General features: G+C 49.1%; 1 protein-coding gene and 2 long non-coding RNA genes across 6 annotated transcripts; all 3 read left to right on the forward strand.

Annotated features, from left to right (window-relative positions):
- The first annotated feature begins 12,499 nt into the window (after positions 1–12,499).
- On the forward strand, positions 12,500–15,066 carry LOC135293123 (uncharacterized). The gene is made up of 3 exons (XR_010355255.1): positions 12,500–13,006; positions 13,571–13,608; positions 14,982–15,066. It is a non-coding gene; the product is annotated as an uncharacterized LOC135293123 (long non-coding RNA).
- Positions 15,067–17,285: 2,219 nt separating this feature from the next.
- Positions 17,286–36,109, forward strand: LOC135293143 (serine/threonine-protein kinase PAK 3-like). 4 transcript variants are annotated; one of them, XM_064407117.1, is made up of 18 exons: positions 17,286–17,968; positions 18,167–18,336; positions 19,152–19,223; positions 19,554–19,676; positions 19,955–20,080; positions 20,656–20,797; positions 22,962–23,025; positions 23,843–23,891; positions 25,123–25,232; positions 26,061–26,178; positions 27,013–27,112; positions 27,537–27,733; positions 28,064–28,198; positions 29,725–29,927; positions 30,108–30,247; positions 32,491–32,581; positions 32,962–33,282; positions 36,043–36,109. In XM_064407117.1, exons 1-14 carry the CDS (start codon positions 17,650–17,652, stop codon positions 29,767–29,769), a joined length of 1,770 nt encoding a protein of 589 aa, XP_064263187.1. In that variant the 5' UTR covers positions 17,286–17,649; the 3' UTR covers positions 29,770–29,927; positions 30,108–30,247; positions 32,491–32,581; positions 32,962–33,282; positions 36,043–36,109. The 4 variants fall into 4 exon arrangements, with proteins under 4 accessions (XP_064263187.1, XP_064263188.1, XP_064263189.1 ...); XM_064407118.1 differs by lacking the exon at positions 32,962–33,282; XM_064407119.1 differs by lacking the exon at positions 28,064–28,198.
- A 357-nt stretch (positions 36,110–36,466) lies between these two features.
- LOC135293144 (uncharacterized) lies at positions 36,467–38,752 on the forward strand. The gene is made up of 4 exons (XR_010355276.1): positions 36,467–36,872; positions 37,594–37,765; positions 38,220–38,264; positions 38,404–38,752. It is a non-coding gene; the product is annotated as an uncharacterized LOC135293144 (long non-coding RNA).
- Positions 38,753–69,993: the final 31,241 nt, after the last annotated feature.

Consider the following 69,993-nt stretch of genomic DNA (forward strand, 5'->3'; position numbering starts at 1 on the left):
TATGATTAGTTTCCACGGCAACCATCACCAGCCCCCTGTTGATAAGGTCCGTTTCCATGGCAACCATCAACACCCCCCAGTTGCTATGATCAATTTACATGGCAACTACCCCCAGCCCACTCTTGCTGTGGTCAGCTTCCACGGCAATTATTACCAGCCCCCTGTTGCTATGGTCAGTTTCCATGGCAACCATCCCCAGCACCCCATTGCTATTGTCAGTTTTCATGGCAGCCATCACCAGCCCCATGTTGCTATGGTCAGTTTCCATGGCAACCATCCCCAGCCCACTGTTGCTATCGTCACTTTCCATGGCAACCATCCCCCGCCCCTTGTTGCTATGATCTGTTTCCATGGCAGCCATCCCCAGCCCACTGTTGCTATGATCAGTTTCCATGGCAACCATCACCAGCCCCCTGTTTCTATGGTCGGTATCCATGGCAGCCATCCCCAGCCCCCTGTTGCTATGGTCAGTTTCCATGGCAACCATCCCCAGCCCCTCGTTCCTATGGTCGGTTTCCATGGCGACCATAATTTGCCCATCGTTGTTATGGTCCGTTTCCATACTAACCATCCCCAGCCCCTCGTTGCTATGGTCAGTTTCCATGATAACCATCCTCAGACCCCCTGTTGCTATGGTCAGTTTCCATGGCAACCATCAACACCCCGCAGTTGCTACGGCCTGTTTCCATGGACACCATCCCCAGCCCCCCCTTGCTATGGTCGGTTTCCCTGACAACCGCCCCCAGCCCCCCGTTGCAATAGTCAGTTTTCATGGCAGACATCACCAGCCCACTGTTGCTATGGTCGGTTTCCATGGCAACCATCCCCAGCCCCTTGTTGCTATGGTCAGTTCCTATGGCTACCATCACCAGCCCCCCGTTACTATGGTCGGTTTCCATGGCAGCCATCTCCAGCCCCCTCTTGCTACGGTCAGTTTCCAAGGAAAACATCACCACCCCCTGTTTCTATGTTCAGTTCTCATGGCAGCCATCCCCAGTCCCCTGTTGCTATGGTCGGTTTCCAAGGAAAACGTCACCAGACCCCTGTTGCTATGGTCAGTTTTCATTGCAACCATCACCAGCCTCTTGTTGCTCTGTCAGGTTCCATGGCAACCATCCCCAGCCCCCCACTACTATGGTAGTTTTCCATTACAGCCATCACCAGCCCCATGTTGCTATGGTCAGTTTCCATGGCAACCATCCCTAGCCCCGCGTTGGTATGGTCGGTTTCCATGGCAAGCATCCCTAGCGCCCCGTTGCTATCATCAGTTTCCATGGCAGCCATCCCCAGCCCCCTGTTGGCATGGTCAGTTTCCAGGCAAAACGTCACCAGACCCCTGTTGCTATGGTCAGTTTCCACGGCAGCCATCCCCAGCACCCTGTTGCAATGGTCGGTTTCCATGGCAACCATCACCAGACCCCCGTTGCTGTGGTCAGTATCCATGGCAGCGACCCCCAGACCCCTGTTGCTATGGTCAGTTTCCATAGCAACTATCACCAGCCCACTGTTGCTATGGTCAGTTTCCATGGACACTTTCCCCAGCCCCCTGTTGCTATGGTCACATTCCATGGCAAACATCACCAGCCCACTGGTGCTATGGTCGGTTTCCCTGGCAGCCATCCCCAGCCCCATGTTGCTATGGTCAGTTCCCACGGCAATCATCACCAGACACCTGTTGCTATGGTCCGTTTCCATAGCAACCATCCCCACCCCCCTGTTGCTATGGTCAGTTTCCATCGCAACTATCACGAGCCCGCCAGTTGCTATGGTCAGTTTCCATGGCAACCATCACCAGCTCCCTTTGCTATGGTCGGTTTCCATTGCAACCATCACCAGCCCCATGTTGCTACGGTCAGTTTCCATGGCAACCATCCCCAGCCTCTCGTTCCTATTGTTGGTTTCCATGGCGACCATTATTTGCCCATCGTTGCTATGGTCGGTTTCCATGATAACCATCCTCAGACCCCCTGTTGCTATGGTGAGTTTCCATGGCAACCATCAACACCCCGCACTTCCTACGGCCTGTTTCCATGGCAACCAACCCCAGCCCCCTCTTGCTATGGTCGTTTTCCATGACAACCGCCTCCAGCCCCCCGTTGCAATGGTCAGTTTTCATTGCAGACATCACCAGCCCACTGTTGCTATGGTCAGTTTCCATGGCAACCATCCCCAGCCCCATGTTGCTATGGTCAGTTTCTATGGCTACGATCACCAGCCACCCGTTACTATTGTCGGTTTCCATGGCAGCCATCTCCAGCCCCCTCTTGCTATGGTCAGTTTCCAAGGAAAACGTCACCAGACCCCTGTTGCAATGGTCAGTTTTCATGGCAACCAACCCCAGCCTCTTGTTGCTCTGTCAGGTTCCATGGCAACCATCGCCAGCCCCATGTTGCTATGGTCAGTTTCCACGGCAATCATCACTAGACACCTGTTGCTATGATCAGTTTCCATAGCAACCATCCCGACCTCCCTGTTGCTATGGTCAGTTTTCATGGGAACCATCCCCAGCCCCGCGTTGCTATGGTCGGTTTCCATGGCAGACATCACCAGCCAACTGTTGCTATGGTCTGTCTCCTTGGCTACCATCCCCAGCTCCCCGTTGCTATGGTCAGTTTCCATGGCAGCCATCCCCAGCCCCTTGTTTCTATGGTCGGTTTCCATGGCAACCATCCCCAGCCCCCTGTTCCTATGGTCAGTTTCCATGGCAACCACCACTAGGACCCCGTTGCTATGGTAAATCTCCATGGCAACCATCCCCAGCCCACTGTTGCTGTGGCCAGCTTCCATGGCAGCCATCACCAGCCCCCTGTTCCTATGGTCAGTTTCCATGGCTACCATCACCAGCCTCCTGTTGCTATGATCGGTTTCCATGGCAACCATCACCAGCCCCCTGTTGATATTGTCAGTTTCCATGGCAACCATCCGCAGCCCACTGTTGCTATGGTCAGTTTCCATAGCAACCATCCCCAGCCCCCGGTTGCCATGGTCACTTTCCATGGCAACCATCCCCCGCACCTTGTTGCTATGGTCAGTTTCCATAGAAGCCAACCCCAGCCCACTATTGCTATGGTCAGTTTCCATGGCAACCATCACCAGCCCCCTCTTGCTATTTTCAGTTTCTATTTCAACCATCCCGAGCTCCCGTTGCTATAGTTAGTTTCCATGGCAACCAGACCCAGCCCCTTGTTGCTGTGGTCAGTTTCCGTGGCAACCATCACCAGCCCCTTCTTCCTATGGTCAGTTTCCAAGGAAAACATCTCCAGCCCCCTGTTGCTATGATCAGTTTCCATAGCAGCCATCCCCAGCCCCCAGTTGCTATGGTCAGTTTCGAAGACAACCATCACCAACCCCCTGTTGCTATGGTCAGCTTCCATGGCAACCATCATTTGCCCCCGTTGCTATGGTCGGTTTCCATGGCAGCCATCACCAGCCCCATGTTGCTATGGTCGGTTTCCATGGCGACCACAATTTGCCCACCGTTGCTATGGTCCGTTTAGATAGCAACCATCCCCAGACCCCCGTCGGTATGGTCGGTTTCCATGATAATCATCCTCAGACCCCCTGTTGCTATGGTCAGTGTCCATGGCAACCATCAAAACCCCGCAGTTACTACGGCCTGTTTCCATGGCAACCATCCCTAGCTCTCTGCTGCTATGATCAGTTTCCAAGGAAAACATCACCAGCCCCCTGTTGCTATGGCCAGATTTCATAGCAGCCATCCCCAGTCCCCTGTTGCTATGATCGGTTTCCATGGCAACCATCCCCAGCCCCCTGTTGCTATGGTGTGTTTCCATGGCAGCCATCCCCAGCCCCTTGTTCCTATGGTCAGTTTCCATGGCAACCATCCCTAGCCCCGCATTGGTATGGTCGGTTTCCATGGCAAGCATCCCAAGCTCCCCGTTGCTATGGTCAGTTTTCATGGCAACCATCCCCAGCTCCCCATTGCCATGGTCGGTTTCCATGGCAACCATTCCCGGCCCCCTGTTTCTATGGTCAGTTTCCATGGCAACCATCAACACCCCCCAGTGGCTATGATCAATTTCCATAGCAACAACCCCCAGCCCCCTGTTGCGATGGTCGGTATCCATTGCAGCCATCCCCATCCCCTGTTGCTATGGTCAATTACTATGGCAACCATCACCAGCCCACTGTTGCTATGGTCAGTTTCCATAGCAACCATCCCCAGCCCCCGGTTGCCATGGTCGCTTTCCATGGCAACCATCCCCAGCACCTTGTTGCTATGGTCTGTTTCCATGGAAGCCGTCCCCAGACCATTATTGCTATGGTCAGCTTCCATGGCAACCATCACCAGCCCCCTCTTGCTATTGTCAGTTTCCATGGCAACCATCCCCAGCTCCCGTTGCTATGGTCAGTTTCCATGGCAACCATCACCAGCCCCTTGTTGCTGTGGTCAGTTTCCGTGGCAACCATCCCCAGCCCCCTGTTGCTATGGTGTGTTTCCGTGGCAACCATCCCCAGCCCCTTGTTGCTGTGGTCAGTTTCCATGGCAACCATCCCCAGCCTCCCGTTGCTATGTCAGGTTTCCATGGCAACCATCCCCAGCTCCCCGTTGCTATGATCAGTTTCCATGGCAACCATCACCAGCCCCCTGTTGCTATGGTCAGTTTCCAAGGAAAACATCTCCAGCCCCCTGTTGCTATTGTCAGTTTCCACGGCAGCCATCCCCAACCCCCTGTTGGCATGGTCAGTTTCCAAGGAAAACGTCTCCAGCCCCTTGTTGCTATGGTCAGTTTTCATGGCAACCATACCCAGCCTCTTGTTGCTATGGTCGGTTTCCATGACAACCATCCCCAGCCCCTCGTTGCTGTGGTCAGCTTTCATGGCAGACATCACCAGCATACTGTTGCTATGGTCAGTATCCATGGCAACCATCCCTAGCTCCCTGTTGCTATGGTCAGTTTCCAAGGAAAACATCACCGGCCCCCTGTTGCTATGTGTGAGAGTCTGTCCGAAACTTCCCTCATTTTTTGCCTCTCGATTGTCATGAAAGCCAAGACCACCGGAGAAAGGGAAAGATCCTGTTCTGAAAATCCAGGTCTGTCTGGTCCACCAAGCCAGATTATTGCCTACGGGTGTGTTTGCTCAACTCATGGAACACTGCACCCAAGAAGGGGCAGTGTGCTCTCCTTCGCCTGCATCACCTAGCAACGCTAGTGCTGGAATTTCTCCACCCTTCTGACTTGGCTGGACTTTCTCTCTGGAATGACCTTCCTGGAGGTCGCCACAAAAGGACCCTCCACTCACCGTACATCAACCACCATGACAGATGGACTGAGATGGGAGAAGGTTCTCCCCTCAAGGACTGAGACGTGCGACCCCTACATGGAAAAGCTCCCCTCTTTTGCCAAAAGGACTAAGACTGAAATCCCCACCGTAGGGTGAAGGAAGGCGTGTGTGGGGACCGGAGCAAGTTTTGCAAGCGACCACTGGACCGAGAAGACAATGGTTCCTGCCTACGACATCTGCTGCTGACAACGCCTGCTCCTGATGGACTACTGATGGACTCCTTGTACCCTTTATCAATAGACTATTTTGAAATGGGTCCCCTTCCCCCTTTTCAAAAGGACTATAAAAAAGGTTAGACCTGACTGATACCTTTGAGATCTCCCCTGACGTGAAGACGACAGGCCTCTTCGTCGACCGGACTTCGAGGGACTTTGTCATCCGCACGTCTGGTAGCTATATACCTCCTTGCCCTCTCTCTCTCTTCTTTTTCTTTTCCTTATTCTTTTCCCTTTCTTCTTTCCCCCTTTCTCTAACACATCTTTGCTATGGCTATTTAATAAAAGTACATGTATTTTGATTTTACTGCAAATCCCCTTGTCGTGTCAATTTTTGCACCCTGAGATCAGTGAAAAAAGAACCTCCACGAATCACGTCCTTAGGACGGATCGTGTCAGCAAGTCACGGGCTGTGCCAAGTTCTGCGTGGAGAACGATCACGTGTGACTCGTTTGCCTCTGGTACACTCTCCTTTTAGTGTTGTTATTACCGTTTGTGTTCTTTTTTCACTGCTCTTTCTAGTAAATTGTTCTTATCTCAACCCGTGATCTTTACCTATTTGTGCTCTTCTCTCCATCCTGCCACAGGGAAAGTGGTGGGGAAGTCAGTGAGGGGCACGTGCTCTGAGGGGTATCAGTGTGAGCACTCAACTAGGGAATACCATTCCTACACTGCAACAATGTGGAAAACTCAGTTTCCTAAGGTACTTTCCTTGGCTAGTCCTACAGGAAAATCAGCCTGCTGAAAAGCAACTGCTGTCATTGAACTGAAAGCCTGCTAGGTGACACCTGTTTTAAAGCACAGATTTAATAAAGTTACACAAGCAGCAAAAATTAAATATTGCCAAATCGTCTTTATAATAATATTTTAAAATATTTTAAAATCCAAGATGGGAGAAACTCCTGTGAATTTTTCCAATGCCACAGTGGCAAATAATACAAAGAATGTAAAGCAAATTACAACTGAATATTTTCAGCCCCTAAAAAAAAGTTAAGCAAAACAGCAGAAAGAGCTACATTTCAGCTGCATTTCCAAAGCAGATGGTTGATTTTAATGCTTAAGGCTACAGAAGGGGAAATGAGAGAATCTGTGTGTTGAAAAAAAAAAAAACAAACCATAATGGAACTGTGCACATGCATTCTGCTCCTCCTTGAAACGGGAATTGTCATATTCAAAATATCACTGAAAGTTGAGGCCAAAATTTCAAGCGACTTGATGTCAATCAGCTGTGTTGAATCTTTGAAGAGGGCATTGCTGGTCTGGCTTCACAGGCACCTGAATGAATTATGAACAGAAAATCTGTATGTTCCAAATTATACTTTCTTGGATAAGTCAGATTTTCCAAAGATTCAACAAACAGGTTTGGGTTTGGTTTATTTTCTCCCTCTAAAAAGAGCTAAAAGAGTTCATGCACTCGCTTAGTCAGGTCAAGGTCCTGAAGGGTCACTCAGCCAGTATTGAGGTCACAGACAGTGGATTCCAGAAAGATGTCCTTGATTTTCAGACTTTTCACAGACAAAATACCAAGAAAGAAAAAATTGAAATCAATTGAATTCAGACTGCTTTGCTCTCCATGAAACCACAAACCCACACTCTACCCTTCTCATCAATACAAACACAGAAACACTGGCAGCCTTGGTTGGCAGAAGATGGAAAACTGTCATTTCCAGACACTCACTGAGAGCAGGCAATGTGAAAGCCCCGCCCTGGGTTTCACAGCCACTCCCCTCCTGTGCCCATCCCTTCAGGGCAGGCCCAGCATCAGGACGAGCTGTGGGAAGAGCTGGTGACAGTGGCAGGTCCCTCTGCCCAGGGCAGAAGGCACAGCACCTCTGCTCCTGGCTGGAACAGGGGCTGTTTGCCCAGCTAGACCTGGTGTCCCAAAAAGAGGAGGGGCCCTGGCCCCAGGGCTCTCCCCAGCCCTGCAAGAGGCCAAGCCACCAGCAGCTCTAGCAGGGCTCTTGCAACTCTTTACTCAAGGAAAAGGAAATCAATTGGTATTTCCCTCACACACTCCCTAGACACTGGTTTCTCTCCCTCCTAATGCCCTTCCCCTTCCCCTTGTGCCCCCCGTGGGTGACACTCCTGTGCTGGGGGCACAGCCAAGGGCCCCTGCAGTCGAGGGCCATGGCAGCAGTGCTGCCTCTTCCACAGGAAATCCTGCTGCAGCTGCCACACCTGCAGCATATCAGATGCCAAAGGCAGAGCGGGCAGCAGGAGCAGCTGCTCTCTCACAGGACCATGCCCTCAATCTTCCTATCCAAACATCTGGATACACAGTGACTCCACAGCCCGAGGTAATCCAATCGGGGACACTCCCCTCTGATGTTCCAGCCCAGAAGGTAGAACTAATTTCAGTCACCCGAGCTTTGGAACTGAGTAGAGCAAAATGAGTTAACATTTGAACTGATTCATTATACACTTTTGGAGTGCTACGGGTACATGGGATTTCTGGAAAGAAAGGGACCTTTTGACCTCTCAAGGCACATCAATCAAAAATGGAAAAGAAATCTTGGACACACTTGAAAGTATCCAGAAACCAGAGGAAGTTGCCATCAGGCAGTGCAGAGCACACCAAGTGGATAGGACCAAATTTGAATTGGGGAAACATTTAGCCAACGAGGCTGCAGAAAAAGACATGTTAGAAAACAAAGCTTTATCTTTAATACCCTTGCCAGAGATACCTCTCCCAGTAGAAAAAACAGAGTATAATGCTAGGGACTGTCAATTAAGTGAAACTGTAGAAGCGTGATTTGATCCACAAGGCTAGGCACTTATCCCAGCTGGGCAAAGAGTAGTCCCAGAATCACTCCTCTGCGAAAAAATGGATTGCAAACACAAAGCTACTCATTGGAGTATTGAAAAACTCTTGAAACATTTGCAAAAATCTGTAATTGGGTCTGAAATGGCTCAGATTGTACAATCAAGACTCCAAAAGTGTATAGTTTGTAAAAGAGACAACTGTAGCACAGCTTGCAATGTAGTGCTAAGAGCCATAAAATCTGGAGATGTTCCAAGGGAATAATGCCTGATGGATTTCATTGAATTTCTCAGAAAATGGGGGTATCAATCCCTCCTACATCTGGTGGATACCTTTTCTGGGTGGCCAGAAGACTTCCCTTGTCATACCAACCAATCTAGGGAAGTGGCTAAAATACTGTTGAATCAAATAATACCTAGATTTGGGGTACCTTTGGGAATGTCATAGATAGAGGTTCCCACTTTCTTGCAGAAGGGGTACAAGAGGTTAGGAAAGCCTTGGGAATAGCTTGGGATCTTCATGCTCCTTACAGGCCCCAAGCTAGTGGCAAAGGAGAGAGAATGAATTACACAATCCAATTGAACTTGGGTAGAATACGTCAGGAAATCTCCTTGACATGGTTCCAAGCCTTACCCATGGCTCTGCTTTGAATCAGGATTCAGACATGGGGCACCAGCAAAATCTGGCCCTGTAAGCTGCTGTATGGTTGACCCTACCAAGTACCACACACTTCAGGAAACACACACATATAAGGAGAGGTTGATTTGAATAATTACCTCATTTCTCTCAGCAAAACTCTACAGGACTTACAGCGAGCAGTGGCGATCTCCAGACCAACAGGACTGGACATAGCAGTGAACAAGTTCCAACCAAGAGCTTGGGTGTACTTGAAAGGCTGGGGAAACTGCTCTGCTACAGCCAAAGCAGGACCTTCCCGAGTTCTGCAGACAATATTGCTGCATTGAAACAGACAGGGTAAAATTGGGGGTACACTGTGAGCAAGGGTGCTCACAGTGTACCGGAATCAAAAGAGCCAAAGCCTCTTAGCTCAAGAAAACATGTATTTGGGATTTGAAGAAATCCTTGTAAAAATCTTTGCACTTTGTAACATCAGCTGAGCCTGCCCCCAGCCTGGCTGATGGGACCCTGTCAGCAAAGGAAGTGCAGGAAGCCTGGAGAGGAGGCAGCGGTGCTTGCGGAGGCTCTCTGCCCTGCCAGCTCAGCACAGGACTGGGAATCCAACCACCTGACTCCTGCACTCCGTGGGAGCATTCCCTTCCTGGCCAGGCTGCGCTGAAGCTGTGCTGTGCCCGGCGCTGTCCCTGTCCCTGGCGCTGTGCGTGCCGCACGGACAGTCCCGTTTGTGGCTCCGCACTGCCCGAGGCTCTCCCCCCTCACACAGGGCCCCGCCCCGCCCCGGGCGCCCCCTGGCGGCTGCCCGGCCCCGCCCGCCCCGCGCAGGCGCGCTCCCTGCCCATGGCGCCGCCCAGCGGCAGCCGCCCCTCCCTGCAGGCCCGGGCCGGGGTCGGGCCCTGCTGCTCGTCCTGGCCCTCGGCTCCCTTCTTTCCAGAGAGAGGAAGGCTCCAAAGGAAGCGTTTCCAGCTGTGGCCCTCTGCTTTACTCTGTGGGGCCGAACGTCTCCCCTGAAGGTGGCCCTGGTGCGTCCATGAGTGCTGGTGCGGGAAAAGGCCCCTTCCTTCTGCCGCCAGCCGTCATCAGTGGCTCAAAAGCAGCACCCAGCTCTGGAAGGAGAAACAGCCCGTGGCACAGTGGTGCCATCCCTGCCCAGACGGGGCTTTCTGCCACAGCAGCAGCAGCAGCAGCAGGGCTTGCCTTGGCTTCACCTGGAAAGCCAGAAGCCTCTGTAAGTCAGCAGGTTGCCAGGCTGCATCAGCTCCTGGTGGGGGTGAATCCTGCTAGCTCTGACCATTTCCAAAAGGTTATAAAGGCAGCAGTACAGACATACATGCAGAGCAACCAGCATCCCATAAATGTGTAAAACTGTGTGGGTTTTGTGGCATTCTTAGGGCTGTCATGCTGACGGTGCCTCCTGCACAGCTTGTGTGCCATGCCATTGCTGGGCCAGCCTTGTCCCCAAGCTGTCACCCCCAGACTCGTTCTCTGGCTGCTGTTGCATCTCAAAGCACGATTGCCCAATTGCTGAGTTCCAGCTCTCAGGCTGGAGCACCAACCCGTGCTGTTGCATGTGAACGAATGGTCTGTGTCCACTTCATTGTGCTGGCAGAAGCCACTTTTGCTGAGACACAGGATAAAGAAAGTAGAGGAAAAAATCAGTTGGAAACTCTTGTATGGAAAATCAAGGTGACTGTGACATTGTGGAGAGGGAGAGAGAATGATGCATCTGACTCCACCTTATCAGAAGCCTAAATAATTACTTTCTTATACCATACTATATACATTGCATCTAAACTGAATCTGCCCCACACTCACCCTTGCTCACAGCTGCACAGAACTGCATCCGCTCTGATTCTCTCGTGTCTGTCTCGTGGCAGTCCCGACACACACATTCTCGTGGCCCTGATAGGCCAAGGGAACAAAACATCCTCACTTTGGGTAAACAATCTCCATACTGCACTCTCCTTTGGCACAACACAGTCATAAGAATTTTCTCCTTCTCTGATGTTCAGAAAATGTGAAACCCAGAAATATTCCTGGGAAGAATTGTGTCTTGCTTTTCTCTATGAAGAGAACGTGGCAACACTCTTGGGCTGGGGGCAGGCTGTTGGAGCTTTCTGTAGTTTTCCTTTGAGGAAACAGCAGTGTTTTGTGAATGGTGGGCAGAAAACGGTATGCCTGGCTCTGGGGACTGTTTTGCAAGCAGTGCATGTTTGAAACTATTCCCTGATCTCTAGCCTGGAGGAAATTAGGGTCACCCAGAAACATCTTAAAGCTTCAGGATTATGACACCAGTAAGGCACAAATGTGGGGTCTGTAGATCCACAGGCATTCCTCATCTAATCAGACATTTCTTGAAAATTGTCCTGACTTTCCGTGTGACACGCAGAGGGAATTTGCATCAGGACAATATGCAACCTCCCAGCTGTCACATGTGGTGTCTGACCAGCTGCTCTCTCCACTCCACTTGCTGGGCTCATGCCAGAGGTGGTCCTGGGGCTGGGAAACACCTCGACTTGTGTAGAGCCCTTCCAAAATGCTACCATGGCTGCAAGAGCAGGCAAACAGCAAAAGCCCAGATCTTTCTCCATTCTTTTTAGTTTTTAACTGGGACCTGGTGGTTTTTCCAGGCACTTTCTGTTCGTGCTCAAGAAGGTATTTTTAGGAGGGGGAAAAAAAATTGTTTTCAAGGGCAGAGGAGAGGAGGGGGAAGGAAGCTTCTGAACTTTGGAAAGCTTGTGGTTGCTCTGTTTTCCTGAGCCTGCCTTGCTAAGGTGTGCCCACCAGCTGAGCTATTTGGACTCTGCCTCATAATTCTCTTTTAGGTGGGACTTGCCCATTTTGGTGGTTTTCCTCCCCCCACCAGCTTCTACATTGTCCCACATTGGGATTTAAGGTTCTTTTCCTTCTTTCTGTGTGTCCATTGGAGTCAGATCCCCGTGACTGCCAGATGCATACTGCAGGGAAGCTGCCAGAAGTGAGGCACAGGCCCCAAAGGCTTCTTTGAGGTGCTGTAATTGTGCAGCAGCAGTGTGCTGTGTGTGCAGCAGGTTGGTTACTTGGCTTTTTCCCCCCACTTAGGTGTCATTCTTCCTTCAGCAAGCCCTACAGTTTGCTGGTTGATGTTAGCCATGCAGCAAATGAGTGGGAATGACAGGCATTCCAGCTGAGGGAACTCTCCAGGATATTAGCAAAGCACAATTTCATCCACAGCATTTAAACAAATGTTCTTGGTTTTAGTCAGAAGCACTGCTGGGCAAAAGGGCACATTGCCTTTGGCTTCCTCACATGCTGGCTCTTTCTGAGTGTTCAGCTTGGCATACAGGGTGAATGGGCTTGGTGCCTGTTGTGTGTTACTCTGGGATCCTTTGAGCTGTGGGTTATGGACTGCAAGGGGGTTTTGTGCTGCTTTGGGGCAGAGGAGAACTTTCTGGGCTTTTCTGTTGCATTAGCTGTAGAGGAGGTTTGGTTGCCATGCATGAACTCACAGAGCAAGCCAGAGCAGCTGCTATTGTGATGTCAGCAGAGGGCTGCCACGTCACAGCGTTGTCACCAGGAGGTTTTCCTGGTGCCTGCAAGGCCTCAGCGTGCAGAGCAGCTCTTGGCGTGCTCCTTGCAGGAGGATCACCTCGTCTGAGCTGTTCTCAGATTACGGCCAGTGTTCCTTTTTCTCTGTATTTTCTTGCACAGTCCTTGGACTTGTGCAAGTGTCCTGTTTTTCACCTTTTTACTTGCACAGTCTCAGGACTTGTGCAAGTGTCCTGTTTTTACCCTTTTTACTTGCACAGTCTCAGGACTTGTGCAAGTGTCCTGTTTTTCCCCTTTTTACTTGCACAGTCTCAGGACTTGTGTGTGTCCTTTTTTTCCCCTTTTCATTTGCACAGTCCCGGGACTTGTGCAAGTGTCCTGTTTTACCCCTTTTTTACTTGCACAGTCTCAGGACTTGTGCAAGTGGGGTTTTTTTCCATTTGTGTTTCCTGGCCTACGGACTCGAGCAGCCCTGCTCAAAGGATGGAGCGAGTCCGTAGAGCAGTCAGCAGCGCCTTTTCATTGGCGGCTTCTCGGAAAGCTTTTCTGCATTTGGCTGGTAAATAGAAGTTGTTTTTTCCTTTGGGGCTGCACGTTGGAGCTAAAATGGCATAAAGATGCCATGTGTTTGGTAAAGCTCCTGTCAAGAGCTTCAGCTGGAGAAGGGGGTGTCTCTTGCCTAGCAGAGTGTAGGAATCTCCAAAATGCAGACTGGGAGAGCCTTGTAGGCATCCTCCCAAAAACTGTGCAGGTCTCTCCAGAACTGAGGAAAAGCATCTTTTGCTTGCATTCCATCCTTAAAGGATGTGCCTGTCTAACTGGACCTCCTCTGTGTGCTCCAAGAGCCATTGGCTCTGCGCTGCAGGGCAAACTGCCGAGCACTTTGTGTGTGCTCCTGAAGCCTGGAGCTGGGCCTGTGCTGTGTCCCAACAGAACTGCAAGTGCTGGGAGGGGTTTGGTGGAAGGTTTTGTAGGGAATTGTTTACAGCAACCACATGGCACATGCTGCATGCAATTTACAAAAAGAAAAATGCTCTCTGCTTGGGTGGGCTTGTTCTGTGGGATTCCTCAGCACAAACAGTTTTCTAACAGCACCTGGTTCGTTTTCCCTTGCCCCTGGCAGCTCGCCTCAGAGGTGGAAGGAGTCCAGCGCGCGCTTCGGTGAGTGGGACGGGCACCCTTGACATTCCTGGTGTCTGAGGAGTGTGGAGAAAGCTGTGGGCTTGGCCTGTTGCAGTACAGTGCCAGCCTGGCAGGCTGAAAGAAAGTCCACATCAGCGTCTGCATGAACACTACCAGAAGGATTCCATCCCTTTCCTCCTTTTCAACTGAAGAGGTTTTAACTAATGGAAGTCAATCTTTGCAGGCAGGAGGCTGCATGCTGATTGTAGCCAGCCTGGAATATCTCCTGCAGAGGCATGCACAATCCTGTTTAAACATTAGACTTATCAGCCCTTTTTAATTGAGTTTTAATGCCTGAGCATCTCACTTTTATCCAAATTCATGACTTGTGCTTAGGAGAGCTGAGGATAGAGCTCAGGAGAAATCAGGCTCTAAATGACAGGTGACTCCCTGTCCCTCACACTGCTGCCTGTCTGCAGAGCACCACAGCAGCAGCAGAACCTCCTCTGGCTTGCTCTCTTCCTCCAGAGGCTAAAGGGGACACAAAGGACAACAAACCTCCAGGTGTTGTCAGTCCAGGGCCTGAGCATCCTACAGCAATCAGTGGCAGCTTTGGTTGGTTGAGTGCAAAGCTTTGGGGCAGTGCAGAGCTGCAAGTTTCTGAGCAGGCAGCCCTTGCCCTTTGAGGCTGAGGACGCTGTGGGCTGGAGTCCTGCCATGACCTCGCACTTCAGCCCAGCCACTGACCCATGAGAAATGGCATCTGAAAATTGACATGCAGGCATCATTTTCCTGGCATTCTCACAGGGACTGTGAACTTCCCTTGGTGTCAGAGAAGCGGTAGCATGATGTCCTTTAGTGCTACTGGTGTGGAAGTCAGCTCCTTTGTGCACAGAGTCTATGCAGGCTCCTTGCTGTCAGCAGAGAGAGGTCCCCAGGTGCAGTTCCCAGCCTTGTGGGGTGCCGAGGAGCCGCTGTTGCCTGCAGGGACCCACCCCTCTCCACGCCTATCTAGGTAGCTACAGGCACTGCTTCAACTGCCCCCTTAACTTTGACATGACCCAAGTGTGTTGAAAAGACTCCTGAGCAGCTCTGCATGGCAGAGACAAAATCTGTCTGTGAAGGGCTGGAATGCAGTTCCTCTTGGCTGCTCTTGAAGGTCTGAAATCCTGAGGGGAAGCCAGTTGAGCAGAGCTGAGCAGGGAAATGTTCCCTGCTTCTATTCAGACACTCCCAGAGCAACTCCAGGGTTAGTTGGGACATAAACACCACATCAACACCACATAAACAGCCCCACACAACAGCTTTTGTCTTCAGGAGGGCTGCTGCTTGCTGCTTCTAGCAGCTCTCAGGAGCCAACTTCCCTGCTCCTGATTGCTTGTTTGTGCTTTTTCCCTGCCTATTCCTTGCAGGTCCCGCTAGGAGAGGATCTTGCCAGTCAGGACTCCTGGGCCCAGGCAGGAAAGGCGGAGCGGCAGGAGAGCACGGATGGAGTGCACGGCGCCCAGGAGTTCAGGTGTGTGTTGAGCTTTCTCGCTTTCTCTGAGCAGGGGTGGGCATTGCTGGGCTTTAGGAAGCCCAGTGTCAAAGAACAAATTTGGCTTTCTCCTTGTTGGACTTGCTCAGCAAAGACGGGGGGAGGCAGCCCAGGGCACGTCTGGCTGCTGAGCAACCTAGAGCACAGCTGCCTCCTGGGACTCACTCCTTAAACCTTGACAAAAAGCATTCCTAACTAGACCAGAGTAAAAGCAAGGGAGGGTCAGGCTGGGCTTAAGGACAGCAGAGCATTGACCTGCAAAGGCAGTCATGCAGCAGAACAAGTGTCTCAGAGAGCTTGTGTAGATTGCACCCCTGGAAATTCAGAACCCCAGCTGGATGGGGCCTTGAGCAGCCTGTCCAGATGCTGACCCCAAGTGCTTGGAACTGAAGACTGGGCTAGAGGCTTCCTGGGATCTCTGCCAGCCTAACCATCCTTTGATAACTGGATTGGAAAATCGTCCCCACCTCCTCCCCAAGCTGTGGCTTGCAGGCTCTTTCCTTGTTTCACTAGTGAAAGCAAGAGTAATTGTGGCAGTACTCATCTCGACTTAGCAAGCATGTCTTAGCCATAGAAGAACTTTTGCAAGTCCAGTATCCACTGTAATCAGAAAGGAGTGTAAGAGCTAGCAGGCAGGAAGCTGTTACGCTGAGAGTACCTGAGCTTTCTGGAAGTGTTCTGTGGCTTCTGGAAGCTTGTTTGACTTCCTCAGTGGTGACTCTTTCACCTGCACAAAAGACAAAGAGAATGCTGGTCTAGGGAGGGAATTGCAGCATTCTCTTGAGGTGGAAGTAGAGGGCTGTTGGAAGCCCCTGAGACTGCCTTGTGTGGGACATGGTATGCAGTCCTGGTTTGCAAGGAGACTGTGTTGCAATTAAAGGCTTGTTTGTCTGTCTGCTTGCTGTAGGTGGAAGGAGTTGGCTGCATTTGAGAGAAGGCGCCACTCCTCACTGGAGAGGGCGTCTGAAGTGGCGGCAGCGACAGCGGAGGAATGGCAGCCTCAGAGGGATCTGCTGAAGGAAGCGGTTTCTCTGGCTGTGCCAAAGGTACGCTCACCTTGTTCCTAGGCAGCACTTGTGGGAGAGGGATTTGTCCTAGCAAGATCCCCCCAAATGCTGCTTCTGGCAGCAAGCTGAGACCGAGGCTGTGTTGTTGTTGTTGTTGTTCCTCTTGAAAAATGGTGCCCCCCCACTGCCAGGTTTTCCGCTGGCAGCGGCCAGCCCACAGGGGTCTGGAGAAGCTGCTGCAGGAGTTCTCCCGCCAAGGGCACACCCTGTCCCAGGTGTGCAGAGAGAAGGCGGTGCTGGCACAGGAGAACGCTGCCCTGGAAGCCCGACTGGCAGCCACGGAGCGGGACCTGCGAGGCCTTTCAGAGCAGCTGGCAGAGGCCAGGTAAAGGCAGGGAGGAGACCCTGGGTGGGACATTACTGAAGGTCTGTAGTTACAAAGGTGGTGAGCATTATGCCAGGATTTACTGCCTGCTGTGTGCTCTCCAGATGTTTCTTGGGCAGAGAAGCAAAGAGATACGAGCAAAAAGGGAAGGATACTGTGATGTGAATATTACTTTTCTGCCAGCTCAACTCTCAAAGCTTTTTTTGGGTGCCTGCTTGGGACCCCTTGCACATTCCTGTGACAAGTGCAAAGCAAGCCAACTTGGCACTCAGTTGAGGACCAGGAACACTGTGCAGATGTTTGCTGAATCCAGAAGTTTCCCTCTGGTTTTGCTTTCTCCTTCAGTGTATCTGACCATCAATCTTTGCTTGCCAAGTTGTTTGACATGGGGTTTTTGGAATTCAAGGCTCTTAGATGTGTTGTGAGTAGGGCGCTGACGCTTCAGGTGAAGCTGGAGGGTCATGCTGAAAATCTTGAGAGCCTGCAGAGCTGACTCTTGTGATGGATGGTGCAGAACCTAGAACTGCTTACAAACAGCAGCAGCAGCAGAAGGGAAAGGTCTTGTGACTTCTTGACAGTGTCTGGGGATTCTTGCTGCGCACTGATTCTTGCCCACTTGTCCAGTCACCTCTGTAACCTGTCAAGGATCTTTTTGGCTGATTGTTCTTCCTTTTTAAAGAGTGCCCAGATATTTGGGCACTGCTGGCTTAGTTAGCCAAAAATAAAGGTAGCAATTGGTCTTGTTCATCCAATTCCAGTAATTTAATTGGCCGGATATCTGTCCCTCCTCCTAGAGAGTTGTTGTGCAGATAGAAACCTACTTCTGGTTTCCTACTCATGCTGCTAGAAGCCAGAGGTTTTGCTATATGGTTTGGTGAATTCCTTAGTCCCTTTTACTTAGAGAGTGCCTGGCCAACAAAGTACCTATACGTCCACTATGAATGGCATGAGCATTGAGGAGTCAGCCAGGAGAGCCCTGTTCTGTCCTGCACCTGCAGAGTGACTTGGAAGTGCTGATGAGCTCAGGGCTGTGAGCAAAGGCTGGGCTTTTGTCCCTTTGCAGATACTTGGTGGGCACACCCGTGTGTGATAGGTCAGGCAACAGCAATTTCAGCTTTGGTTGCTGAGACCAAACTGAGCTGGGCTAGGTCATGAGGAAAGGCTGCCCAGTCACCTGGAGGGGCCTGATTTGCTATGTAAAGTGGCAAAATAGTCCTGCTGTATCTGAGTTTCCATGCAAGCCATTTTGCATACTAAGGTGTAGGGATCTTAAGGCACATCTTACTGGAGAAGCTGCCCCTGTGTGCCAGGAGCAATTGCTCTTCATCTTCACGCCTTGTAGGTCAGAGAAGGAGAGCCTGCAAAGCAGCCTGCTGGAGGCTGAGCAGCACATATGGGAGCTGGAGATGGCCAGGAGCCGTGTGGAAGCCCAAGTGTGCAGGGCCAGGCAGGCCAAGGAGGCGATACTGGGTGAGAGCCTGGTGCGCTTTGTTTCTGCTGGTGGCCCTGCCCAGTGCAGTGGCTGCGAAGGCAGCTCTGTGCCCAGGGCTTCTGAGCAGTGAAGCAGCTGAGGGCAGGTCCCTCCTTGCCTGAAACTGGAAGGGCTTAAGGCCAGCAGATTGCTCTGCTTGTGGAGTGTCTGACTGCTGCCGTGTGTCATGTTTGCAGAGGATGTGAGGGGCCTTCGTCGTGAGCTGCTGGCTGTAAGAGCTCTCAGCCAGCAGCAATGTGAAGACATGGCTGAACAGCTCCGCTGGGCACAAGAACAGTGCTGCAAGGCTCTGAGACTCTGGCAATCTGCCCAGGAAGAGGAAAAAAGGAATCTCATGAGAGAACTGGTAAGAAACAAGAGGCCCCTGAAGATTTCAGGCAGGTTTGGTGGGCTGGCTCAGCAGAAGAGCAGCCTGAGTATGTGACATGGCCGCAAGCATCTGCTGTAGGCCAGACGTTGCTGGGCCAGGCAGCAGGGGCCTTCAAGGGCTCATACTTGAAGGCCTGTGAAGAGCCAGAGGACAATGCTGGGACAGTATATGCATGCACAGGTTGAGGATGGGCATCAGCCAAGTTCCCCAGGAGGCTGGGTGGTCGCCACCCAAAGCATGGCAGCGAAGGGGCAGGATCTTCCCCACAGCCTTGTGCCATGCAGCAGGCGGCTGCTGACCTTGCTGCCAACTGCAGTCCCAGCAACCGGGTTCCTTGCTTTCTGTCCTCCCATGGTGGACAGATGTCTTTGGGCCTGAATCATATGCAAGAGGCCCCGTGTTGCTGGTATTTCAGCTGGTGGCCTGCCTTGTGACTGGATCATGGAGGCGCTGGCCTCATCCTCATCCTGCAGTCCATGTGCACCTCTTCCTTGATCAAAGGGCAGGGGGAATGTGAGCACAGAGCCTCTGAGAACAGGCAGAAATGCTGAGGAGAGAGGGGCCATAAAACAGGCAGCCATGAGAGCAGGGAAGGAAGGTGGCATCTCCTTCCTTCCACCTGCTGACACTCCCTCTACATTTTGGGTTAGAACAGCATTGCTGGAGGGCACAAAGTCACGACTCATGTGCACTTTCCAGTTGGGGGGGTTGTTGGAGGGATGGAGCTTCCATTTCTCTCTGTGGGGAGCATTGCTTGGACTTCATCAGGAATTGTCTCTTCCCCTCATCAGGAGAGACAACTGGAAGAGCAGCATGTGGAGGCACGGAAGCAGCTGGAGGAATGGGCAAACTTCCTGGTGGAGGTACAGAGGGAGCAGGAGAAAAGGCTGCTTGAGATGAAGGGGGAAATTGGCATCATGCAAGCTGAAGAAGAAAAGCTACCAAGCAGAGGCAGTCAAGAGGCACAGAGTGTGGAAAGAGAGTTTGTGTGCTGTTTTGGACTCCTCTGTGCTCCCTATGGGCACTGCTTCCCTGGGCACTGTCTGTCTGGGTGGCATTGTCTCTTAGCTGGCCCCTTAGAAATACGAGCATGAGAACAAAATGCTTTTGGAAAGCGAGAGCACATCAGTCTTGGTTGCCACACAAGTGGAGTGTGGGAAGTTTAAAGCCATCTTCTCTTCCTTTGTGTGCAGATGCTGCAGGAAGAGCAGCGTCAGAAGATTGCTGTCATCCACAAGGTGTACCAGCTGCAGAGAGAGCTGAAGCAAAGTGAGCAGCTGAGGCAGAAGCTGAATGAGCAGTGGCAGAACGGGCAGGTGAGCCTGAGTAGGCAGGCAGCAGAGGGAAGGGCAGTGATGGGGGCAGGAACTGGAGATCTGAGGAAGGGGAGGCAAGGACTACTGCAGGCACTGGAAGCACAGAGCCTGGCAGGCTCCAGTGCTGAGCAGCAGGAAGAAGAGCTGGGATGGAAGGGTGAGAGCTGGGTAGAGAAGCAGAAAGAAGTGGCTGAATAGAAGTGCTTTAGAGACTGGAAAAGAGGAAACCTGAGTGTGATGGCAGGTGCCAGTAAGATTTCTCTTGATGGAATATCAAGGTCATGCTGCAGGCTGAGCTGCAGGAAGCTGAGAGGAAGATGATGGCAATGGAGAAGAGGCACCAAGAGGAAATGGAAAGGATGCACAAGGTCCTGCTGCAGTGCAGGCTGGCTGAAGAAAAGCAGGTGAGTGAAAGAACAGGAGGCACTGCAGTCCTGCAACAAGTGGTCTCTGCCCTTGCTGCCTTTCCCCTGCAGAGCAGCAGTGGATGGGGGCAATGTCTCTGACCGCTGTGCTCTGTGGGCTCCATGGCAGCTGGACAGAAGGACACTTCCTGGGCTGCTGAACCTCAGCTGCTGCCCCGGGCAGCAGGGCAAGTGCTTTGGCCAGTGGGCCAGCAATCCTGTGAATGTATTTCTGCTGGCCTCTTAGTGCTCCCTTTGTTTTTTGAGGGGTTTGTTCAGGTGAGCATGGTGACCCACGCAGATTCTGAGCAAGTTGTCCCTGTCCATGGTGACTGCAGTCCTCAGAACGGGCTGAAGTGTAAAGTTGCTCTTTTCCTTTCACGCTCTCCTCTACGGCTGGCTGTGACAAGCTGTAGTCTCTGACTGCTTGTGTGGGTTTGACTTGAGGAGGAAGAGTTGACAGCTCAGCCTGCAGCCTAACACCAGTGCTGTTCCTAAGGGCTTGCCTTTGAAATGCTCTGTCTGGGACATCTCTGCCAAGCACCTTTCTGACACAAACAAATTTCTTCTCCCAGGTGGACGCAGGATCTGCCATCGAAGCTGCTGGTGCAGCAGCATCCTGCCAAGAAGCCTCCTCTCCACAGCCTGAAAACCAGAGCATGAGCAGCTCGGCCCACTCAAGCCAGGAGAGAGAGAAGCAGTTCCTGAAGCTGCTGAGTACGTCCTGGGGATTTCTTGTGTGACTGAGCAGTGTTTTATGGTGTGTGTGCCTCAGCATGGCCTGGAGCACATGTTCCTCCTGCCTTTGGTGTCAGACAGACATTTTGGACTCCCTACAGAAGCAAGTGTTGTGCTTGGGGGCAGCCAGGCAGCACTTTGGGGCATTCCTTTTGCCTTTGAGGGCAGCTGGGAGTGGGTGGGCTTTGCCTGAGCTTCCCTGTGCAGTCAAGACAAAAGCAGGGATTGTTTTGCAAGCAGCAGAAGGCTGCAACCCAGCCAATGACTCCGTGAAGGTGTGTGTGCTAGTCTGGCCAAACTGATGAGAACATTTGGCTTCCTAGATTCCCTTTAGACTCCTGACCTGTCACCAGCCATTGGAGACAAAATACTTCCCAGAACTTGATTGTCTGTGGGGCTGGTTTAATGCTGGTGTTGTTTTTATGACTGTTAGTATTTCTACTGTTCCTTCTACAGTTTGGGTTTGATAAGAATTCTACATTTTGGTTAGCCTGACCTCCTGGAAGATAACATGAGGTGACAGCACAGAGAGAGAAGAGGTCTTTTCAATGTGCCTTAAAAGTTAAAATGTTACATTCTTAGAACAATCCCGAGGTATCAGATAGGAAGTGTTGTTTTCATTGTGCCCCAAAAGAAGAAGGACGTTTTTTTACAATCCCTGTTGGATATTTTAGTTGTATGCCTAGGAAGATGCATCAAAGAGACACATCCATGTGGCATTTCCAGATAGAACTGCCCTGCAGGCAATTCTCAGGAGGAAGCCTGCAGCCCCTCTGCTGCATGTTCCTGCAGTACCAGGCACTTTGTCACTGCTAATGCCCAGCTGATAAACACTCTTGGAATACTAAGCGTTGGCCTCAATCCCTGCACAGATTCCTGCACTCTAGGAAAGCACACCAAGCCCTTGGTGACTCTGCAGTACAGCTGAGTTGCTTCTTACAACTAGTAAGGGCTGCCAGTGCAGTGCTGTCAGGGACTGACGGGTCAGGCACAGAGCAGAGCCCAGTTTACTCAGTGTCTGCCATCAGCTGTTGGGACAAAAGGTGGATTGATTGACTCCTCTGTGGGTCTGAAGAGAAAGACAACCATGTTCTGCCTTGAGTGGGGTCAACAGCTTGTAACAGAGCTGGGTGTGCCTCTGGCTTCTTGACAGTGGCTGTCAGTGGCCGTTCGTGGGCTTTGCCAAGCTTTTTGTCATACCTGCCCTGTCACTGACAGCTGCTGTGCCTGCAGGGGCTGGAGCCTTCCTCAGCTGTGGGGTTGCAGCTGGCGCCCCATTGCTGCAGCTTTGCCTGGGCTGGTGAGAGGATCAGCATCTCCTTTGTGCAGGTGTCTGTGTCACGGCAGCGCCTGAGGAGCGGCGCTGTCCTTGTGACCCGTCTGGGCTGTGCCCTTTGGGAAGATGGGGCACGTGGGTGCTCTTCAAGGGGCTGAGTCCAGTGCCAGTGGCTGCTGCAGCCCAGGCTGAAGACCAGCACTTGTAGTTCTTCACTGAATGAGGAACAGGCAAAGTGGTCTTCAGAACTTAGCCTGCTCCTAAATAAAAGGGTTCTAATTCTTAGAGTCATTGTTCTTGGATGTAGCATGAGCTGCTGTTCTCTGAAAATGTCAAGGCATTCTTTAGGCAAACTGCTGAGAGGAGGGGAACATCCCCTCCTCTCCTGGAATTCACTTTGCAATATTCTTTCTGCTCTGCAAAAAGCAGATGTTGATAAAAATTCATCCCAGATCCCAGGGTGCATTGAATCTTTGGAAGTATGTAATCTTGTGCTGAATCTCACAAGAGAGTGTTTCTTCCCAAGAAAATGAAGGCTCCTGATTTTTCAGCCCTCCTCCCCATTTGTAGATGACAGCCGCTTGCCTTGGTGCCAGTTTGTCTTCTGATTTCTGTCTGCTCTGATGGTTTTTCCATGGGCTTAGTTTCCCTTCAAGGCAACCCTGCAAAGGAGTGTGGGAGAATCAGACTCTGTGCAGAGCTGCCTGTTTTGCTGGGGCTGCTGTTGTTGTTGTTCTTGTTGATGTTATCGTTAGCCAAAAGACCACAAATTGCTCAGAGCCCCAGAGAGTGGAGCTGGGTTTCAGATCTCCTGCAAGCTCAATCTCTCTGTTTTGAACTTTGCTTCTTGCATTTTGTTTCTTTCAGGGTGTGTGGTGAGTGTGGAAGATCCAGAAAAGAAGTACACTGGATGGGAACATCTTGGCAGTGGGTGAGTGCAGTCACACTTATTTCTACAGAACCACAGGCCAGGAATTTTGGTGGTGCAATGGCACGTGGGAAGTCAGGCAAGCTGCAAGCATCTTGAGAGCCTGGCTCCAGATTGTCCCTGTCTCACTACTGAGGCAGTACAAGGCATCATCAAAGATAAGTGGATGCTGACAATGTCTTGGCTGCCTCAAGGAGCAGGACCTGGAAGCCCTCCTGTCCCTCCAAGATGTGGCACCAGTTTGCCTATTTTCCCAGGAGACATGGTTTTGTATGATTCAAAGTAATATGGCCACACTCATGAAGGAAGGAAAACCTGAGAGAGCAGGTTTTGTGTGTTGTTTCCCACCAGACAGCTGTCAGATAACAGCTCTCAGTAGCATTTCTTAGTAGTATTTTTCTGGAAACAATATTCAGTGGTCAGGAAAATAAGAAAGGCTGTGTGGCATTGCCTGAGTTTGGCAGGTAGGATGAAAAGAGAGCAGTGAGAAGGACCAGCAGCACTGTGTGTTTCATTGCCTGGAAAGGCACGTCACAGGCACATACACAAGAAGAAAAAGGCAAAGAAAACCCCCCCACATGCATAACCTACTGTGTACATTGGAGATTTCTAGCAGCCCTTTTTCTTCCTGTGGGAGCCAGCTTTTCTCTTGGACACTCTGCATGGCAGAGGGCTGCTGGGCTGCTGTGCCCTTGGCTGAAGAGTAGACAAAGCCCAGTGTTTTAGAGCCACTGCAGGCAGCACAGAGGTCCTGCCTGGGCTGCCTTTTGCTCCTCAGCACTGAACAACTTCTCTGTTCTTGCCACTGTTCTGATTCTAGGGGCTTTGGAGCTGTTTATAAGGCCTTCGACACTGCCACAGGACAAGCGGTGAGTGCCCGTGCAGATCTTGCAGCTCTTGAGTGCTTTCCCTGTGATGTGATCTGTGGCCAGAGCTTTGGGCCGCCTGTCTGTGCTGCAGAGGCTGTTCTGCAGAAGCAGTCTGTCTAGAGGCAGGCTGCAAAATGCATTTGGGACAGACTTTGTCCTTCCTACCTACCTGAATGAATGCAAGGATGGCCGTGGTCTCTTTCAGAGGACACGCTAGCTTGGACTTACTGGATAAATATGCATAGATTAGCTGATGGCAAGAGCCATCATTCCAGCCCAATTCCTCTTAAGCCCAGGATCAGACACAGATATTTTGTTTTCTATCACGTGATTCAGTTGGAAAATACAATGCAAGCCCTTCAGAAAGAGAGATCTTGTCTGAAGCACAGTTTTGCCTTTCAGTCCTAGGGAACCTAGTTCACATACACACACACCTACACACACAGAGGGACACATGCACAGATGAATGAGAAGAAGTTGATGAAGAGCCTTAAATAATACAACCTTGTGTTGATCCTGTGTTCCACTAGAGAGATGCTCTCTGTTCTGAACAGGCATGGTGGTGTCTTGGAGAGTCTTGCTGCTCTTTGGGGCTAGAAGTTCCAAGTCCTGAATTCTCCTTTTTGACTCTCAGGAAATACATTCCATCTTCCTTGATAGTAAGGAATTAGAGAAGGTAGTTTCTTATCCAGCTGCAGAGCTGTGCTCAGGAACTGCACTTGGAGGGAGGTCTCGGAGGCGTCCAAAAGCCCCAAGCCCTGTGCTTAGAACTTGGGGCACATCCATAGTGTACCACAGAAAGAGGTATTCATTTTTAAACCCATTCAATAATTTCAAGTCTAAAGATTGTTCTTCAAAGTTGCAAAAGCCAAACTGAAGAAGTGAGGATGTGCTGGGATTGTAACTTTACCTTGAGTCACTTTGCAGTTCTTTTTTGACAGCATTTTCCCCATCATGTTTTATGTGTTTACTCTGGCACACAATTGAATTGGCAGCCGTCTCTTCACAGGAGCAAAATTACTTTTGGCTTCCAAAGCGTGTGTAAATGATAATAGTAGTGCTAAACAAAGTCTGTTTGAGAAGCCTGCGGGTGCAGAGGGTGGTGTTAGCGCTTTGTGGTTGATGGTTTAGAGTCCCTTTTTTCCAAGGTGACAAGGCATCCAGGCCCATGAGTGCCAGAGAAAGAGGCTCTGGTCATGTCTGTCCCTAAGAGCTTTTGATGTCATTGTAGGTGGCTGTAAAGGAACTTTATCTCCAGCACCAGGGCTGTGAGGGAATATTAAAAGAAATCCTGCTCATGAGAGAAAATAAGAACGTCAATATTGTCAGCTACTTAGAAAGGTAAGTAGTTCTGGTGATTTTCTGGGAATGTTCATTTCCATACTTGCAAGGCAAAGATTTAAAAGCTCTTTAGCCACTGGCAGAAAATGGATCTTTCAATGAACATCAATCCACTCCTGCACCAGGCATGGGAGGAGTTTACATTCTGTCCCCATGAATGCTTCCTGACATAAACAGCTTGAAGATTGATCTCAGAAACCTGGCTCTCTTACTAAGCCAGCAGCCTGTATGTTCACTTGCTGCATGTGGTTTTGCTGGTTTGGGGCATGATTTTTTCCAAGTGTTGGAGGAGAAAACATGCCAGAGATTATTTCCCTTGTGCTGTTCCCACTATTTTCCATAGCCTTGCATGCCAAAAGACTAGGCTAGGAGACACATAATTTGCCAGGTCTGAAATTGTTTTCCTGTTTGTGACTGTCCTTTCTGCAAGGTTTTCCAAAGGGTGTTGGCAGTGCTGCACACCCATTTGCCTTTAGTAAAAGTTGTGAAAACTGTGTCTTCTTGCTGCTGGAGGGAATGGTGCAATTTGTGTCTGAAGATGATGAAGCAGCTGCTGGGATGTGCCCACTTCCAGATTTATCTTTTTCCTCACTAAACCTCCTTTTTCCCACTGCTTGCCACCTAAGCCGTCTCCTTTTCCATGGATGTGCCTTCCTCCTTTAGGTGGCACAGATGGCAGGCACTGGCTAGCCTAGGTGGAGTGTGTCTTCATTTGATTCCATCTTCATTTACCAGTGACCTGGAAACAAAACTCAGCTGTAGTCTTTTCTTCCCCACAGCAATTTAGCTGTGCACGTTCAGCTCCACGCTGTTGCTTTCCTCTTGCAGCTACCTTGTGGATGAGGCTGTCCTGCTGGTGTTGGAATATATGGATGGAGGCTCCTTAGCTGATGTGGTCACCGTGAGAAGGATGGCTGTAGGACACATAGCAACAGTGTGTCGGGAGGTAAGGGGTCCTGCTTGTGCTTGCGAAGGCTTGGACAAGGCTAGTCCTTTGAAAGCACTGCAAAGTGAGTGATTCCATGTTCAGAGCTTTCTTTCTGTGTTGCTCTTCTGCTTCAGAGAAGAAAGAGCATCTGGACTGAACTGCCTGCCAGTGTCCCTGCCCTTCCTGTACTCTGTTCTTCACTCTTATCCACCATCATTGAACTCTCTGTCTCTTTTTCCTTTTTATTTTCTGTTCTGCACTTTGCCTCCCCAAGCCTTTGCCCAGAGCCTTTGTGCACTGCCTTCTTTGCCTGTAAGTGCAAAGGTGCTGCTGTGAGAGTTTTAAACCAGAGGCCAAGCCAAAGAGAGACTCATCTGCCACAGGTCTCCACTCCAAAGGATGGCATGGCACCCAGCATGGTGCTTGCTGCTGAAAACTGACAAAGGAGCTACTTCCAAGTCTGCTGTCGAGGCAGCCGTAGAACCCTTGTCCTCCAGTCTCCCGCCCGACAGTGATCTCCTTGGTATCCAAGGCAGGGACGTTTTCCTCTTTTGGCAAACCATTGTTTGTCGTCCGGACGGGGAGAGCGCATCCGCTGCAGCAGCGCTCATTCTGACTGGCTTTGCAGGGGACAGTCTCGAGCAACGACTGACTGATGTTTCCCCCTCCAAAGCAAATATGCCTTCCCTTGGAAAGATCCTGCTCTCCTAGTGCTGCAGCAGCAAGCTCTTCCTCCTGCCAGCACTCACTGCTCCTTGGAGATCTGTGAATCTTCAGGAGCAGCCTCCTTTTGCATGTGATGAAATCAGATCAGGCTAACTTTTGGCCTCCTGTTTCTTTTTCCCCTGGCAGTGCCTGCAAGGCCTGGCTTTCCTTCATGCCAAGCAGGTGATCCACAGAGACATCAAAAGCGACAACATCCTTCTGGGCCGGGATGGCTCCGTCAAGCTGGGTGGGTATTCCTGCTCAGGCGCAGCGCTGCGGGAGGCGGTGTGGGGCTGCTTTGGAGAGGTGCCGGGTGCCAGCAGTGGCTGCTGAGAGTGCAGGGAGCGCTGTGCAAGCCCAGGCCACAGCTGGAAGGTGCCGAGTGGTCTAGAGAGCAACCAGGTATCCAGAGTAACTTTGGTTTGTGGGTGTTCCTTCCAAAGGGAGAGAGTTACAGTGTAAACGTTCAGGGCAATGAGGAAAAGCCAAGGTTTTGTAGGAGTCATGGGCGGGTTGTCACCTGCACAATTGCCCATGTCCTTGGCTGCAGCCCTGAGGAAGGAGAGCCCAGCTGCTTTTCCAGATTGATTCAGCACTGCATTCTGGGACTGAGAGTGAGGAACCCTTTTCCTTGGTTTCCTACTTGAAGCAGTGTTTGTTTTCCTCCTCAGCTGATTTTGGCCTCTGTGCTGTGCTCAGCCCTGAGCACAGGAAACGGAGGTCGATGGTCGGGACCACTTACTGGATGGCACCCGAGGTGGTGAGAAGAGAGCCTTACGGCCCCAAAGTGGACACCTGGTCCCTTGGCATTGTGGGAATAGAAATGGCCACAGGAGAGGCTCCTTATATGCAGGAGACCAGTGACAAGGTAAGGTGCAAATGTGCTCAGATAGCCGTGTCCTTCTGCTCCGAGTCCATTAGAGAAAATCCCATTCCCACAGCTTGGAGTGCTTCCAGCAAGGGCCACTTCTCAAAAGGTCCCTGGGGCTCACATCAGCTGTCAAGGCAAGACCTGGTGCAGCTTGGAATAGCTGGGGCTGCACTGGAACCTTTTTTCCTTTGGGAGAGAAGGCTCATCTCTAAGTATCTGGTAGGCAAGAAATTGCCACTGCAGACTGGAGCTTCAAAGATGGGGTCTAGGTGAGCCCTGAAGGATATGGAAGAATCACATAGAGTCTCATGTTTCCTTTTGCTTCAGGCCAGCTACCTGATAGGCAAGCAAGGGGTTCCAAATCTGCACCAGCTCAAGCTACCCCCTGGCTTGTGTGAATTTCTGGGCTGCTGCCTGCAGATGGATGTGGACAGGCGAGGCTCTGCCAAGGAACTTCTGCAGGTACAAGGCAAAGCGGCTGCAGGCCAAACAGCTGTTCCCTGCCAGGGTTTGCTCCTCGGCCAAACTCCAGGGAATCAGATGGGCCCCCCACAGAGTAATCTCTGCTTTGGGTGCTTTTCAAATGAAAGCCAAGTAGGCTCTTGATTGCTGAGGTTAGAAGGGCCCAGTGAAGGTCATCTAGCCCAGAACTCCAGCCACTGGCAAGGACATCTTCAAGTAGATCAGGTTGCTCAGAGTCCCATCCAACCGGAGCTTGAATGTTGCTGGGCTTGGGGCTCCTCCCAGCTCTCTGGGCAGCCTGTGCCAGTGTTCCAGCACTCTCCTCACAAACAGTTTCTTCCTCAGAGCCAATCTGAATTGAGTGTCTTTTAGCTTAAAGCCATTCCCCCTTGTCCTCTTGCAATTGGCCCTGCTAAAAGATATCTCCCCAGCTTTCTTAGGAGCCCCTACAACTATTGAAAAGTCTCCTTGGGGCTTGCTCTTCTCCAGGCTAAACAAGCACAAGTCTCTCAGCCCTTCCTCAGAGGAGAGCTCCCCCCTTCTGGTCATTTCTGTGTCCCTCTTTTGCTCTCAGGTGCTGTATTCAGGTTTGCCTGGTAGCAAAGGAACTGAAGTATTGCAATGCTGGGGACGGGGGCTTGAGGAACACAATGAAAGCAGTCCCTGCCAAGCGGTTTTAGATTGGTCTGTGGGAAGGTGGGGGCTGGGGTGGAGCTCACTCTGAGCATCCGAGGGCAGCCAGCTTGTCCCTCCTGGCCCACCCTTGGAGGTTTCTGCCAGCCAAACAGGCACAGCTGTGCAGGATTTGTGCCAGCCCCATGTGCTGCCTGGCCCCATCAAGTAGCTGAGAATGGCTGTGGCTTTGCTGCCAGGTTTGGTGGCAGACAAGGAGCTGGTGACCGGGCCACTTCCTTGGCTGTGCCTGCTGTGAAGGAAGATGCCAGCCAGCACAGGAGGGAGTGGGGTGTGCTGAGGCAGACACTGCTCTTCCTGCAAGCCAGAGCTGAGCACATCTGCACCCTGCTGCTTGTGTCCTTGCTCCTGGCTTGCTGCTGAAAACCTGCATGTCCAGCTTTCCTGAGATCAACACGTGGGATCAACATTTTTCAGAGCTCTTGGGAGTCTCTTGAGGAGTGCCTTTTGCCATATATCTCTCTTGGACACTCAAAGAGCCCATGTCTGTAGAAAAAAGGAGCTTAAATAAGTCTGCTGACTTTCCTGAAAGGAATAAATCCTTAGGACAGCAAGCAGCAATCCCACAGTTATAGGAGGACAAAAATCCCAGCAAGTGACGACACCATGAGGAATGGACTAGTGCAGTTCTGGGCTGTGTTTGCCTGTGACAGCAGCATGCTGGACATGAAGGCAGATGTGCTGCTGGTGCCCTCAGCCCCATGTCTGTGTATTTCTGGGTGCTGGAGGAATCCAGCTCGACCCTGTTAGGAAATCAGTTTGGAAAAGAATGGTTCCTTTTTCCTTTGTCTCTTTTAATTTGGTTTGTTTTGTTTCTTTTTCCCTTTGGTCAGCATCCATTTCTGCAATCAGCAGAGCCTCTCTTAAGCCTCTTCTGACAGCCTGATTGCTGCCATCCCTGCAGCAAGGGAATGCAGGAAGCAAAGGAAATGAGAAGGACCACGTCAGCACTGGAGAACAGAGCCTCTGAGAGCACGTAGGAATCCAGAGAAGAGAGGGGCTAGGAAAGAGGGAGCCATCAGAGCAGGAAAGGAAGGTGCCATCTCCTTTTCTCCCACCTGCTGAATTTCTGCTTAGGACAGCATTTCTGGAGGGCACAGAGTCACTACTGATGTGCATTTTTCTGGTGGGGGGTGGTGTGAGGCAAGAAGCTTCCACTGATTATTTGGGGAGCTTGTCTGGGACTACATTGAAAGTGTCTTCCTCCCCTCACCAGGAGCTGGAAGGGCAGCGTTTGGAGGCACAGTAGCTGCTGGCACCATGGGCAAACTTCCTGGCAGAGGTAGAGAAGGAGCAGGAGAAAAGGCTGCTTGAGATGAAGCAGGAAGTTGCCACCATGCAAGTGACCAAGAAGAGGTACGAAGCTGAGGCAGTCAAAAGGCAAAGGGTGTGAAAAGAGAGCTTGTGTGTTGTTTTGGACTGCTCTGCACTCCTTATGGGCACTGTTTCTCTGGGCTCTGTCAGTCTGGGTGGCTTTGTCTCCCTGCTGGCCCTTGGTAAACAGTGCTGGAGAGACCTTTGTGCCATGAGGGAAAGGAGCGGTCAGGTGAGAGACTACCAGAATGCAGGTTTGAGGAAGGCAGGAATGGCACTGCAGGCCCAAAGATAATGGGAAAGGCAGAGCTGTGTCTCAGAAGGAGGGAGGTCCCCCAGAATGCTCCCTGCAGAGCCAGGCTGGAGCTGTGGGAGCAGGCTGGCTGTCAGGCTGCTGAGGAGGTGCCTGAAGCTGCTGAGTACGTCCTGAGTGTTCTCTGTCTGATGGACCAGTGCATGGTGTGTGTGCCTCAGCATGGCCTGGAGCACATGTTCCTCCTGCCTTTGGTGTCAGACAGACATTGTGGATCTCTACAGAAGCCACTGTTGTGCTCAGGGGCAGCCACGCAGCACTTTGGGGCATTCCTTTTGCCTTTGAGGGCAGCTGGGAGTGGGTGGGCTTTGCCTGAGCTTCCCTGTGCAGTGAAGACAAAAGCAGGGATTGTTTTGCAAGCAGCAGAAGGCTGCAACCCAGCCAATGCCTCCGTGAAGGTGTGTGTGCTAGTCTGGCCAAACTGATGAGAACATTTGGCTTCCTAGATTCCCTTTAGACTCTGACTTGTCACCAGCCATTGAAGACAAAATACTTCCAAGAAATTGATTGGCTGTGTGGCTGGTTTAATGCTGGTGTTGTTTTTATGACTGTTAGTACATCTATTACTCCTTCTACAGTTTGGGTTTGATAAGAACTCTACATTTTGGTTAGCCTGACCTCCTGGAGGAGCATATCAGTTGACAGCACAAATAAGACAGGAAGAGTTGTTTTCAAAGTGCCCCAAAAGAAGAAAACAACCACACTTTTTTTTTTTTTTTTAAATCCCTGTTGGATATTTTAGTTGTAGATGCATCAAAGAGACACATCCATATGGCATTTCCAGATAGAACTGCCCTGCAGGCAATTCTCAGGAGGAAGCCTGCAGCCCCTCTGCTGCATGTTCCTCCAGTACCAGGCACTTTGTCACTGCTAATGCCCAGTTGGTAAACACTCTTGGAATACTAAGCATTGGCCTTAATCCCTGCACAGATTCCTGCACTCGAGGAAAGCACACCAAGGCCTTGGTGACTCTGCAGTACAGCTGAGTTGCTTCAAATAGTAGGAGCTGCAGAGAGGCAGAGAGGACTTTTATAAGGTCACTTCCAGTGAGGTTTATTTGAGCGCCCCAAAGGGGAACCAGAGACAAATATGAGCCATGTCCTCTGCACAAGGTTTAAGCGGGGGTGGGTACAGGGTCCGTAGCAAGGGGCAGGGCAAAGGGAATTGGCTCTCAGGGAAGAAGGGGCCATCCACCTCTTCCTGACCCCCTCTCTTTACATATTGTGACTAAACCACTAAATGTGTTTTTTTCAATGGAAGTCTTGCTGGATATGAATGGAGATACTTGGTTGTTTCCAATTGGTGAAACATTAATATGGCTTAAAACTCATGCGGCAAGGGAATAATTCAGCTCTGTGCAAAAAGACATTGTTCAGCTCTAATTGCGTGCTCACACCCAATTCAGGAACAATCATATTTCTCTAGTGTGCATGCAGCAACCATAATGAAGATTTGTTTTCTGAAATGTCTGCCCATAGGTAGCCAAGTGGAATCCAAAGGAGAATTCCTTCAGTCTGAAGGAACATCTATTTCAAACCCTTCAGACTGATTGGCCTGGCTACACTGACACAGACAGACAGAATTTGAAGTTAATATTCAGTCGTTCAGAGAACGGGAAAAAAAAAGCCCTGGAAATGAAGCCTAGATTCTTAGAATATGCTGAGGTAGCAGGGACCTGCCAGGATCCTGGTCCTGCACAGACACCACGAGAATCACACCCTGTGCCCAAAGAGTTGTCCAAACGCTTTTTGAGCTCTTTCTGCAGTGACCACTGGCTTGGGGAGCCTGTTGCAATGCTCGAGCACCCTCTGGGCCATGAATGTTTTCATGATATCCTGATTAAGCTCCCTCAATTCAGCTTCATGCTGTTTCCTTGAGTCCTGACACTCAAGGTCTGTTTTCCTTGCATGGAAAGAACTATGACAGTTGATATTCAGGCTTTTTAACACGAACTATTGGATCATCCATACAGAAAATCAGCTCCATCTCAGAACCCCACCAACACCAGTCAAGTGACATCTCTGGGACCTTCTGAGAGAGACGCTCCAGCAAGACCTGCTCAGGTATTTTGTGCATTTTTAACCTTCTGGACTGTATGGTAAATTTTAGCAGACTTGCTGGTGGTGTAAAAGCTGTGATGTCAATGTGCAGGACCTTCCCTTTTCGGGAAGTTTTGATGGAGCTCCTGAATGGGAATGTCTTTCTCTCAAAGCATTTTAGCTCCAGACTTGAAGTAGGACTTGCTAAGTGCTAGGATGAGAAAGGAGGGATGAGATAGAGCCTGTATTTACCTGCAGTTTACTTGCTAGTTTGAATGCTCTTTTTAGTTAAGAAAGATGTGTTTTCAACCTTGGCCAGTTCAGAAATGCTGCCTTTTCAGAATGGGAGCAAAAGCTGACCCTGCTCCTAGGTTGATGAACAAATTATGTTGTCATTGTTGCAGAAACGGCCTCTGGCTTCTGAATTTACCAGTCCTGTGATGAGGAAGAAGAGGACAATTGGTCACTGGCCCAGTCATGTCCAGGCAGCAGCTGGTGGCCACTTTTCTTCCTTCTTTCTGCCTTCCACATCCCTTTGCTTTTTGGACATGCTTCCAAGTTTTGGCTCCATTTCCCCCTGCACTCATGTGGTGCAAAAACGAGAGAAATTTCAGAGTTCCATCATCCCAGCACCTGCCAGAGTGCAGAGGAGATCCCCAATTCAAACAGGAAGAAAAATGAATTGGGAAGACTGAAGCAGTTGCATCCCTTGGATTTCGATGAAGGTATTAATGTGCTGGTTTCCCTGACTCCTGTTTTCATAACTGTGGTGTAAAGATTTGGTTATTAAGGTGCAATTAAGGTGCAAGCGCACCTCTTTCCACAGTCAAGAGTAAAAATGTTATTGAACAGGAAATGCAAAGTAGGGAGATAGAAAGAAATAAGAGAAGAGAGGCAGAGTGAGGGGAAGAGAGAGACATTCAGTAGGAAGATATCATCCCCACATGGGCCCTCTGTCATCCAGCTGGTCCTTCCTCACCCTTGGTCTTCTCGGTGGTGGGGGTTCCCAAGTCTCTCTGGGGGTACCACCTTTATACTGACCAAGATTGGGGGATCCACAGGGTGGTCACAGCTGTCCCCACGTCTTGGGCTAGAAGCCATGGAAGCAGTGATTCTCCTTACCCACACTCTCTACAGTGGAGTTTCTGTCTGGTGTCCTAATTCCAAACCTTCATCTCTGCTAGGCCAAGGCTTAGTGCTTTTCTTCCTGCCATCTGTGCTTCTCTCATATTCCTCTTCTGGTGGTTCATTATATGGAAACATCCTTCTTTGACAGTGTTTGGAAATAGTTAATTGTGCTCTTGCACCTTGTGACAAGGGAGCTTTGAAAGCTGGCTCTGGATACACAAAGGCACTGCTCTACATCACTGCTCTACCATTACCCCTGCTGTATGGTCATGAAAAATCAAGAATTTTTTTTTTCCTGCCATTAGATTAGATTGTATCTCTTGCTTTAAAAGACAACAACAGCAAAGCCCAGAACCTGTGCTGCTGGAACCTTGTCTAAAATGACATTAAGTTTTAGAAATTCTCCCTCTAAGTAGTGCAAAAACCAGTTGAGGACAAAGAAATGTGAAATTGCTTGCTGTTGGGAGAAGCTGATTAAAATGAAGAACCAGGCATTATAAAACCACAGGGAATGGGTTATTTCTTTCCATTTGATTTCTAGTAAACTGACCGTTGACTGAGACACCGCTTTTTCCATCAGCAGATTTCCAAGACTGCATGCTGAATGCACAAACCTGTCACACATTGATTTCAGACTAGTTTACTGAAACAGTCAAATCTCTGTGATTGCATGGTTTTTCACTGAACTCAGCCTTTTCATGGAAACTCCAAAGGCTCAAAACCTGGGGTGTGGTTTCCTGGAGATCTGGATTTGAATGGGGCTGTGAGTTCCTCTCCATCCCAGCTGCAGAATTTCCTTCTTCAAAAGCTGTGGAAGTAGTACAGACTGAAAACAGTGTTGAAAAGCTAAACATAAAGGCATAAAGAACACTTGATTTCTGATGACAGGGACACAGGCAGTAGGGCAGAGTTCAGTTGCTTTGTTAAATCTGTGGCTTGTCTCTTTTGGAGGTTGACCTTGCAGATTCCAAGTTGGGTTTGGCGTGGAGGCAGGTTTAGAGTATGCAGATGCCTCTTGCAAGTGCTGGTGTGCTTGTAGAGACAGGTGCTTTGAGATGGTCTTCCCACATTTCTTCTGGACATGCACACGGCACCTGCAAACCTTGGGATGCCTTTGAAGGATTTCTGCTTGAATCCATAAACACATGAGCAGCTTTTAACAGGAGGCAGTAACAAAATTCTGCCCAGATGGTGAAGGAAAAATCTGTTCTGTGTTTCAAATTGGGGCTCAGGCTGAAGCTTTTGTGTGGACTGAGCCATGAGAGCAACTGCACTTTTGGAAATTAAATGCTCACAGCAAAGGCAAGTTGTATTGAACATGCTCTGACTATTGGTATTTCTGTCCAGCTTTATTACTATATTTACACTTCTTTTTATACTTCTGCTATACCATGTAATAGTTTGAACACTGAAATCAACAAAAGCAAATGGAATATCACATGACAGCTCTTTCCTCAAAAATTAAAGCTCAGGTGGCCTAAAGATTGGCAAGAATGGCTGAGTTTGAACAAGATTACTTTGTGTAAATAAGGGCAATGGAAGCTCACAAGGAACATAAAGGATCCTGTGGGTCTTTGATGCTTGGCACAAAACCTCAAGTGGAAAGCAGAGATTACCAAGATCCTGAGTGTTCCTTCCTGTTTCTGCTGACTTTTCCTTATGGCAGCTCTTTTTATTATCATCGTAGCTCTTCAACATTTCTTTGGAAAGAGGGCTTTGAGGTTATGTGTGCAATGCTTCCCAAATGCCTTTGGAAAGAGCCAAAGGGCAATTCACAAGTGCAGAGCTGTTTCCAACCCCATCCTGCCATGTTAATCTGTTTTGGCTGCAGGTCATTGGAGCCTTAGTGCCAGTAAGCCAAATAGAATGGAACTGGCTTTCCTGCTGACAAGAGTGCAGGCACTCCTCCAAACTTTGGGCCCTGGAACTGGCAGGGAATTGGGGATAAAACATGGTGTGAGAAGAACTCAGCTTCCTTCTTCATTTCTTGTTAGAACCTCAATGTTGGTCTCTCTCAAGCTGTTGTCTTTTGTGAAGCTGCATCTGTTGCTGCAATAATTGAATGGCTCTGCAGATGACACCTCATGCTTTATATATGACAAATTATATAGCTGGGGCTAACACTGTGGGAATGCACAACCTGTAGGATAAAGTGGCCATTCCCTCTTTCTAAACCCCAGGACAGGCTACTGTGGAGAGGGTTGTGTGTGCCCCATTAATAAATGTTACTGCTTCTTCTAAATAATTTATTGTGAAAAGAAAGGTCTGCAGGATTTTTCTCAAGAATGTCCAATGGGGATCCTTTGGCCTTTTAACGATCTCCTGACGAAGAGTGTCAAAATTCTGCTTTTCTGCAGGAACAAGAAAAGATCCTTCCATTGCCTCCACATGCTCTGCAACAAGCAACCAAGCAGACTACTTGAGGTGAGCCAAATAGCAATTCACTCTTGCCACTCTCAGTGGGGTGCAGTGTCCATCTCTTTGCTGTGCTGAAAGGATGAGTTTGAGCAGGTTTTGTTGGGCCTCCAAGGCTCAGAGCAGAGATGAACACCGAGGTGGGTTAGGCCCAGACGGGCCCTCCCTTCCTGCAGTGCAGCTGCACAGGCTCAGCTGCAGCAGTGCTGCTGCATCCCCTCATGGCATTTGCAGGAGAGGAGGGAGAAGTGTGTGTGTGGTATAAAGCCCTGGAAACTGCTCGCAGCTTGTGTCAGGGTAGTGGTGTTGGCAGGGGCAGCCAGGCCTCCTGCAGCTCTGGGGCTCTGGGGCAGCTGCGGCCTTTGGAGCAGGCGCGGCAGGGCCCCGGCTCACATTGCTCCGGGACCGCCCAAAATGGGGAAAGGCATCTGTGGTTTTCTTTTCAAAATTATCCTGCTAGTCAGGTGTATCAGGCCTGGCATGCATCCTTGGCACAAGTTGTTGTCTGTCCTACTACTGAATTTCAACTTGTTAGCAATTTACTGCTTGTCAAAATTAATCTCAGGGTGGTTTGAAGGAATTGATTCCAACGTGGAGGGAGTTTTTATCATCCAATAAGAACCAGACCTTAAGGCCCAGAGGAGCAGAAGCATTGGTGTGAGAGTGTTGGCAAGTGACATCTATTATTCTCATTGCCACTTCATCTTGGATTTGTATCATGAGCTTGATAAACCTCACACCTGCTGATTTGAGGGAGAAGGAAATGAAGAAGGTTTGACTCCCATCAGTGGCTTTGAGCATTAATGAGTTTTTCCCTCCTTAGGAGCTGATGTGCTTTGGGTATTCTTCTTGTAGTTTCTGACTTGTCTAGAGTTTGCTTTTGTGGCTTTGTTTCCTTTTGTGTATTAGAAATGCCTCAGTTCCCAGGTCAGTGATGTAACTTGCTCTCCACTAGAAGAATCAAATATTATCATTGACTCTGCTTTACCATTAGCAGAAAAGAATGTAGCTCAAAAATTCACTCATCTCCATAAATACATTCCTTTACAAAAATATTTTGCAGATGAATTTTTGCAGTCATATGTAACTCAATTAAGTTTTTCCTACAGAGGAAGAGATTATAATTTAGTTATGTCTTCTCTTCCTGAAGCTGCTGTGTTTGTTTTTCCTTTGACATTTGAAATGAGGGCACATAATTTCTAAATGTGCTCCACCTGCTCATGAAGGAAACCTCTACAATGTCAGCGATTTTGAACTAGAAATGGGCCACATAGAAATGTGGCAGATTCCCAGAGTTACCTGACTACATTCTCTTGATGCACATGAGCTTGAAAGCAAAAAGGCCAGAGCCACTGACTCAAAGCTTGGTTGTCTGTGTTTGAGATTTCACTGTGCTTGGTGTCAAATTATATGTGTGTTTTATGGATTAGAAACACACTCAAATGTTCTCTTAGAATTCACTCAGAGAAAAATGGTCTCATTTTTTCCTTTAGAAAATACAGAGCAATTGTCTCCTTGGAGCAACGCCAGCACTACAAGGACGACTTCAATGCAGAATATGAGGAATATTGGAATTTATATTTTAAGATTGACAAGATCATCAAGAAATTCAGACAATTTCAGGAGCAATGGAAGTCTCTGACTCCAGGCTCCAAAGCTTATCAGGTAAAGAAGGATAAAACCACGAAGACTGTGCTTCATCACAGCAGTGTTTTGGATTCCCTGGAGCTGCTCAGTGAGACAGAGGGAAACTGTGGAACTGGCAAATATGCTCAGACACTGCTTGGGCTGAGTCTGATTTTTGCAAGACCCTGCCCAAAAGCCCCTGTTTGAGCTGTCTATGAAGAAACAGTTGTCTATGAGAGATGTCCCAAGCAGAGTCTTAGAGCATGGACTCCTTCTGTTGCCTATTGAGAGGCTTAATTACAGATCTTGGGTGATGCTGGGAGATGGAGATTTATTTTGCAGAGCTCCCAGAAGAGTGGTGGCTCACAGAGAAGAAAATCTCTATAGAGTCAGACTGAATGTACTTTTAGTGTTTTACCAAAGCGTGCATTTTATGGTGCCAGTGAAACATTCTTCATGATTTGTTATTTTTGTTTCTTTGTTTTTCCTGCAGATGCTGCATTATCGAATCCTAGCAGATTATCAGCAGTTACAACAGGTACGTGTGACACCAGACCTGCAGGGCCATGGCAACTGCTAAGTTTGCCTCAAGGCATTTTTAAAGCAAAGGACATCAGATTCTAAGCTCTGCAGAAGTGTTTGCGTGCCCTGATTTTCTTTTGCTTTCTCCTTCAGAGGGTAGCCCCAGCTACTCTGAAATGAAGAGTGGGTGCCAGTACCTCCACAAGAAGCTGGCCCATATTCAGAGCCGCATTTCTGAATTTGACCAGCAGTGAGTGGAGTACTGGCACCAGACATCAGCTTCAGCATGGAAGATCTCTGAAATCAGGATTTTTCATTTCAACTAGAAGATTAGATTTTTTAGGATTCTTTAAATTAGTACAGAAGAGTAGGTTATCTTAGCACTGAGCAGTAGGTGATTTCTTATAAATGTAGGATTAGTTCAAAGAAGTTTAGTAAGTTTAAGTCAAAGTTGAAAGATGATAGTATTGAAATTTAACAATAAAGAAATCTCACTATTGGTAATTCCTTCTCTCCTTGTTGATTGTATCATTTGCATTGGGTTTCTTCTGGTCACTTGTTTTCTTCAAGTCCTAAGTTTGTCCACTGAAATAAATTGATCAGTAGAGGGTGGAAGCCCGCTACCTCTACTATGAAGTTGAGCTCATTTTAAGAAAAGATGGTAGTGGATGGAAATTCTTTATGATAAGTGTAGGGGTGGTTTTTGACCTTTCTTGTTAAATTCAAACTCTTTGCCAAAGTTGTCAAAGGCTTAGAAGTTGGACAAACCTGTCCCCAAATGACCTTGTTTTGGAGGGTTGCAGAGGAGTGCACATGGGCTGCTCTAAGCTGTCAGCTGAAGCAGCTCTCAGGACTGCTTGGAGATCATGGCCTCCCCTTGTCAGTGAGCCAGGAAAGATCCAGATCTCTGTAAGAGTTTTCTAAAACACTTGGAGTAATGTTGGAGGCAAGGTACTTCAATGGATTTTAAATGGAAATTCAGTTCAAGTGTCCCTATGGAAATGCTGTCAATTTCTTAGCATTTTTAAGACTAATCTGTCTCAAGCAGCCTTTCTAGAGAGACACAGATCTTGATTCCAGCACAAACCTATGGGGACTTTGATGTTTGAGACTTTTCCTAAGTTTCCTCCATGTATTCATTCAGCTGACATGGTAGAGCTGTTGCCAGCAAGGCTGTAAGCGTCTTTAGGGAAAGGATATGAAATTGATTGAGGGAGGATAATATTTGGGAACACTCAAAGGTGGCTATGAATGCCCCTTTCTTCCTTGCAGAGCATTCCACAAATTCCTCCATTGTCTCCAAGCCAATGATGTTGAGTCCCTGTACCTGAGAGCCCTTGGGGTGTTTTGTGATTGAACACCTGAGCCATTGTTGCCCTTCTGCTCTCCTTCAAGCCAAGTTCAAGAAAATGTCACCTCCTAAACCCTGAGACTTGGGTCCATTTTTGCCTTGCTCAGGGGTGCTCCTCCAGCTCTGCAGTGCAGCAGCCCCAGGGACGCTGCCGTGGGGGGCATGGGGTGAATTGTGCTGGGCTGCCTCCCCTGGGCTTGCTGGCTGCTGCTGCTTGACAGAGCGTGCCAGAGTGCTGCTGCCCAGGCTGGGCTGAGACTGAGGACTTTTCATGGTTACCCCTTCATGATATATCTTTCCCTTGATGGGATTTCTTCTAACTCACTCTAGACTGCATTAGAAAGTTTTATTTCCATGCTTAACAAATTGAGGCTTCAAATTCTCATCTATATTTTCCCCTCCAGTCCCTTATGTGTTGGGGCTGGCTTCCCTTGGGGACAGGTGTATCAATGTACTGATCCCATCCCCTTTTATTGCTGCAGGAGTGCTTAGGAACACTTCAAATGGTCCTTTCCACTTTTCTTTAGGTGGCTTGTTGCTGTGCTTTCTGACATAAGACACAGTCCCCAGGCTGATGAGGATGTACCTGAGTATCCAAAGTCACCAGGGTTGGTCACAGCAGAGACTTGTGGAAAAATGAGAGCACTTTCCAAGAAGATGATAAGGGACTGAAATTATCATTTCCTATCATATGATTTTCTCTAGAAAGCATTGGAACTTTATAGTGCCTTCCATAGAGCATTTCCTATGGGCTCACTTTTTCTTTAGAAGCCACTGGAATTCTGCACCTCAAGAGAGCAAGGGGAAGCACTGGTGGCCACTTCAGTGAGTTTTCCTGGCCACTTTTATTCATTTCTGCTTTTAGACTCTGATTTGTTCTCTCAGTCTTGCTGCTGGGAATGACCTCCATGGGCTGAGTAGGTCCCATTTAACTGGGAGTGTTTTAGATAACTTTTGTACAGTTTCAGCTCTGAAATGAGAATCTCTATGGATGACATTCCAAAAGGAATAAATGAATCCTAATCTTAGTAGTTTTTCTTTTATTACTACTTGAGGTAATTCTTTGAGTTGGTTTGTTTTTTGGTTTTTTGATTTTTATTTTTTTTACCTTTTTGTTTTGTTTTGGTTTTTTGGGTTTTTGTTTGTTTGTTTGTTTGTTTGGGTTTTTTGCTATTGTTGCTATTGTTGATTTTGGGTGGTGGTTTTGTTTTGGGTATTTTGTTTGTTTGTTTGTTTGTTTGTTTGTTTGGTTTGGTTTTGTATTTGAAAGTTTGTGGGGTTTTTTTGTTTTTCTGTTGGGGTTTTTTTGTGGCAAGGAAAAGCCTCTGGCCATACAGAAAATGGGTCCACAAACTGTAGAAGGGTTCCTGGCTGAACAAGGCCATGGCATTCTCCTGTGAGAATTGGAAAATCTGGTCTGCAGTTTACACAGTTACTCTGAAGACCATGTACTGTCCCCAGAACGAGACAGACCATGTACTGTCCTCCAACAGATACATCAAGGAAGAAGGAGCATTGTGCCCAGATGAAACCAAATGCCAAACACACACAAGTGGGAACTGCTAATTTGGCACACCTTAGCTAAAGATGCTTATGGTGTGACAGCCAATCAGTAATTAACATGCATGTGTGAATGCAGCTACTGAACCAAGGAGCATTAAGCATTAGTGGCCTGAGACAGTGTCTAGAGAAGGATAAATGTGCCAAAGTTGCTTAAAAAAGGGGAGCAGCATGTAGCCACATGGGCTGTGAGTGTCGTTCCTCGGCCAACTCTCCGTGGGACCCTCTTCCCTTTGGTGCCTGTGCACAGGGACTCTCTTTGCTGAAATGCAGTTCGCTGAAATGCAGTTCCCCTAAACGCGGAAGACTCCGAGCATCAGGTTCCCAGGCATAGCAGGAATCTATGGATGCACTAATGGAGCACTAACATTCTCACCCTGCTCTACTTACTTTACATTTGAATACAGGCTGGTAGAAGGAGAGATCTGGCTTTGATTTCTCCCCAAGTTACCTGTTGCACTTTCAGGTTAGGAGTACATGTAAAATGCAGCTAATCACTCTCTCTACCCATGAATATTCCACCAGTGGACTGACGTACAGAAACATCCTTTTTCTCTTTGTACCTTCCTAAGTGGTGCCATAATGAACAGAAGATTTGCAGAAATCACACAGAAAATCACCAAAACTGCTGAAATTAACACTCAATTCCATGAGAAAGGCTTCTGAGAAAATGCTTGACAGGATCACTGAACAAACTCAAGCTTGGAAGAGAAATATTCATTTTAGCACTGATCAAGGGGAAAGAAAAAGAAATGCTGTAAAAATTCCAAGTGGAAGATAAGGAGAAAGACAGGAAGCTGAGGAAGAGCAAGGCCCTGTCAGATGAGCTGTGGAAGGTAACTTTGTGCCCCAGCGCTGTCAGAGGACGTTCCCTGTCATTGGTGCAAGCAGCTGGAGACAGAAATACTGCTTGATCTGGGGGCCACAGTCTTGGTAAGTGCAGAGGTGGTTCAATAACGTGACATGAGGGAGTTCCCCCAGGGCAACTGGGATGCCTGAAAGAAGTGAACAGCTCACCACAGCCTGGCCTGCTCGGCTGCTTTTCCTTCTGACCCTCCTGGGGAGGCTCTGACATTTCCTCTTCCCTGATGGAAGTGCAGCTGCTGCCAAGGGAAACGTCCCCATACTGACTCAGTGTTCCCTTTGCTTCCCAGATGTCCCATCTGCTGTCCCTGTCCAGGAGAGCTGCTCTGCACGGGAGGAGGAGACCGAGGGAGAGCCTGGGAACATGGGGGGCTGCAATCCCTGCTGATCTGGTTCTGTTTATGGATGGGTAGAGTTAGACTTGGATAGTTACAAGTGTAGGGATATTTACATACATTGACTGATATTTGTGTAGGTATCTGTGTATGTATATTGTTATATTGATGCATGGATATTGATGGGTTTACACCTGTAGTTATATTTACATACTTGTACATTTTTGTAGCTGTGTAGTTCTATTGCTGGGGTTGTATGGATTTTTTTATTGATCCATTGATATTTGTATATTTATAGATATGTTTGTTATGTGTGTATTATAAGTCATATATGGAATGAAATACGTAATACATATTTACATCTATATATTCTTATGGATATATATGTATTTACTTCTACTTAAATATATATGGAGTTGCATAGTTCTAAAATTGTATTTATTTCGTTCTGGATCTGAGATTCTTTAGAGAGGGATATTGATATTCCTGTGCTGGGGTCGGCTGTTGCTTGTCTCTGCCCCAGCACGGGAAAAAGTGGTTCTGGGTAGGCCGCGCTCTTGAAGAAGGAGTCTGGACTCTTGCTTTTAGGTCTTCAGTCGAGTTTATTATTTCTTATCTACAAAGATTTTCTGTCTGTCCAGCCGAGGTCAGATCAGCAAGACAGCCAAAGGCACTCTCTCTCGCCCACGAGGCGGTTGTCTCTTTTATAATGAAAATTACGTATTCGATATTTACCTTTACTTCCCAATACTTTCTGCCCTTGTTGGCAAGTGTACTCTTTCTATGAACCAATCCACACATGCCAACATCATCTTGAACATGGATGCCAAGGAGAAGAAAGAAGAAGGACAGGGCACGCCCAAATTCCTCCATCTTGGGACTCCTGATCCATGTACAGAATTCTAGACCCCCCTGTACAATACATAAAACCCCCCTGTACAGTGCATTCTAACTTAAGTTCTAACAAGTGAATAACATCCCCTCACCATTCAGACATGAAATTCTCTCATCTCCTCACCTTCAGGTGTCATTTCTTTAAAAGGATCAAAGTCAAGCCACCAGGTACTTTTGGCAACATTCCAGGGCCTCCGAGCCCCCCAAGGGTTGTCTCGGTAGCTCTGGACATCCGGAGTGATGTACTGAGTTCCCACATTCCTGTATTTGTATATGGGCTGTACAGTTGTAGTAATATGTAAAAAATTTAATTGTTAAACTTCAATTCATATTTGTGTATAGTGAGTTGTAGAGTTGCAATAAACTAATTTTTTAAACTGAAGTTGATATTTGTATATATTTACAAAGCACAATTATCTCAAAAAGAATTAGATTTAAACTTAAATTGATATTTGCATGTTTATACATTGGCAGCACAAGTGTAGCAATTTAAAACAAATTTCATTTTTAAACTAAAGGGTTTTTTGCATATTTGTACATTACTAGTGCAGGTGTAGCTATCTGCAATAAATGTAATGATTCAATTGAAGGAACTGTAGATTTGTGCTACCCAAAGCCAGGAGCAGATGGAAATGCTGCAGGATTTGGGCCATGGAAATCCCCGGCCATGCCCAGCACAGGCCCCACCTGCACTCAGGCTGGGCAAGGGCAGCGCAGATTTGGGATGGCAGCAGAGCCACACGTTGGCTCAGAACTCGCTGCCAAGGCCTGCTGAGAAAACTCCGAGACTCCACTGAGAGCAGAACTCCAAGCAGGAGCCACCTGGGGAGGACAAATCCACCCCCCATCCCACGGGCAGCTCTTCAGGAAGAGCTCCAAGTGTCCCCCTGAAGCTCATCCCAGAGCCCAGAAGCCAACAGGGATCCTGAGCCAGCTCCGCTGCCTTTGGCAGCACTTGGGCAAATGAGCTGCAGCAAGGGGGAGGCAGCAGTGACTGTGACTGCTGCAGGCTGGGGATGAAGGAAGGGCCATGGACACAAGTGCTGAGATGCTCCAAAATCCAGAAAGAGGCTGGAGAACCGGGAAGGAACAAGTTCTGGCAAGCACTGAAATGATGGAAGCCCTTTGTGTGAAGTTCCCTGAAGGAACTACCAGGGATATGGATGCTATAATAAGTAGTACCAGAATACACAAATGCAGTAACACCAGGAGATGGTCTGTATGACCCACAGGCAATGGCTGAGAAAAAGACCAAGTCTATATTTTATATTTTCTGTTTATTATAGTATCTATATTAAAATATATAGTATGTAGTCTACAGATGACAAATTACATATATAATAAATTCATATGTGTTGTGTGATACATTTTGGTATATTTTGATAAATGTTTTTATTTTGTACAGATTTGATATATTCCTCCAACTTGGGAGAGTGAAGATGTACAGCAGTCCAAAACCTTCTGCCCACACAGCAATCAGCCCCGGCTGTGTGCATGCACACCCACCCACTGTGCTTGCTCTCCTCAGCACCTCGGGGCTGCTGTTTGCACAGAATTGGGATGAATTTAACTCAACAGAGCCACGAGTGGGGTGTCCAGCTTGTCATGAACACTCATGTGGCAAGGAACAACAGAGCTCTCAAATCACATCATCACAGGTCCTTTCATTCCTGCTGGGCACTGAGGAACTCCTAAAAGCACAAAGACACAGAGAAGAGGTGGAAAAAATTGGCATCATGCTACTGCTGGTATCCTCATGGAGGAAAATCTGCTGGGTTTCTTAAGGTCAAAGCTTTCCAAAAACTAGGAAAACTGCTCAGCACCATGAGCCCAATTGTGAGAGGTTTCCTTGACTTGGCAAAGCTGGGATGTTAACAGTGGACTCTGTCCTTGGCTCAAATCACCTGCCCTCACCTGCAGACAAAAGCACCACCACCAGCAGTAGCTACATCAGTCCATTTTATCAAAAAGCTGTGTTAAATAGGGGAGACAAAAGGAAAACATATCAGACACTATGGATTAATGACAGGACCCTGTGAAACAGTTGCAAAGCAAAGGGCAGCAGCTTCTCTCTGGGACACTCCCTGTGCTCCAGGGCAGTCGGGCTGTCCAGCTGCCCAGGACCCGGCGCTGCGCAGGCTCTGCAGAGCTGCACAGCGGGGAGGCAGCTTCGGGCACCTCAGCCCCTGGCCAGGAGTGGCTTCGTGCTCTGGACGGCTCCCTGTGGGCAAATGCAGGCTGCTGGCCTTCTGCTCTTGGCCCTAGCCTGGCCTTGCAGGGCTAATCCTCTTCCCTGTCTCAAATGTGCTAAAGACAGACTTGTTTGTTTCCAGCTCTGCACAGCAATGATTTGCACCACAAAATACTGAAGGACTGAAGCCTGAACTTCAGACCCTGCCTGAAGCCTCAACAACAGGACCTGAGCCAAAGCTGCCCTCTAGGTGACCCTTCCAACCAAATGTGCTGTGTATCTGCTCCTTAACCAAGTATTGCTATCAAAAGGATCAATGCATCCATTCACTGGGGAAACACGTCTGCACCTTTCTGCATTAGGAAAATGGACAAGGCCACACCTGGCCCTGGCTCCTCCTTGAGCCCTGGGCAGGCTCGGGCAGAAAACCAAGAGGAGAATGAAATCAGATGTCCCCCAGAAGAAGCTCTGTCACGTTGCCTGTCCAGCACTGTCAAAGCCGGGCTGCTCTCACAGCGCACTCGGAAGCCTCGTGGCCAGCAAAGGTGGAGGCTCTGCAGGATTTCCCAGTTCCCGGCCGTGGCTCTCCAGGGCTTGGCTGGGACAGCTTCCTCCAGCTGATGTGCCGCTCTGGATGAAGGGGAAAGCATTGGGGTATCTGCTGATGTATCTTTCTTAACCACTAGAGGCAACCTTTTGTAATAATGCTGGGGTGCATTGCTTGGCTTCTCCTTTTCTGACTCTTTCTTGCACTTTTGCATTGCAGTAAATGACACTATTCCTCCAGCTGGTGTCTGTGTCTGCCTCTCCGACCCTCCCCACTATCAAAACAAACACACAGCCACTTTAGCACCAGACCTGCCTCTCTGCCAGCCCTTCTCTTGGAAAAATCCCTGATGGCCATCTCTGCAAAGGAAATTCTCACTTGGCAACTTCCTTTTCTGCAGGCAGCTGAGAAAAGGAGCCACTCCCAGCTCTGGACACCTCTGGAAACCAGCTGCTTTCAGCAGTCACAGCCCTGAAATATCAACCTCCTTCCTTAACCTGCCACTGGGAGCTCCCACCAAGAGGCCTTTTGTCCAAGGATGCCCACAGAAGAGCTCGAGGAGGGAGCAATTTGGAACACAACTCCTCCAGAGTTTAAACCTGCCTTTATCTAATGAGTACACACCGACCTGTCCCAAAGAAAAAGCAGGCAGGAAAGAGAAGCTGCTCTCCCACAACAGCAAACTCTCTGCTTTCTTCTGTTCCAGCTGGAGAGTGGAAAACATGGCCTACACCTCAGTGTGGGAAGGAACCTGGGAATTGGCCTCATCTGGGAGCCTAGCAGAGAGAAGTTTCCTAAAGACATGGAAAAGATTCTCTGGAAGCAAAAGATTATGGCAATAATTCTGCAAGGAAAAAAACCCAAAAAACCAAACCAAACCAAAACAAAAAAAACCACCAAACAAACAACAACAACAACAAAAAAAACCCTAAAAAAACCACCAAACAAAAACAGAGTAATTGAAGCATTTCAAGAAGTTCCCAGACTGAAATTTGTGCCCCAACATGACAGCCTCAAAGTCTCTGTGGCGAGTCAGGAAGCTCAGGAATGAATCTGCAGGGCTTGGATAAACATCATTGGTGTGCGTCCCCCAGAGCACAAGCAGCTCCTCAACAAGACTTCAAGGCTGAGGGACAAAGCTTCCCCCTTCAGCCCTCCACTGTGGAGGATTTTGTGAACAGCTGGCTAGCTGACAAAGGTCACACTGATATAATACCGTTAGTTAAGGATGAAGGAGATGGGTATAGGAGCCAGCAGTCAGTGTCCAAACCTGGCAAGGGCACTGTGCCCTTGGTGCAACATCAGGATGGGGGAGAGGATGGTTAGTTAGAAATATGAAGAAAAGATGTGGACAGCTGCAACATAGTAGCCACAAGAATGCTAAGGTAGGTGTAGTTACCTGATAAGTAACTAACCAATGATGAGCTCGCCTTTTGCAATATGTATTGGCCTCATTAGCACCAATATAAATGTATGTGCCTATCAATAAAGTTTTGAGATTTGCTGATCACTCATATTGAGTGCCGCATTTCTTCCACCGATTACCACAAATGGTGACCCTGGACGTGAAACCGGTAACGGCAACCACGGTGGATCAGTGAACGAGTTCGGGTCCTACAGCAGCAAGGACGGCGAATAAGCATTGCTGAAAAAGGGAAAGGTGCCGTGCCCTGGGTGACCTTATAGAAGAGCCCGGCCAATATGTGCTGCCGAGACCTTGAAGGGCTGCAAAAACGTTGATGTTCTCAAAAATGGAAATGGAAAGGCAAGCAGAATATGATTTATTTACTTGCTTTTTAAAAAAGCATCAGGTTAAGGACATAGATTTGCAGAACGAGCTCCCACAGTTGTTAGCTTACGGGTATGCACAAGGAGTTTCTCAAAATCCTTATACAGTACATGAATTAACAGAGTGGCATAAGTTCGGGACCAGGAGTGCGACAGGGGCCGCGGGAGAGCCCGGGGCAGACGCGGCGGCGAGAACGCGTGTGGCAGTGGTGGCATGCTCGGTGCCGGCGGCGGTTACGCGCACCGCGGGTCCAGTGACGCGCACGGTGACAAAAACTCACACGGCAGCTGTCCGTGGAGAAAGCGCACAGATCGCGAGGGAAGTGCCAGCCAGGGCCGGGCCAGCCAAGGTGAGACGCGGGGGCCGAATACACGGCAGCGACAAGCGCAGTGCCAGTGATAGCGGCGCGGACGTGCACCAGTAACACGAAACCCGAAAGCTGGAGCTGGGAGGGCTTTTTCACTTTTTGCAAGCGCACAAGAGCACCAGCGGTGTGGGACATTCTCCTGCTGGCTGTGGGTGTTGGCGCAGAGCCAGGGGGAACCAGCCCGAGCGGAGATCCAGGCAGAGCGGAGCCCAAAGGAGACCGGGGCTGCGCGGGTCCGGGCGAGGGCATTCCTCTCCACACCCCCGAGGTGGCACAGGCTGAGGCTGTGCTGGAGCAGGTGGAGACGGGGCGGGAGCTGACATTCCTCAAGGCACCGCCCTGTCACAGCTGCCAGGCAACCACAGCAGCCAGCCCATCGCAGCAATTCAAACAAGTGTCTGAGAAAAAACAGGTCAGGAATTTTCTTCAAGATCAGGATGGAAAACTTCTGAAAATTCACACAGTGCTTTATCCAGCTTTTTATAAAAAAAAAAAAAAAAAGGGCAACTCCACAGAAAATGCAGCAGATGTTTCACGGGGCACTTCACCCAACTGTTCCACAGGCTTTACAGTTAGTTTACCGTTTTGTGGTTTTTTTGTAAATGTGTTTGCTTTTTTAAAAGTGGTAGAGTATTTGGGTTTGATGGCTTAAAGTTTGATGACTTCATTGCCTTTCCCTTACCTGAGGCAGGAACAACCTTTTAAGGGAACAGAATCTAAATAAACTTCCTAGTTTCTGTTTGGACTACATGTGAGAAGATTTAAACTGTAATATTTCTGTATACTATGGTCTTTATGGTCTTTGCTCTCTTCTATTCATTAAGAGATGGCATTAGATAAATGGATGTAAATGTGTGAATTGTTTTTGTACTGTCCTTATTTTAAGTGAAATTATTTGTGTTTGAAATTATCTGTCATCTTTCTCAGTTTTGTTTTAAAATATCTCTGCGAACTGTCCAGCTTTACCAGCCTGTTATCCTTCAGTTAATGATTGTTGTCAATCAGTAAGAAATCTCAGTGTAACAAAATGCCACCTGGATTCATCAAAAAAACCAAAAAAAACAACAAAAAGCAACAAAACAAAATTAAAAAAAAAAAAGGGGGAACTGCTTTTATTATAAAAAATTATTCCCTGGGAAACAAAATGTCGTGTAAAGATGAAAGTATTAGTAAAGATTTAATTACTCAAGGTGTCTTGGAAGACAAAGCATTTGGGAAAGGTGAATCAGATCCTGTTGTGGGGTCATCAGTCGATTCCCCAATGATTCAAAGTTTTAAGAATTATTTATATTAAGTTTATAACCTTTGTTATTTTCGGTTTTTGTAAGTAATGCTGATAGATAGCGATTGTTGTTAATACTAGATGAATACTTTGGGAAGGTTGTCTTAACCCCTTCAAGCACTTCTTGTTAGGGAGTTTTCAGATTTTTGTGATGAGAGTTGTTGTTGGTGTGTTGTTGTGGTGTTTGCAGCTGGCTTTCATGTGTTTTTCTATTTTTTTTGTGTGATCACCTGCAAGACACGTGTCTCTTCAAGATCCTGTCTTTTTATTTCGTAACTATTTAGATGTTTCTGAGGGTTTTTATCCAAATTGCCAGTTTTGTGGTTCTTTTATTATTATTACAGAAATACTCCAGCAGAGAATTCAAGAAGTGTGCTGTGTTTAGAAAATCTCTGTCTTGACAGAAACTTCAGAAGGATTCAATTATTTGCTGGTTTGATTGGTTTGTAACCCTAAGGTTTCTTGTTTATAACAGCTGTTTTTAAAAGTCCTGTTTAAAAAATGTGTTAAGTGATACTCACCAATTAGAGTTCGGGCTCTGGCCAAGCTCTGAATCTATTTGGATAGAGTGACTGACAATCGACCCAGATGTTTTCTGCATCAAATAGTATTCAAGTCCTTTTGACTTGGCGATTTGACCATCTATGATGGCTGAGCCATTTTCAGAGGTAATTTGGAGAACCATGAATCCGGACATGATTTCCCCAATTCTCTGTCATTTTAAGGTTTATCAGCTGTCACAGACTCTGGGATAAGAGTTCAGTGTTGTAGTGTTTGGTAATTTTCTGATCTTGTATGTGTTGTTGATGGTGTGTATTATCTGAATTTATTCCTAATTACTCTTATCTTAACATTTCTCTATGTAACATTGCAAAATGAAACCAGGACCCATTCTTCACCTCTAGGATTTTGAGAAAATTCTTCAGTCCTGCGGGGACATGGGATTTGTTTGTGTTTTAACAGGTGCAAAGTCCAGATGGATTTCAATGAAGAATGTGAAACTCTATCAAGAGCAAGAGAAATGTTGACCATTCAACAAGCAAAGAAGACAGACAGATATTGGACTGTGTGACACAGGGCAGTGTCCGGAGACGAGACCTTAACCTCCCTATACAGCTGACAGTTTGGTGTGGAACTAAATACTTACTAGGTGCACTTACTCAGCAAAACAGAAAAACGGGGGAGGCGTGGGCCTTGGAATGGATATCTCCTCCACTTCAACAGCATAAAACCCTCTTTCAAAAAATCGAAATTTTGGCTGATTTCATCAAGGAGGGTTGTGAACGGACACTACAGATCATGGGAAAGGAGCCTGCTCAGATACGGGTACCAATGAAGAAAGATACATTGACCTGGTACCTGATAAACAGTATGGAATTACAAGAGGCACTGTTAGGAGCCGGAAGTGTGATCGCCACTGATGATGTCCCCAATATACCGTTGAATTGGGTAGGGCAATGGGGTTGGACTCAATGCCCAAAAAGGTCACAGAAACCCCTGTCAGGATGCCATAACAGCCTACACAGATGCAGGAAGAAAATCCAGAATTGCTGCAGTGACCTGGCAGGAAAAGGGACAATGGCACCATCAGATTCTCCAGGCCTCCGAATTGGATACTTTACAAACCATGGAGTTATTGGCTGTTGTTTGGGCCATGATGCATTTTTCTGGGCCCCTCAATATAGTGACAGATTCTTTGTACGTTGCTGGAGTATGCGAGCGAATAGAAGATGCCTCTATAAAAGAGGTTCAAAACAGGAGGTTACATGAGCTGTTTATACAGTTACAGAGGGCAATTAAGCTGAGGAAGTATCCTTTCTCTGTCATTCATATCAGAAGTCATAAGTGGGATATTGGTCTAGGAAAGGGTAATGCCTGAGCAGATAAGCTAGTCTCAATCACACATGTGACTCCAATTCCCAGGCAGACTATGGCCAGAGGGGCACACTCCATGTTTCACCAAAATGCAAAAGGCCTCCATAGAGAATTTCAGATATCTCTGGAAGAGGCACGGGCAATAGTCAAAGCCTGTCCCATATGTAGTCATCATAACGGGGGCTGCGGGTTAGGTCTAGGAGTTAACCCCAGAGGGCTGAATACAAATGAGACCTGGCAAATGGATGTCACACATGTTGCTGAGTTTGGAAGGATAAAGTATGTGCATGTTACTGTAGACACCTGTAGTCATTTTATATGGGCCACAGCACAAACTGGTGAGAAAGCAGGGCACGTGGAGAGGCATCTTAGTAGCTGCTTTGCAGTAATGGGAGTGCCACGGCGTATTAAGACAGACAATGGGCCTGCCTACTGCAGCAAAAGAATAAAGCAGTTCATGCAAATGTGGGGGATAGAACACGTGACAGGCATCCCTAATTCCCCGACGGGACAAGTGATGGTAGAAAGAGCTAATGGTACCCTGAAAAGATATCTAGGTAAATACAAAGATATTAGAGAGCCGCAAGAAAGGTTGCTAAAGTGTCTATTTGTCTTAAAGCACCTGTGTGTTTTTGGGGAAAGCAAAGTTCCTGCTGTAATTCATCATTATGTAACAGAGAAAGATAGTGTGAGGCAGGATGTATGGGTAAAATACAGAGATCCCAAGACAGGACAATGGCAAGGTCCTGCTAAGGTATAATACTGGTGCCGTGGATATCTTTGTGTTTCTACCCCTACAGGATCCTTGTGGGTAGCTGCTAAATGGACCCCAGCAGCCGTGTTAGATGGAACCAGACCCCAGACAACTGAGCGAAGAGGACCGTCGGCGAGTGGAGGCAAAGCTGCTGATCACCATTCGACCGATACTTCTCAAGCTGAAAGGACACTGTAGCTTTGCCATTGACCGAGCGATTGATCGGTGTCAATCTCTAGACAATATACTAAGCCTGCTTCCATCGCTTCATACGTTTTATCGTAGAAGGCCTAAGAGATTAGCTTGCATTAAGTGTCAAAATACTCAGTGTGCTGCATGGATATTGCCTTTTTGCGGGGCTTGTCAGCAAACTAAGTGGGTGCTTCAGTCCCAGTTACCTGAGCTGTGGTGCAGAAGCTGTGCATTTTATTGGCAGTGGGATTCCTGGCAAGTAGAACTCCAGGCCTTTACAGGGTTACCTGGCCACCAAGGGTTACAGCTGTATGAGTCCCCAGAACAGAAAATTCTCGCATGGTTTAGGTGGGAAACCCAGCACTTTGCCAAACACGCTTTACAGCAATCTCAATTGTGTATCTTACTGTCTAAGTGTGGTTGGGGTATTCCCCTCTCCCAGTTAGATGTAGTAAGTCCGATTCTGGGGGATCAAGATCCCAACCAAGCGTAGGACGATTGTTTAAGGGCTCTAAAAAGATTAAGTCTGGGCAGCTCGAGAAAGAAAAAGGGGAAAGGAGAGAAGAGACTTTCTTAACAGTTTGTGGGCAACCTGTTAATTTCCCAAATGTCTGGATGGTTCAAAACAGCGCCCAGGAAAATCAGGGTGATGTGGCAGACTTATGCTGCTGTTTTACTCATATTTACCCTCTTAATAGACAGCCCAGACATTGCCAAAGGAGTGAGAACCCATCAAGCATGGGCCCCACCTCAGCCCAAGACTAATATTTGGATCACCATGGCAAATTTAACTAACCAGGAGGCTATTTGCTTGTCATTATCTTCTCCCGGCAATCCATTTACCGCCTGTTTGATTGGACTACCGGCAGATCCCTGGCCATGCCCATCAAAAATACCCACCTGCAAAACCAATGACGCCAGGGTCAGTGTAGATAACTGGGACCAATGGATTTCTCATTTTCCTATAGCACCGCAGGAACCCCAAGATTTGGAACTGTTAGGCTCAGTGATAGTGGATGCATGCCTTAGGTTTAAGCATAAAAGTCAGCTGCCAGCCAAAAACTATTCTACTATTGTAACTTCTAGCATGGCCATTTACCGTAATGCAACAACTTGGTGCAATTATACCACAAAGAGGGTGTCAATCTCATCAAATGACCCTATTCAATTACCAGCAGGTTACTTTTTAATATGTGGTGACTGTGCTTGGCCCAGCGTCCCATCGATGCTGAACGGGGGGCCATGTACAATTGCACGGTTGTCTCTACTCACACCCAATACGTCAATGATCCTTAATATGAGCCACCGCTATCATAGAATTAAAAGAATGGCCCCTGCATTTACTGCTGACTGCAAAGATGATGTAAAACTTTGGTCCCCAGGGGCCATAGTGGCAGCATCCTTTTTGGCTCCAGGGGTATCAGCAGCAGGTGCCCATGCCATTTTAAACAAGCTACGATGCTGGCTTGCTAAACAAACTAATGCCACTTCTTTGGCACTTTCTAGCTTTTTGCTTGATGTTGAATCTATTCTCCATGCAACGCTTCAGAATAGAGCTGCAATTGACTTCCTTTTACTGGCACAAGGCCATGGTTGTGAGGAATTTGAGGGCATGCATTGCATGAACCTCTCTGATCATTCCCAGTCCATCCACTCCCAGCTCTCTGAGTTGCGAAGGTTAATTGGAAACTTACAGGTAGAATCGGGCTCCGGTATTGATGAATGGCTCAAATCTTTAGGCTTGGGATCATGGTTGCGCTCTATTCTTAGAGTCATCATTATAGTAGGCATTATAGCTTTGTTAGTAGTGTTAGTTTTGCCTTGTTTTTGCATGTGCTTACAGAACATGGTTCAAAGAATGATACTTGCTGCATCTAATCAGACTATGCTTGTGCAACAGAAAAACAGGGGAAGTGTGGAGGATTTTGTGAACAGCTGGCTAGCTGACAAAGGTCACACTGATATAATACCGTTAGTTAAGCAAGAAGGAGACGAGGATAGGAGTCAGCAGTCAGTTTCTAAACCTGGCAAGGGCACTGTGTCCTTGGTGCAACATCAGGATGGGGGAGAGGATGGTTAGTTAGAAATATGAAGAAAAGATGTGGACAGCTGCAACAGAGTAGTCACAAGAATGCTAAGGTAGGCGCAGTTAGCTGATAAGTAACTAACCAATAATGAGCTCACCTTTTGCAATATGTATTAGCCTCATTAATACCAATATAAATGTATGTGCCTATCAATAAAGTTTTGAGATTTGCTGATCACTCATACTGAGTGCCGCATTTCTTCCGCCGATTACCACAAGCTGGCAGATATGGAAGCAAAAGAAGCAGTGAAAAATGAGGTAATAACTGAGGCAGCCCTGGTTCCAGATGGGCAAATTTCCCTCAAAATACAACAAATTAGACAAAAAAATTGATCTATGAGCAGAAAGGAGCCTATAACCAAAAGGGATAGGCCATCACAGAGGGAAAATTTGTTATACCTTCTGACTTATTATGATCTCCAATAAGGGAGAAACATCAGAAAACACATAGGGAAATTGACGCCCTACATATCTAAATGAAAGGATCATTGACAGAAATTTACGAGCCGCTATCACCCAAGTGACTCCACAACGTGACCTTTGCCTCCAGACCAATCCCAGGAATATTCCCAAACCAAAACATGGCCAGATTGGAAAAGACCATGGACCTGGGCAACAATGGCAAATCGATTTCACAGAATTGCCAAGAAAAGGGGAGTGTAAGTTTTTACTAGTACTAACAGATACCTTTTCAGGGTGGCCAGAAGCATTCCCCACCAGGACTTGTAAAGCTCAGGAGGTAACTAAGGCATTGGTACAGGAAATCATACCATGCTTTGGAGTCCTGGTCACAATCTCCTCGGATAGAGGACCACATTTCATCACAAAATTAGTGCAACAAGTTAGCCAGTACTTGGGCATAGACTAGGAACTTCACACCCCATATAACCCACCATCAAGTGGTCAGATAGAGAAAATGAATCATTTGATCGAACAACAAGTTACACAACTGGGACAAGAGGCTAATTTGCCATGGCATCAATCCCTCCCATTAGCGCTGCTGCAGATTTGGACCAAACCCAGGACTAAGAAATAGCTAAGTCCCTTTGAATTGCTTTATGGGAGACCATACACGGTGCAGAAGGGAACTTCTGCCCAGGACGTATCGTTATGTGATCGCTCTGACCAAACAGCTTAGAGCAATTGAAAAATATGTGGCTGGAACTCGGGGTACAGGGCTCGATGCACCAGTATATGATGTGCAGGCTGGAGACTATGTATATGTTAAGTCTCTAAGAGAGAAGGCCCTGGAACCACAATGGGAGGGACCATACCAAGTGCTCCTTACTACCGTCACTGCAATCAAGACTAAGGAACAAAGTGCTTGGATCCACCACAGCCGTGTTAAGAAAGTTCCAGAAGCCCCTTGGAGAATAACACCGGGTGATGGTAAACTGAAACTGAAACTTACCCGCACAAAATGAATGCATCATGGTGGGGGGGGATTTGCGCTGAAGTGTTGTTCACAATCATCGCTGTCATCCAAAAATTAGAAAGTACTCCTAGCCAGAACAATGCTGAATGGCCTTGGTCCCAAGCCCTTACTCAATAGACCAGATCCATGGGAAAACCTTCCCATTTAAAAGGTTTAAACCTAACAACTGTGGTCATGTGCAAAAAAAGCAAATATAAAAAATGCTGCAGTGGCAGAAACAGAGGTTGTGGTCACTTCAAGGGACCATGGCAGAGGTAATTAAGATAGGGTGTAGAATGATTATAGGGACTACCTATAGTAAAGTAACCCAAATCAGTGTAAATAAGCACTGGAAGATTTGCAAGCGTCCAAATGAATTGGACTGTTGGCACAACTTCACATTAAGACAAACTGTCGACATGGTTTGCCTCTGGGCCTGCAACACTATTGGGCTGTCTTTCAAATTGAAAATAAGTGCTATAGCTAAGCCTGTTACAACCCACCCCAGCACTCAAGGACAAACCCAAAATACGCCATTTAAGCTTGAACCTACAGTTTATCAAATTGGCCCATACATAATAAGGAATACGGGTCAACAACAACTGTTATTTAATCCAGAATTATGACATGTCAAACTGGTAATGCAAACTACTATCTCGACAGTTCAGCCAGCTTGTTCCCCCTTCATAAGGTCATCCTTCGAGGGATGGACAAGATGGCTGCAAAAACAAGCGCACTTCAGAGACAGAATGCAAAGGAATTTAACCATTATGTTAGGGACTGGACTAGGGGTTTTGAATAGGATTGACTCAGAAATATTAATGAACAAATTAGCTGTAGCAGCTAGCCATCCAATAAAATTAAAACAGCCTTTACAGTCATCTCTTTTGACATTGGGAAATAGTCAGTGGCAAGTCTCGAGGGTGCTGCCGAAATGGAGAGATATTGAAGATCAAGACCATAGCTTGCTAGCAGACACATTAAAGGGGGCACAGGATAACATATCTTTAGCCCTCAGCTATATACAAACACAATTATGGGTACAGTCAACAGCTGCTTTAACCATAAGAGAAGGAAGTGAAGGGGTGTTTCCCACTGAAGTGCAAAAGGTTGTCTGGGGCAGTGCTACAGACATTGAGAAAGATTTCCAGTCTTGGTGGGCCATGGTAATTTTACATATAATCCCCCCACTAACACAGCTCCAGCCTTCGTGCTCACTCTGCGTAATGGCACAGTTCACGCTATTCACGCCATTGCTGCCTTAGGGCTCAGTCACGAGCAGCCAGCATTATACCCCTCAGAATACAGGGTATGGGCTTGGAAAATCCAGGGGAGATGGCAAACCGTAAACTTGGAACTTTGCATTGCTCAAGAACAACAGGGATTCGTCTGTGACAGTAATGTGATTAGTGCTCAAGACATATGCCTTGACAATGACCAAGGCATTTGCCACTTTGAGATCCACCCAGAGACCAACCAATAAACGGTACTAGTGTATGTAGGTGATGGCTGTGTGTGTTTAAGGACTGTGTGTGATGTCATAGAAATTGAAAAGAACAAGGTTGCCGGGGTCAGGATTTTCACCCGCTGGACCCTGGCTAGATATTTCTCTTCACCAGATAGAAGGATGGCAGCTCGAGTCCTGGATAATTTCAACTGATTTATTGCAGGGCCCAAAAAGGATAGGAAAACACGGAGGGTAGGCTGAGGGACACACGGTGGACTGGAGAGACAGCAGGGATGGTAACAACCAGCAGCGGGACACCAGGGCGAGTGCGAGATCTCTGGGGAAAGTTACAGATTTTGTGCACAGCTACATGGAGGGGGATGGGAGGGGAAAAGTTTTCACAGGAGCAACTAATGAAAGATACAAAGGGTACAGGATGAGTGGGATGGGGAAGGGAGTACAGCATTTGAACCATGGGAAAGGAATGAATTTTCCCTGACTTAGACAATGGTGCTTTCCCAGGGCATTCCTGAGATAGCTTTCTCACCCATGACCCCCACATCTCCCCCTTCTTTCTTTATTAAATAAATTTTTCCAAGTGACTTTTCTATTACTCTTTTGAAACAACTCAGGGCAACCATTATCATAAAAATGACAACTTAAATCCACACCAAATTTTTGAAAATTGGTACAAGCCACCTGGGGTTGGTTTCAAATTTGCTGAGTGCTGGCATGTGGGGAGGTGCTTTTAGATGTTAAATTAAAATAGCACAGACCAGCAAAGTCCTGACAGCTGTGACCGTGTGCCAGAAGGAGAAAATCAATGGCAGCTCTATTTTGTAGGGTGGCGTGCCTGGTGGTTTCTTCTTCCGTGAGCAGATCTGACAGGGCTGCGGAGGCAGCTTTGGCCTGACAGCTGAGCCAACACCCCAGGTGGGAAATTTCACCCAGAGAGAGAGAGAGCCTTTGCAGCTGCGTACCAAGGTAGAAAAATGGACGCAGAGACTCTTTTGCATTCTCTCCAATCATAAATTTTGTCATCACAATTTGGGTCGAATTGACTGTAAGATCTCTTTTTGCGTGCCAATCATTCTTGATTCTGCCAATTTATAATTTGTGATGTGTTTGGGGTGAGGACAGTCAGCTGTCCGAGGCTGCAGGGACCTCCTTTGATCTTTGATGGGATCCCTGCCCACACTCTGTCACCGCAGATAAGAAACACGCCTCTCGGTGACACTCTGGGACCATCACTGGACTCAGGTGGTGTGCTAGAGGTATAGTTGCACCATGTGGCTGAATTATGCTTTCTGCTATTGGGTGTTACATATTTCTGAGTTATTGTGCCTGAGACTGCAGAGTCATGCCAAATGGGTGTGTTTTGTAGACAGAACAACCTAACACAGTATGTAGCTGGAGCAGAGCCCAAGAGATCTAACTCCTGACACTCCTGTCTGGCATGTGGTATAATCTTTGTCTAGGTGTCCCAGGTATCAACTGGATTTGGTTTCTTCCCCGCATAGGGATAATCTTTTTGTGACAGGCATTCCCACCAGGCACGTAGATAGAGGATTGTCCACGCTGCCCATTGACAAGCAGATCTTATCTTGTTTCAGAGTTTTTGCCAGAGTCAGCCATACATCTTCTGTCGGTTGTTGCACCATGCACCCTTCTGCTGTCCACGGATGGAGCAGAATGATGATTGCAGTGAAAAGCACTCGTTTGAATTTCATTCTTTCCAGGGGGCCTTCCAGGGTGATTCTGCTGTAGCAAATAGCAAGAGAAACATATGACATTAAATTTCTGTACACTCTTTTCAGTCACTCTCCTCACCCTCCCCCTTTTCTAATAATAATAGGACACAAGCAGGAAAGAGAAGTGTGGGGACTAGTGGGATGGATTGGGGGCAAGGTATGTGGGAAAAGGGATAGGGATAGTTGGGGAGGAAAGGAGGGGTTCTGCAGCAAGGTATGACAGTGGAAAATATTTTTTTGTGATGAGAGTTCATGCTACAATGTTGGGAATTCTGGTCTTCTTGTTCCGACGCTTCCAAGCGACTGCATCTGCTGCGGTGTCTGGCTGATCAGATGCATCTTGGCTTTTCCTGGGTGGGTCAGCAGGCTGATTTGCATCCTGGTAGGGTTTGACAAAGTGGCCTGGAATCCAGTTCGGCCCTGTTTCTGTTGAAACACACACGTACCCTTGGCCCCAGGTTATTAGTGGAAAAGGACCTTTAATTTGGTGGGACTCAGGGTCTCTGATGAGCACAGGTGGGTGTTCTTTGAGATGGGCAAATATGTTGTTATGCAAATGCCAAAGGATTGGAGGATTTGGCTCTTTTGAATGGCAGTTAAGAAAAGTGAGCACATATAGTGCTTTGCAGAGTCTTTCTTGAGGTGTCATTAAAAGGGCAGAATCTTTTTGTAAACTTAACAGGTTGTTAATTTCTTTGTGTGTGCCTTCTATTATTGATTGTCCCTGAGAGTTGTGAGGAATGCCGGTGTGATGGTGATTTCCCCAAGCTGAGAGAAAATTTTGAAATGCTTTGGAGGTGTAACTTGGTTCATTATCTGTCTTAATCTTTTTTGGAACTCCTAGGGTAGCAAAGGCCATGTTAAAGTGCTTGGTGACATCTTTGGCTTTCTCTCCTACATGCAGAGATGCAAAGATTGCACCAGAAAATGTATGTATACATACGTGAATATATTTTAATTTCCCAAAAAGTGGGTAATGAGTAATGTCTGACTGCCACAGGTTAAATGCATTCAGTCCCCTAGGATTGATACCTGTTAATACTGTTGGAAGGGCACGGGATTGGCAATTTGGACATGTGGCTACAATGGCACGGGCTTGTTCTTGTGACAATTTCAACTGACGTGCCAGGGCTGGCGCGTTTTGGTGGTAGAACATGAGGCTCAATTGTGCTTGTTTAAAAATGTCAGGTAAAGTTGGTGAAGTAATTGTGGTGGTGACTGTCATTGCCAATGCATCTGCCCTCTGGTTCCCCTCAGTAAGGAAGCCAGGCATGTCGGTGTGGGATCTTACATGTAGAATATGATAGGGTTGCTCTCGATGAGAGATGAGCCAGATTAATTCTGAAAGCAAGGAAAACAGCTGTTTGTTTTGCACGTCTTTGAGCAGAGCATGCTCTGCTCCATCAGCTATCCCGGCAACATAAGATGAATCAGTCACTAAGTTAAATGGTTGCTGGAATATCCTGAAGGCCCTCACAACTGCAAAAAGCTCTGCAATCTGGGGGGAACCTTCGATGGTCTGAACATCAGCTTCCCACTTTTGAGTGTTCAGGTCTTTCCAGGTAAATACCGATCTGTGGGACCTGCCAGACCCATCAGTGAACACTGTGACAGCGCCTTTAATAGGAAGATGACTTTGGAAAGTTTTTGGAACTAAATGGAATGAATCTTTGAATAATTTGTGCTTTGGGTAGTGAATTGAGACTTTCCCGAGATAGCTATCTAAAGCAATTTGGATGTTTTCATTTGTTTTTAATAAGGCGTCCAATTGATCTAACTTCAAAGGCAGGTAAATGCATGAGGGATCACAGCCTGCGAGGCTTCGGAGGCGATGGTGACTTTTGGCAATTAATTTTGCTAGCAACTCTGATGGTGTATACACTGTTTTCGCAGGCTGATGTGGGAGAAATAACCACTCGAGTATGATGAGTGAGTCTTTCTGTGTCGTGTCCCACTGAAATAGGAGCCCATGAAAGTGTGGGCACTTACCCAGGATGACAAATTCAATCGGAAGGTTTTTTCTGACATGTTGAGCCTGTCGTGTCCTCATTGCCTCTGCTACTTTCTGCAATGTTTCCTCTGCCTCTGGTGTCAGGGTCCGTGGGGCTGTGGGGTCGGTGTCTTTCTTCAGCAAGGAGAACAGTGGAGCCAGCTCTTGCCTTGTCAAGCCGAGCAAAGGCCGGACCCAAGTGATGATCCCACAAATGCGTCTGATGGGAGGGGCCACTGATCCACCCACACTGGAACATTGGTTTTCCAATTCAATGGTGGGGAAGTTTGCTCTGCAGTGGCCCATGCTAAAAATCCCACTTGGGGTCAGGGATATCAAGGTGGGCACCCCACTGGGATAAAACATCCCTGCCTAATAGAGAGATATTGGATGACACGACAAATGGTCAGATGGTGGAGACTTGCCCCTCGGGCCCCTCTACGCTTACCAGATGAGATCTTCTCATGGAATTGACAGCTCCACCAACACCGGAGATTGTGCCACAAGGGGACACCAGCGCCCAGTCGCGGGGCCACTTTGCTCTGGGGAGGATAGTAACGTCCACTCCTGTGTCAGCCATGAGAGGAAGTTCAATGGATTTCCCATTTTTGGAAATACAAGAATCAATCAGGGGTTTGTCTTTACAAATCTAGTGACATGCAAACACATCAAAATTTGAATCAGGTTCAACCTCTGAATCCTGGCCGGGTAAAATTAACATTTGTGCAAAAGGTGCAAATTTCAACAATGTAAATGGTGGATTGTAACAAACAACTGCCACAGTAATTTCATTGCCTGGATTTACAGTCACAACTTCTGGTAATATACTTATCTGATCTGGAGTGTGTTCACTGTCCCCAAACAGCAGGACTGTAGTTGGTTGAGGGTGGAAAGGGGGCTCAAGGTACCCAGCTGGAACTCAAACTAGATCTTCGTCGGGGAAAAGTAGATGGACAGAACTTACTAACATTGGTCGGAGGCTTTGGGGAAAGTTCCGGGTTCTGCGGAAGAACCGGAGTCTGTCCTCATGACTGCGGTCCTCTGCGAGGAGCCTGTTGGGGCGGGGGACTCCTGGATGGCTGGCAGCTGAGGTGGGCTTTGCAGGCAAGGCCGGTAATTTGCTGTTGTCGCGCGGCGTGGCCCCATGCTCTGCTAAGCATTTCCCTGGGTCGGCTCATAATATTGCTGCTGAAAGTTGTATGTGGGCCGATAGGGCTGTTGGAAAGGAGGAGGCCTAGGAGGTGGAACATAGTTAATAAATTGCCCAACAGGAAGGTGAGGACAGTCTTTCTGGAAATGTCCAAGTTGGGCACAGTAAAAGCAACGGACATTGCTAATGTTTGTCATGGCTTCCCCCACTCCCTTACTCACTGCAAAAGACACCAGGGCCAGCACTTTGGGGACAGAGGCTCCTGTTCTGGGTGGTGGCAGTATGTCCCTAGCAACAAGCTGATAATGCAGCTGTGGCAGGGATGTTGGACATGGCTTGGGGATGGCTGATGAGAGGCGCAGGTACAGGTACAGGTCTCCCTGATGGAAATCTTTGGCCGATCTTGTGAAGCTGCAGAGATGCTCCTGTGGAGAGAGGAGGTGGCTGAGGCCCCAGCTGCCAGTGGCACACAGGGACCCTCGTGCACAGCAGGGCCCCGAGCTGGCAAGGCTCCCCAGCACGGCTGGAGCTGCTGGCACAGCTGGGCCCAGCTGGACAGCTGCCCCTCAAGGCCCCGGCCAGCAGGGCACGGCTCTGGGCAGGGTCCCTGGCCAGGAGCGGGCCCCAGAGCGCCTCTGCCTTTCAAGGGCAACCTCGGCCCTGCTCTTTCTCCTCCCCACCTCCCTCTGCCTCTGCCCCGTGCCCCTGGGGCTGCTCTTGGCCACAACTGCTAATCCGTGATTGTTCTCTCAGGAAAGGGACATGGAGAAGCTGCCTCCAGCATGCAGCATGATCTTCACACTGTGACTGGCAAGGACTTCCAGTCAATCCATCTCTCAATCCCAGTGTCCATGGGAGCACAGTTCAGAAGCGTTTCCATGCTGTGCTGGCTTGCCCACGTGCTTTAGGGAAGTGGGCATTGCAAGGAGCTCCTTCCTCAGTGGGAGCAGGCACGGCCTCAGCTGCAGCCCCGGTGCTGCCTGTGGTGCAGGGAGCGGCCGTGGCTGTCCCTGTGCTCGGCTGCAGCACAGGGCCAGGCCGGAGCGGGGCCCTTGTTGTGCCTCCGCCGCTGCTCGGCAGCGCCGCTGGAGCCCGGGGCCGCGGCCCTTCCCCGCCAGGGCCGGGACCTGCCCGACAAGGGCGCGGCGGCTCCAGAGGCCCCGCCCGACCCCCAAGGATGGGCTCCGTCCGCCCGCCGGCCGCAAGGCTTGGCAGGAAGCTTTCTGCCCACTTTGCACAGCCTCCACCCAGAGTGGCCCTTTGCTGCGCTGAGGAGATGAAAAACCCCACTGCACATCTCATGAGGGATCCCTGCACACCTTAGTAGAGACCATCAATACTCCTTTGTGCCTCCTGAGGGATCCCTGCACCCCTCAGCAGAGACCCCAAAATATCCCTGTGTGCCTCACAGAGAATCCATGCACACCAATGCCGAGACCCCAGGGCAGCCTCGTATGCCTCACAAAAGAGCCCAGCCTCCTGCCCACCTTAGGAAGGACTCAGCTCCTCTCCAGGCCTTGACGGCAAGCACTAAACCACCACGTTAATCACGAGGAACTCAAGCCCCTGCCAGCCTTACAGATGTCTCCAGTCCCCTGTACGCCACAGAAGAGATCTCAAATCCCCTGAGAACCTCACGAGGAACCCCAGCCCCATGCACCACTTACAAAGGACGCAAAGCCCTGCATGCCTTACTGCAAAACCCAACACCTACAAAACACCCCCTCCAGCTCATGTGCCTCATGAGGGACCCCGGCCAAGTGCCATCCTTACAGGGGTCCCCCAATGCCCTGCATGCAATAGAAAAGCCAGGCTTGGCATTAACTCTAGCCAGCAGTGTGTTCCCTGGCAGAAACCAATTCCCTTCTGGGAATCGGGAAGACGTGTTGTGTCGCCACCTGCATCTGTGGGAGCAATGGGGAGTGTGAGCCCGTGCTGTGCTGCACTGCTGAGCTGGCAGCACGGTGGATACGGGCAGGACGTTCTCTGTTTCCCCCAGAGCTGGGGCCTGCAGGCACCTTGCCGGCCCTTGGCACAGGCTGTGCCACCCAACAAAGCCCAGCAGGCCGGGAGGAGAGCCCGGGGGCAGCAGGAAGCTGAGAGAAGCCCCTGCTCTCGAACTTAGGCAGTTCTTGCAGAAGCAAAGATGGTGACTTGAAGAGATTCCCACTGTGCTCAAAGTTTGCCTCTGAAAACTAAGAGGTGAGCTGGTCAAGAATCCCAGGAAATATCTGGGAAAAGGTTTTATGTGACTTGGTTGTGACTAGATATAAAGTTCCTGTGGGAAAAGATCTTTGCCTCTGCAGCAGGCTGGCTGTCTTAGCGTGTCTTAGTTCTTCACAGAGTAAAGAGTACCACTGAAATGCCACTTTATATTTTATTGTATATTGGTAAATTATTTTCTGCAAAACTACTTTCAAACATAGAAATGTATTCTAGAAAAAGGGATGAACTATGTGCTGAATTGTCTCAGCAAGAAATATTTCTAAATATTTCTAAAAATTAGAAGTCCAGAAAAAATAGGGTTGCCTTTTCGGGATTCTAAAACTACTGTGTAAAGTCCTTAACTACTGCACTACACGGGAATAAATATTTAGGGATGTCTCTCTACAGTAAAAAAAATACTTAAAATATTTTTTTAAAGACAAATTTCTAAAAATGAAAAACAAAGACAAAATAGGGTTGCTTGTTCTCAGGAGCCCCACACTGCTGCCTGCCCCCTGGGCTCCCCCAGCCCATCGAGACACTGCCGCTGGTCACAGCAGCCCCTGCCTGCCTCCTGCCTGCCCAGACCGTGGCCATCCCCAGCTGCCCCTGGGCACGGAGCTCAGCCAGTGCTGGTGCCGGGTGGGCTTTGCTGCTGCTACCTCCCAGACACTGGGGTGGCAGCTCCATCTCTGTAGTGCAACAGAAGAAGGGGCCATCGCCTACCCTGGTGGGGCAGCAGGGCTTAACTCCAGTGTTGTTTAGAGGGCAAGGCCAGGGAGCTGAGGGGCAGAGGAAGGGATGTGTTGGTCTCAGGATGGGCTGGAGGGTGCTCGGCTGGGCCTGGGGTCTCCAGAAGACCTTGAGAATTGGCTGGGATGGGATGCAGGGAGATCAAAAAAGGGATGAAGGCATCTTGGGGAGACCTATAGAGAGAGCAGGCGGCAGTGGGATCTACAGGGTAGTAGGAGGTTTCCTTGTAGATGGCTGTTCTTGGGTTCCCTTCACAGAACAGTTGAGAGGGCTGTCCAGGCCCTTATTACTGCTGGAGGAGCAGCTCACGCTGTCTGGGTGTGAGGTGCAGCCACCGTCTTCCAACTCCTGTCCAGAGGTGCTCCTGTGAAGAGAGGAGGTGGCTGAGGCCCCAGCTGCCAGTGGCACACAGGGAGCCTCGTGCACAGCAGGGCCCAGAGCTGGCAAGGCTCCCCAGCACGGCTGGAGCTGCTGGCACAGCTGGGCCCAGCTGGACAGCTGCCCCTCAAGGCCCCGGCCAGCAGGGCACGGCTCTGGGCAGGGTCCCTGGCCAGGAGCGGGCCCCAGAGCGCCTCTGCCTTTCAAGGGCAACCTCGGCCCTGCTCTTTCTCCTCCCCACCTCCCTCTGCCTCTGCCCCGTGCCCCTGGGGCTGCTCTTGGCCAGGCAGCCTCAGTGGGAGCCAGCACTGGCAATTGACAGGCCAACGAAAGAAATCGGCAGCAGCAGAACCCTCAGAAGAGTTATTTGGACAATCATGGACTGGCAACAACTCGACCCCAGGCTCTCTGGGAATGTTTCCTCTCTGCATTAGGTTTTCATAAGAACCTATTCCTGGGAAAGGTGTCGAAAACAGCATTTTCTCATCCAGTAACTCCAAATTCGGACACAACATAAAATAATGATAATCTCCGAAAGAAGCAGGCCTGCCATTAACCTTGGTCAGCAGCTTGCTCCCTGACAGAAACCCCTTCCGAGGCCACCCTGGGCATCGGGAACAGGTCTTGTGGTGCTGGCTGCATCTGTGGGAGCAATGGGGAGTGTGAGCTCGTGCTGTGCTGCACTGCTGAGCTGGCAGCACGGTGGATACGGGCAGGACGTTCTCTGTTTCCCCCAGAGCTGGGGCCTGCAGGCACCTTGCCGGCCCTTGGCACTGGCTGTGCCAGCCAACAAAGCCCAGCAGGCCGGGAGGAGAGCCCGGGGGCAGCGCAGCTGCTTGGGCAGTGGCTGCTGCCAGGGACACGGGCCAAAGCCATCCCTGAGCAGCCACTGCCAGCCCTGGCCCTCCCTGCCCCGTGACAGCTCCCCCAGCCCCAGGGGACAGGCTCAGGCCCTGTCAGGACCCAGCGCAGCCCCTGCCCAGTCGGGAGCCAGGGCTGGCTCTGGCCCTGGGCTGGCGGCAGGGCTCCCGCTCGGGGCTGCTCCTGTGCCTTGGGCCTCTGGGCACTCAGGGCCAGCTCCGCAGCAGCTGCAGCGCCAGGGACGTTGCTGCACCAGTCCCGTTTCCCCGGGGCTCTGAACCAGCTCCAGAGGCCTGGAAGCCGAGGCACCTCCAGCTTTGGCTGCTGCCGGGCCGGGCAAGGGCAGGCCCTGGGGGAAGAGCTGCTGCCACACAGCCCCGGCCAGGGCTGAGCCCGGCACAGCAATTACCTGCTGTGCCTGTGCCCGTGTCTGGCATCGCCTTCCTCCCTGCAGCAGGGGCTGGCACCGAAGATGGAGTGCTTCCTTCAGGAAATGCCAACTTCCACTGAAGCAATATGTCCATCTCTTGACAAAAGAAGGGAGACAGCTGCATCAGATGGAGCTGTTCCCAATTGGGTGGTGGCATCAGAGGTAATATTTATGAAATTTATGGAGCAGGAAAATGGCCAGGTTATGGTGGCATGATGAGAGCACTTCTACCTCCAAACAGACACCCTTTTCCTAATCTGCAGGGCTGGATATAGTGGGGGATCTCAGGGTGTGTTACAGTTTGGGATGCCTGTCAGCTGATGCCAAATAACTTCATACAGAGCCTGGGCAGAAGCTGCAGCCCGGCCAGGCTGGGAAACAGCCCTGCAGGGCGTCAAAGCAGCCGTGGGGCAGCGAGGCTGCCATGGATCCCTTCCTGCTGTGCCGGGCACGGCGTGTCCAAATGTGCAGCCAAAGCCCCCGGCTGCTGAGTCCCAGGGGAAGCATGAGGGAAATGCACTCACCTAGTCTGGTCTGCAGGAGTTCCTTCAGCTCTTGCCTCATCTGTTTGGATGGTTCCAGGGATATCTTATCTGTTGTATCTTGGATTTTCCCTGTTGGAGCACCTTAGAGAAAAATATTTCCATTTCCCAGGAATGGATCCGACAAAAGTAGGGCTCAGCCTGTGGGGTCAGCAGGGACACACTACTCACCCCTGTGACGGGAGCTGGGCTTGAGTGCAGCATCCAAGGAAGGAGCTGGAGAAGTCCTCCCTGTAGACACATCTGTAACACAACAGCCACAGAAGCTTCTGTCACCTGGTGCCTGCCCGCTTGTCTACAATTCTTCCTTGGTGGCACACTGAGAACATACCTGCAGGAGGCTCCAAGGGCTTCAAAACTTTATTTATCCAAGCTGATGGAGAAGCCTTCCCAGACACCTCATCTAGAATGGGGCACAGATGAGAACACTTTCCAGGGTGTGCTGGGATCCCCTTCTGCCACAGGGAACTGGGCACTGCAAGGGGGTTGGGTAAGGCCGTGGGAGCCAGATGTGAATGGACATGGCCAAAGCAGCACAGGGGCCTGGGGAGCTCTGGGCTGGCTCCTGATCACTCTCCACACTCTTTCCCTGCCCTCAGCAACATTCCTTGTTGGGGTGGCTTGAGCAGTGTAGGGCCCTGTGGCTCTCTCCCTCACACACAGAAGAAATCCTCCCTAAAGCACGGGGGCAAACTGCAGCAGGCAGTGCCACAGCTATCCATCCCTCCCTCCCTCTGTCCCTCCTGCCCTCCTTCTGCTGGGACACCCCGCAGATCCCAAGGGCAAACAGCCAGGCCCTCTCAGGACACACTGGAGCCTTGCTCTCCCCCTCTGTCCTTTCCCCACCGTGGGCACCCTGTGCAGTCACTCCCAGGTTTCAGGACATGTCTCCCATGGAGGGACCCCAGCAGGACTGCTCAGTACCCGAGTGCCCTGAGCCTGCTCGGGATAATTCCCCTGGGCTGTGCTGCTCTAGTCCAGGCTGTGCCTGCACTGCCAAGCAGCAGAGAGGGCAGCTCAAGCCTCAGCAGGGCTCAGGCCCAGAGGCACAGCAATTATCTCCCGTGCCTGTGCCTGGCATGGCCTCCCTTCCTGCAGCAGAGGCTAGCATGGAGCCACTGCTTCTCCTGGGAAATTCTTCCTTCTGCCCAGCCTCTCCATCCACTTCTGGAGAAAGGAAGAGGGACGGCTGGATCAGGTGGGGCTGTTCCCCATTGCGGAGGTGGCATCTTCAGCAGCCAGTACTTGTGAAAGTCATGGTTAAGGATCAGGAATCCACACAATTTTCTAGGTAGACCAGGGCCCATCTTCATCATAATACCCACCCTTAGTGATCATCCTGGAGACTATGAAATTTCAGGGGATCTCAGGCACATGGTGCAGTTTGGGCTGCCTGTCAGCTAATGCCCAATGCCTTCCTGCAGGGGCTGGGAAAAAGCTACAGCCAGGCCAGGTTGGGAAACAGCCCTGCAGGGTGTCAAAGCAGCAGCAGCAGCAGCAGTGTGGCAGCGAGGCTGCCATGGATCCCTTCCTGCTGTGCCGGGCATGGCGTGTCCAGATGTGCAGCCAAAGCCCCCGGCTGCTGAGTCCCAGGGGAAGCATGAGGGAAATGCACCCACCACGGCGTCTCTCCAGATCACTCGGCATCTCCTCCATGTGTTTGGATGCCTCCAGGACTTAGTGTCTCCTCTAAGTTTGTTCTCCATTCTCAGGGGACCTGAAGTGAAATAGTTCCATTTCCCAGGAATGGATCCCACAAAACCAGTGCTCAGCCTGTGGGGTCAGCAGGGTCACACTACTCACCTCTGCGATGGGAGCCAGGCTTCTGTGTAGGGATCAGCAAAGGAGCTGGAGAAGTCCTCCCTGCAGACACACCTGTAACTCAACAGCCACAGAAGCTTCTGCCATCTCTGCTGATCTGCACGGGCACCACTGAGCCACAGGAGCGGTGAGGGGATCGTGCAGGGCGAGGGCACACACGTGCATGGTTCTGTGCTGGCACGTGCAGCGATGGCCCCCTGGCCCAGCTTTGGGCTCTGAGCTGGCAGCTCTCCCAGGGAGGAAAGTCTTTACCTACCCTCAGCATCTCCCAGATGCTCAGTAATGGGTATGGGCTGGGAATCCCGATCATCTTCATCAACAGCATCATCTTCATCAACTTCAGCTGCAAAGAAAGCCAGGACACAACAGCTCCTGTGACCCTGCTGAAGATTCTCCTTCAGGCCCGAGTGTCAGTGAGGGCACCTGGGTGATTGGTGCCCTCCAAGGCACTCCCTCCGCTCTGCCTCCCACTCAGGAGCAGGGGCAGGGGGACCACGTGCCTGCAGTGGCCCCACACTGGGATGGAAGGAGCCCCTTGCAGGGCAGTCGAGGCAGAAAGGACTCCCTGGAGCTGCCAGCAGCTCTAAAGCCAGCCTCGGGCAGGGCCGGGGCTTGGCAGTGGCAGCAGGAGCAGCTCAGGCTCCCTGGGGTCAGTAAAGGAGCTGCCAAAGGCTCAGCCCTGGGGCACAGCCCTGGGCCCGGCCCCTTCCCTCTCTGCCCTTCTCCCTGGCTGCACAGAGCACATGGAAGGACACACTGGCATTGCACATGGGAGGAAGGCTGAAAGCTAAATGCACCCTTCTCTCACTGACAGCGATCCTCCGTGATCACTGTTGGGCACAATAGTAGAAACTTTGAGGCCAGGATTTCCAGAATCCATCAAACTTCAGAGGATCTTAAGGGAAATGACAGAGGA

Source organism: Passer domesticus, unplaced genomic scaffold (assembly GCF_036417665.1).
Source record: "Passer domesticus isolate bPasDom1 unplaced genomic scaffold, bPasDom1.hap1 HAP1_SCAFFOLD_79, whole genome shotgun sequence".
Lineage (NCBI taxonomy): Eukaryota > Metazoa > Chordata > Aves > Passeriformes > Passeridae > Passer > Passer domesticus.

What these genes read in the sequence shown, in the direction of transcription:
- LOC135293143 (XM_064407117.1), top strand. Translation starts at nt 17,650, where the DNA reads ATGAGGAAAGGCTGCCCAGTCACCTGGAGGGGCCTGATTTGCTATGTA. An exon ending in GGCCAAGGAGGCGATACTGG is followed by an intron (nt 17,969 to 18,166) that starts GTGAGAGCCTGG and finishes TCATGTTTGCAG; the next exon opens with AGGATGTGAGGGGCCTTCGT. An exon ending in TAGCAACAGTGTGTCGGGAG is followed by an intron (nt 26,179 to 27,012) that starts GTAAGGGGTCCT and finishes TTCCCCTGGCAG; the next exon opens with TGCCTGCAAGGCCTGGCTTT.